Raw genomic sequence first — 72,089 nt, 5'->3', positions numbered from 1 at the left:
AACGTGACTGCGTTGCGAGGTGACAGCGTTTCCTTGGAGACGGTGAATCCATACAGCCCCAGCCAGGATCCTGGCGGGTTACCTCTCCTCAGAGGATGTTGAACTACCTCTCTATGCAGGGGCAAAGATGGGAAGATAAGCTTTGACTGTAGACAAATAACCTTATGCAAGATGTGAGGATTTTATGCAACAGCAAGACATGTCCGAAAGGTAGGAGGGTGAAAGAAGAGACGTAACTGTAGTCATTGCACAGCTGGCTTGACATGCTTTGACAACAAAGATAGTGTTACAGGATTAAGTATCTTTTTAAAATGTACCAACCTGTATTGCTGATGGAGATTGTTGTGCGGTAAAAACAGGACGAAAAATGTTTGTTTTTTTTTTTTCTTGCTGTCATTGGCTGATTACTGAAAGACAAAAGGTGTCTCAACAAAAAAATGTATAATTTCTTGTAAGAATGTGTGAAAGGTACATTGATTAAGATGTGGAATTCGTATCGTTGCAAGTTAGATCCATGAAGAGCTTCATGGAATGTTAGTTGATATACAAGGAATGTATAGTTATGATGATAAGACCTAATTATGTTAATTATGTCTTTTGGGGAGCAATTTTATGATGCATAAAGCAAGATAATTGATGATACAGCTCACAGCGAGGATGCATTGTAGCTATAACTTACAGGTGTGTTTGTCACTAAATTATGCTCAAAAGAACTGCTTCGAAATGTTGCATAATGTCTCATAAAACTTGTATAAAAATAATTGAAAGGTAATAGAGCATGGAAACACTATGTCCAAGTCCTCTTCTATTCTAAATTCAGAGAGTTTTCATAATAAATGGCTGCATACAGAGCTACATACAGAGCTACAACAACTGCTACAGAGCAGTAAATTGTGTGCATTTTGAACAAAGCACGATTTTGCTGTCTTTTAAATACCTGTACAAATTGCATTTGTAAGTTAACCCTGCAGTTCGTTTCTGTTGATCGGCTTTGGCATGTGCAATTGGCTGAGACAACATAAATAACTGGGTGTTTGTATCATATAAGCAAACAGCTGTTTGTGCAAGTGGTCTGGACAGATCCATAACCGGTTCTTTTGGAGCCTATGCAGAATCAGCAGCTCTGACCTAGGTATAAGAACTCTTCACTTTGGGAGCGGTTATGGCCCTTTATTTAGTTTATTTGGACTTTTTTTCCTTTTGCTTTTTCTTAAAGATGAGCTTAAAATACACTAGATTTGGTTCCTTTAGAATGGTCTGTGTTTTTCACTTCCGTAGAAGCAGGTCTGGAAGAGCTTGGAACACTTTGCTGTTAAATAGCAAAGTGACTGGACTTCCACTGAGGTCGAGCAAATGGGAGCACGGGCCCTTCCATCACATATGTTCCGTGATTTGCTGGGATGTGAAGCTGGGATTGGAATTCTGACTCTGAATATGTGAAGTAGTAGTATAAATAGCCCTACTACTTCTTCCAAAATCTTTTATCGAGGGCATTGATCTATGGGGAAAGCAGCCATGGTTCAGTGAAAGCTCAGCCTGCTCAAGGCTGCTGATTCATGGAAAGTAGCTGGGGATAAGGCTACTGGAAGGTAGACCAGACCCAAAAACTGCTCAAAACGCTGGGAAAAAAAACTTTCAAATCCCAATTGCAAGAGTTTCCTTATTTATTCCATCTTTATCTTTACTCCTCTTCCACTGAGTTTTCCACTTTCCATGAGGCAAAGCTGAACCTGTGCTGTAGAGTCTAAAATGTTTGTTTATTGAGGCTGCTGGTTATACCAGGAGAAAGGAGTGTTTTGACTGACAGTCTTTTCTTAACAGCCAAATACCTAAAATAATACACGGGAGGAATATTCTTCACTCAGAATATCTTTCACGAATGCTGTTTCAGAAGTAGCTCAGCTATAGCTCTTCAAAGTATTTCACAGGCTTTTAATATATTGCACCCTTAAAGTCAGCTGGACTCAAATGTACTTGCACTGCAGTTGGAAAATTTGCAGCATTTTGTTGCCTATGAAAACGTTGCCAAGATGTCAGTGGGAGGAGAAGCAGACTCGTTTCATGGACACGACTGACACTGACATCCTGATAACGTGTGACTTTTAACAGTGAACTCCACAGGAGTGCATGATTTTCCAAGATATGGCCTGATATCTCATAAATCATGTTTCAAAAAATGCAGTAGCTGTTCTGTTCTCATTCTTTCCGGTTTACAAAATATTTCAGCCACTTAATTCCCCACTGGGACTTCCACTGAGGAAAAAGCATAAAATATATTGGGTTAGTCATGGGTACTTCCACTTATCCCCACAGTTCGTCATACCTCTATTCAGCTCATATGCAAAACTCTAGAGATTTCAAGGTGCTAGCAAAGAATTGCTTTGTACAAATTTTTTTTTTTGTTTAATTATTTAGATGAAAGGGCTATTTTATATGTTTCAATGATGCTACATGGAAGGGAATGATTCCCTGAGTTTTTTTGAAGTGATCACAAGTCCTCCTATTTCAAAGAACCCTTTAGGCACTTAAGGTGGGATCCTCCTCATCAAACTTCAGATGCCTGGAAGTCGGGTCCACTCTCAGGAAAGCCTGTGAGCTCCTCATGGAGACGGTGTGTGGGCTGTGGTTCACTCCAGCTCAAATTAACAGGCATCAAGGATGGGCTGAGGGAGTGGGTTTCTGGACGTACCCAGTTGTCTCCAGTGACTGTAGAGGGAGCCAAGAACATTTTCTAAGCCTGGCTTTGCAGGCTGGCAACTGCAGCTAAGTGGGAGAAATCGTACTTTAACCAGACAGAGGGTTTAGATGTTGAATATTGACTTGAATATTTTGGATTTGATATTGGTGGCAAAGCTATGAACAACTAGACTGAGCACCAGCCTCAGAAATTAGAATTTGGTCACAAGATCTTCCACCCTTACAATTTTAAATTTCGCTTCTAATCTCATTTATAGGATTCTTAAAATACGATCAACGATCTCTGCTTAAAAGACATCATAGATACCCGCCCTGCACTCTCCCTTCCCCAAGAAGAGAGAGAGTGGAGAAATGCTATTGCCACAGAGGGTTTCCATTAGTGAAATTAATTCCTTTCTCATAAGAATTTAGGTCTATGATTTATGATAAGCACCAATTTCTCACTGCAGGCAAAGTGAAAGGAAATGACTCAGCCTGGACAGACATCATGAATCTAATTTTTTTCTCCCTAATGCTTGACATAATCTAGTGTGTGGCTCCCAGAGGTGTCATTGGAGATTCATATCCAGCCGAAGGGCCTCACAATCAAGGCAGAAAATTTTATTACTTTCATGTATTGTGTGATCTGTAATTGTTTGGAATTGCATCCTGCCTCATTCATTGCCATTTCTTTTGCATCAATTTTGCAGCAAAATAGTAAGGAAAACAAAGCAAGGGAGAGAAAAGCATTGTTGCACTTGCTCCTTCAGAAAAATCTTCTGTGACATAATGTTAGGGTCCAGCTGGTGCTTATTAAACTCAGGCAGTTTTGAGATGAAAAATGCTTCCTTCTGTCGCTCTTTCCAATAGAAATCTCACTACCCACCTGATTGGAGAAGTCTTATTTATCCCATATTGATGCTGGAAGTTTATGTTTTACTTTCTATCACTGATATACAATTTTGTGAGTGGGCTTTTGCCAAAAGATAAGAAGATATCATGTTAAATGGGTCAGCTGAAATGTTTTATCCCACATTTCAAGGGACTAGGAGTGTATATTCATGTCTCCACAGAGGAGGCAGTATCTAGCTGAGAGGAAGGTAGGTTTTCAAATGTGTTGCGCTCATTTGAATACATCCTAACAAATTGCTTCCAAAACTGAGAAGAATAATAGATCTTTTTCTTTAGTATAAAATACTTTCTATTTCGTTCTCTGTTACGACCTCATTTAACATACAAGAAAGCAGAATTAAACAGATGCCAAGACAGGGCTAAGCAAGAGTTTCCAGGACCTTTTTTTTTTCTTCTATATTTTTTTTTTTATATTGACCAAATGTAAGTTCTCTTTTCACAAGGTTGCCGTGTGTGTGTATGCCTGCTGGTCTGTAGCAGCACACACACATGAAAATAGTGGATGACATCTAAAAATGCCTAAGTAAATAGCTGTTACTTTCAGAAATGCTGAGCTTGCTCAGCTTCCTTTAAGTCACTTATGGTTTCTTGTGACTGGTTTGATCCCGATAAAAGAAAAGCATAAAGCATGAAGGGAGGAGTAATTCTGTATGTCAGTACCTTTCTGTGCAGTTTTCATGCAATAGCCAGGAAAGATGTAACGCTGGGTTTTGATGATTTTTAAAAACATCAAAACAATCCTAGTAAGGTCAACAGAATACGTCTCTTCATGATTATTTGCCAATAATCTGTAATCATAAGTTTTAACTGATGTTCTATTTAGCTTGTCTGTTGCACTCAATGTGAAACTTTCATTACTATCCTCAATAGACCATTTCTAAGCTGCATTTTTATTCTCCATTTCTGCTCCTGACTATAATTGTTTTAATGATGCTTGCTGACATCTGATACTTTCTGGCAAGCTCTCACCAAGCTTGTACAGTAAAAGTCAAATTATAGTGCTGTATGCACACACTTACTAAGTTAAAATTATGTTTTTGAAGTATTCCATGGTAAATTTCTAAATTGCAGCTGCTAGTCTGCAAATTATTCAATCTCTCTGAAGCACAATTGGAGAAATTGCACCATTTGGGGTATATAAAATGCACTTCTGAATGCGTTCTTAGGCAGTGAACTACAAAGCACAGAAGCACATGACTTCAAGACTTTATAGAACAAAAGTTCAACTCTTCTTTGGAGCCTCGATATTCTACAAAAAGATATTCAAGGGATTTGAATTATTTGAACTATGCAGTTGAGGTATCTTTTCATACAATGTTGATCCATAAGCAGGGCTTTACAGGATAGGGACTCTTTATGAGGGAGTGTAGCGATAGGATGAGGGGGAACGGTTTTAAACTGAAAGAGGGGAGATTTAGATTAGATATTAGGAAGAAATTCTTTCCTGTGAGGGTGGTGAGACACTGGAACAGGTTGCCCAGAGAAGTTGTGGCTGCCCCATCCCTGGAGGTGTTCAAGGCCAGGCTGGATGGGGCTTTGAGCAACCTGCTCTGGTGGGAGGTGTCCCAGCCCATGGCAGGGGGTTGGAACTGGATGATCTTTAAGGTCCCTTCCAACTCGAACCATTCCATGATTCTATGATAGAAGGGGACGTATCATGCTATTGAAAAACTTCTGGTCTTCATTTTCTTCAAGACTGAGTTTTTCTGACCAACTGCCCATAAGTTCCTCTTTCTAATGTTTGGACATATCTGTGAAGGCCTCGTACATCTAAGTAAATGGTACTTAGGTGAGAGGTTCCATTAAGGGACTGGAGGGGCTTGCCCTACCTATGGCTTGACCATGGGATCATGTGGCTATTGTCTGGCAGTAAGTCCTGCCCCTTGCTACTCCCTATTTTCTGCCTTATATAATAGTTTGCATTTCTCTGAACAGAACTGATTACTTGTTTAACATCTCCTCTCTAGTTCCTCAGGTCTGACTACAAGCAATCAAAAGTTCCGTAAAACCTATTCATCCTGCTGCTCCATCATAAGTGACACACACACTATTCCACCGGTTTTATTACAAACCAGAGGATTCATCAGGCAGAACTGTGATTTTGGGCTACTTTCTCCTGTAAGTATTTGGCTTGCCAGTCTGATTACAAGTTTATAGAAGAGAGACTTTGACAAAGAATAACTAAGGCTGCAATCTCTTCCCCAGCTTTGAAGCTGATTTTGTTTTGCCTCCTTTTATCTTCCAAAGCGAGATCAGATTATAAATAAGATTATATGATATGGTGTCAGCAGCAGCAAGGGCTTTGACTCAGTGGCCCAGGAAGCCTTTGAGCACTACGCAGAGAACTGGATGCAATGGGCAAGTGTCTAATAAATCATGAAGAGGTTGTGTACATTTGCGATAAAATGTCATAAGCAGGAATGCTATGGAAGGTAACGATACAGATATTCAGTGAGAATATCTCTCTTCAATATTTGAGCCAATTCATAGGAGTAAACCAGAAGGGGCTGTGGTAAAGTACACCTAAACGGTGAATTCCCACAGATTTGCCAGCTTCTGGATGTGTGTACAGCTCAGCTCTGACTGGAGGAGAAGGGTCAGAGGTGCGTGCCCATCTCTCCTCCCCCCTCAACTCCGTCATCATGGTTTCCACTGAAAGAAACGCTGCAAGTTTGAGCAAATGCCAAGCTGCACCAAGAGGTTCCCCCACTGCAGGCAATCGTGGTGCAGTGTCTGTTGGGCATGACACAAATCGCACCTACTCCATATGCTACAGGCTCCCTCCTGGGAGACTGATGCCCTGGAAATTCTAGAAATTGTTTTAGTGGAAAAGCAAAATGGGCAGAAACCTCATAATCTGGACTGCAGTGGCGGGTTTTCTGTACCCGGATTTAGTTGCATTCAGGATATGTTGTACGTAAGCTTGTCCAGAAATGTCTTTACATGCACGCACATTCACAAATGCAGACCATTGTATCCTCACTTCCATACATCATTTTGCTATTCACCAGATGGTATTAAGGCAGAAGACATTGTAAACATGGATTAATATTATTTCTACTGTAATCAGGCCAGAAATATGAGAAAATACACTGCCAGAAACTGAAAAACCTTAACTGATTCTTTTATATCTTTATTTTGCTTTTTCTAAGCTTCCTTCTGATTCCTTCAAGTATCTCGGCTGGCGGGACATAGAAGAACATGACGTTCGAGGGAATCAGCTTCATTGTCCCCGAGTGAGAGATGGTAAAGATCCAAAAGGCATATTCACATTTAAGCCTTAACTCCATTTACTCAAAGCGTATGTCCTTAAATATTATGAGCTTAAATCATGGACTATGCCATTGTTTTGAAAAGGGACAGGATTTCATCCCATATTTTACATGTTTCCTTTTTTTTAATAACTGGGGAAATACCTTTCATAATTTTGAAAATGGGAAACAAAAGCCAGAACAGTAATTTGAAAAATTTTAGTATTAATGCGGTGTTGGTTACTTCTTTCAAAAGTTCATTAACATTTGAATATTGTTCAGAATGCAATAGCCATACGCCAAAAAAGAAGACAAGAGTGAAATCCATTTCTGCAAATGGTGTATTTTATTTTAAGACTGCATTGGCCTAATTACAATCTATAGACACACTCAAGAATAGACAATGAAAGGTGGATTTTGATATCCAGTGTTTGCATGTTTGGATCTAAACAGTGAAAAAATTCCACACTATCCTTGCTTTAGGTAGGAATTTGAAGATGTCCATAGCTCTAAGCGTTTTGGTAGACCTTAATACGAATGAGATTTTGAGTATGGCTATTTATCCCAGTTGCAGCTGTTGTCAATGGACTGGAAGTTACAAACATATCCTTTTCTCAGGATAATTAAAGAATAAATACATAACCATTATATAAACTCCTAGCATATGAAAAACTACGTAGAAACAGTGTTTTAGAACTCAGATGCTTATGCTCAAGCATTTAGAAAAACCTTTTATTCTTAGCTTAGAAGAAATGTCACTTGGTAACCAGGTACCAAATCATCACGGCCTTAGATTGCTTGCTGAATTATGGACCCAGAAATGGTAGAAAAATCTTCACATTAATTTACTTCTTCAAAGCCTGGAAACCTACGCACCTATAATATTATATATATTTCTTCATTTCAGGTATCTTCCCAGCCCTATATATAATCTTTCAGCAAGTAACTAAGTGCCAGTTCCATATCACATCCACTATTGTAAATCTTTTTTTTTCTGAGCAGGGCCTTCAGAAGAAGAGCTATTTTTCAGAGGAGAAGAACATTCTTTGAAAAAAAGAAAACAAGTAACTGACACAGAGAAGTGGCAAAAGAAACTGCAAGAGAACTGGGAAAACTGTGCTGTAAAACTTTCTCATTAACTCTTCATACTGTAGTAGAAAATAAGACAAATAATAATGTGCCAGCTGCTCCTTGCAGTTAGCGGTTTTAAAGCTCAGGTTGCCACCATGACACTGGAAACCAGAAGGTTTTTACAAGCTGGCAGAATCACTGGAATATGTTGTAATTTGGGTTCTGACCCTGTGCAAAGAGTAAACTCCTGTGTTGTGATGGGGCTTCATTTGTGCTTGGGCATGTAAGAACTAGTGATGTTCCTTACCTGCTTAGTGCCTAATGGTAAATGAATGGTTAGAGAATGGAGTAGATTAATTTCAGCTCTCAAATTCACCTTTTAACCAGTTCTGACATTGAAAGATTTAATGATACATTTAATAGAAAGCAAGGGGAAAAAAAAAAAGTGATATATATTTTTTTTTTTTCCTTCCCAGGAGTTGAACCTTTCATTTCAGGACCTGGGTGATCTTTACCAGGTGGAAAACTTCAAAAGGATTCTCCGAAGATTAATTCGGGTGGAAAAACTTTGGTTGGTGGACAATTCTTTGACAGACCTAAGTGCCATAAGGTTGCCAAGGTAGACAAAATGTCCTGTTTCTATTTTGATGCAATACCACTGAAATCAAAACTTTTATTTACTTCAGTAAATAGCTGGATAATAGCTGGATACTTCAGTAAATAGCTGGAGCGGACTCTTGAGAACTGCCAAAATATGATATTTTGGGGGGTATTATATTGAGAATCCATCAGTATATTGCTATTCTGAGTTCATGTCATTCCCAAGTTGAAAATGCTTGGTTAGGAGGTCAGGTGATGTCTCCTTTATTCCTGGTGGATAATTCATGAGTCTCATCAAGTTCAGTGATATTTTTGCTAAAAGGGAAAGTTGTTGAAGACTGAAGGAATGTATATGAAGAGATGGTGAACACAAGCAGAGAGGCCTGATGTGACCATGACAACTATTTTTTTACAATCCGTCTATTGCTACTATGCTGTCATATATCTAGGTATATGGGAAGTTGTAATATTGAGAACAACAATAATGAAGTATTTGTATTCAATATAAAGAAAGCTGAGAGTGTAAAGTGCAGGGATCTGATCTTGCAGTCCGTGGGTATGCAAAAATAACAGAAATGTAAAAGTAGTGTGAAAGCAGGTCTTGAGGAATCAAATTCTTGTATCTCTCATTGAAATCTCTTAAGTTGTCATGACTTCAACTGCGTGAAGAGCCATCCCTGTGTTGGCTTACAGGTATATAATACTACGGATGTGATCAGTGATGTCATGTGCTTTATACTTTACAGATGCAGAGAACTAAATGTCAATAAAAACCACTTTACATCCTTCAAACAGCTGCCAAAGATGCCTCAGATTCAGCACTTATCACTCGCTGAAAATAACATTATGACACTAAGTGGAATATCAGACTTCAGACAGACTCCACTTGAATCCCTTATACTCAAGAGGAATCCCTGTGAATTTCAAGAAAGATACAGACAACTGTAAGTCTTGCTCTTCAATAGCCAATGAAAGCTCAACAATACAAAGAAATGATTGTGAGAGAGTTCAAAAGGAATAGGATCTCAAATACAACAAGCTCCCCCGAGCAATCTTTTTATTTTCCCCTAGTCTCAACTATCATAAATGCTCCAGGAACATGGGCTGGTGAGCCAGTATCTAATAATAGCCACAAAATATTCAGAAACTTCCTAGGAGACTTTCTAATCACATGACTGGCAGTTCTTGAGCTGAACTAAGTCCGTGGATCAAGTTCAGAGGCAGTGAGTAGGACAGATAAATTAGATTCCCTTTTATTAATAGAAACTACCTATTACTCAAACTCCCTTCAGTCTCATTGCATCCCTTGTGTATTCTCGAAGGAGTCTAAATTGCATTACATCTCAGAGATGGAATCAGAGGGATGTGTTGAAAGATGGGAGCTAACACAAGAGAAAACTAAGTTACCATCATTTGATTTTTTTGGATTCTTTCCTCTCTGGCAGCATTGTGGGAGCTGCCCTGCCTCGAACATCCCTCTCAGTGGAGGTATGTGTTGCGGGCAGTGCATTAGACAACAGGTTTGGTTCTACTCTATTAAAAATGCAGATACTTGCAGTGCTTTACCGAGTCTGGGGATATAAAAACTGTGCAACAAAGTGAAACCTGAACATTTTTAATTAGCTCTTTATCAGCTAAATCCTGCAACAAATGACAAATCAAGATTTCCAACAACACAAATGTATTTTTGATATGTTTGAATCCACTGTTTGTTTTTTATCAGTGTCTATTTTGTTCTCAACATTTCCCAAGATTATTTCTCTCATTTTCTATTTTTCTTTTGTCTCCCTTTAAGTGTATTCTCCAGTTTGCCAAATCTGAAAATGCTGGATGGTATCCCAAAACTGCCAGAGGACTGTTCACCCCCCGATATCAGGTTTTTTTACAAAATGTGTACTATACTCTAGCACTGTATTTTTGTAGGATCACAGCTATGCTAGAATCACTTCACTTAAAAGATATAATAAATCCTATATATGGAAGTTACTATTTTTTTCTGATCAAAGAGATATTGAAGCAGAAATATAATTTTTTTGAACACATTTGTGGTACTACAGACTTCAAGTGAGTATGGATAAATTACATGTAAATAAGACAAAATGTGTATACTGAGTGTCATGAGTTTGGTGCATTAAAAATATTGGGTGACTGTCTTGTCTAGGAACTCTGTGTAGACAACTTGCAATTATTGACTCCCACTGCATTTACTTAAAATATGCCCAAGTTTTGACCACGTGTCCATTGTGGGAAATAGCACAGGGATTAACTTCCAGGCTGCGAAGAAAAGGAAAAATAAAAATAAACCCAAACAAAAAAACCTGAATAAAAGAACAGGCTATGCAGTTTCCTTCTTTATGTCCCACCAATGTCCTAGAGCTCTTTAATGCACTTTGTAGATGGGAAAGGCAGAGCCACTCCAATCATTTTGACCCTTAGAAATAAAAAAAAAAAAATGAAAAACCTCTTTGCTTGGGAGTTTGGTATGGCTAGAGAGCACTGGGGAGGTAAATTATGGAAAAGGAAAGAAGTCTTTTGACTCATTGCTGGCATTGTTTAGGAATGGCTTGTTGCTTAATAGAGGTTCCTCAAACCAAAGCCACGATGAGGGAAAAGAGCTGTGGAAGCCGAAAAGGGATTTGTAAGGGCTCCCCAGGATATCTGAATGCAATTATCTTTGAGAGGTATCTGTCCTTGTCTTTGATTCATTTGCTGTTCATTTTTAGGTGGTTTTTTTTTTTTTCCAGGCAGCTCATGCTGGCACACAAATAGCTGTGCCACTAATGGTTCAGGAAAAGAATGGCAGAGCACTGGAAAATGAAGACAATTAACAGAATTGCCTAATTCCAGAGACAGTCAATAAATTCTCTGCTGTGCATTGGCTGCAGGCTGGGTATGGTTCAGTTACACAGGCAGGGGTAATGACTTCTCAGCCCTGTAGAGCTCCTCAGTGCGATGAGTTGTCTGCAGAAAGGTCGCAGAAGCTCCCTACAATGTCTGTATTGTACCAGGGCAAGAGAAATAACCAGCTTGAAAAGTTTCCAGGCTCTCCTTTAGGACTGTCCTTACCTCTCCCGCAGCCCAGCAGTCAAAACACTCGATGGAAATACTGCAAGAACTAGATCACAAGATTTGGAATGTATAACAGTATCGAGCTCAAAGTGTTTTCTACGTCTGTGAAAGGAAAAAGACAACGGACCACTGCAAAGAGGTGTCAGGTTGAGGGCTCACACTCGGAAAATATTTTTGCAATTCATAGAAGTAGCTCAGGTTCTTCCCAGCATTTACACGCTTACAGGGTTTGATAACTAGATCCAGCCAGTGTAGTCCACCCCAGCAATGGGAACAGACCCCGCTAGGACAAATCCCTCCATGCTGCAAAATCAAGATGGTACAGTTCAACAATACATGGCAACAAGCTTTTACAGGGAGACGTGATGTGGTTTACACAGAAACAAGGCAACCAGAGCTTTGAAACATAAAATCAACATAAAAAAAAATCCACTGTTGTGTTTGGGAATGGAAAGGGTTAAAAAAAAAGGGTGAAATGTATTCTTTTGATTGAGGATGTATGTGATAAAACACCATCTCCGCAGAAGCGAGGCAGGGAGCAGAAGCAGAAAGGAACCAGAGCCTGGAGGACCACCCTTAGTGACCCAGCCAGAGACAGCCAGACAGCAGCGAGCAGCTGAACGCTGTGAGGCTGCGTGTCTGGAGACGGGGAAGGGAAGCAGCCTTTTCCCAAGGTAACAGACACTGGGGAGCATTGAAATCAGCGCTCTTCAAGTCACAATGAAAAGCACTTGAGGACTAGGCTCTCTTCCCAGAATTCGGCATTAGCAAGTGAGACTGAGCTGGGAAATTGCCCCAGTCCCATGGGGAGACATTTCAGATACAAGCTCATAGTGAAACTACCACCCACTTCTCGCACATGTAATTAGGAGCTGGTCGAGTCTCTCCTGGGAACACGCTCAGAGGCTTTGCTCTTTAGACCTGAGTCCTGGGTCAGTCACAAGAAAGAGGCACAGACAGTGATTTATTCTTTCCGGACAGGAGGTTGGTTCTACTCTCATAATTTTTCCTTTCACTATTTTAATGGTCTGGCTTTGGAGTCCCAGAGAAATACGAGGTAATATCTGGGGAGCCTTGCTGATTTTATTTAAAGTGCATCCAGGAACAAGAATGTACTGGTAATGTTTGAGTCACTTTGCTTCAACGAGCTTTAAATGAGATGTTCGCTATCAGCAATGTCACATGGGAAACTGGGGGGAAAAAAGAGCAATTAGGTTCCAGCTGCTTGACTGGACAACAGCCATAAGACCGAGGAAGCACACTGGATACGTTTCAACATTACCGGTCAACTAGAAACCCCAGCAGCAGGAACCTTTTGAAACTGGCCCCAAGTTCATGCCAAGCCAGGGATAAATTAATGTACATTTGGGGTTCTAAATGAGATTATTACTATCTAACTTTCTTTTCCTGCCAGGCTTATGCTCAGCTTCCCTCAAGAAAAAAATTGGGCCTGCAGCAAATTACTCTTGACGTTTACTCCGTTGCTTTTCCACAGTTGTGTTATGGAATGGCCTGATCTAAACCTAATCTATGACTTCAAGAAAATCTGGAAGGAATGGAACAAAAGTAGAGCCTTTATTTTGCTAGAGCTTTGGAGATTTCATCTGTTGTGATGCACAATCTGAAATCTAAAATAATAGCTACCGCCTGTGAGCTCAGTAGCAAAGTATCATGAAATCAATTTCCAATTACTCACAAAGATTCTTTCAAATTTGTCATTTCATGAAAATTTAGCAAAGTGTTCCCAAAGTCTTGCCTAACATCACGGGATGGGTCCAGAACTGACAGAGCTCAGCACTGAGTTCCCAGGTCTCATTTTAACTTTCTTTTTGGTTTTATGTCTATATCTCTCAATACAAAAGAAAAAGTGAGGAATATCAAATCGAAAGATAGACTCCTTAAATGAACAGAGAGAAAACAAGATTTTTCATCTAATCCATTTATTATGATCCCAGGAATTCCAGAGCAGTGTTTAAAAAACCTGTAAGTACATGGCCATGGAAGCAACCAAAGTTGGAACAGAAAAGAAATCATCAACTACTGATGGGCATTTCAAAGAAGACTGTTTGCTCATAAACACTTAGCACAAGCACCCTATGTTCATACTGGTCCAAATTATTTAAATCACTCAGGAAATAAAGACTTTGAGCCAATATCCTTCTCTAGGACTGTGCATTGCAGCAGCAGTAGTAGGTGTGAATACAGTGAAGAGGAAAGCGGTGGCTTTCTTTGCAAAAGGAGACCTTGCAAAAATGTCTCCTTTTAGTTCCTTCCACTGGGCTTCAGAGGCTGAGAGTGCATCAGAGGCAAATCAGAGCTGATCAGTTAAGCCTGTAATTCGTCATCACAAATGTTAATGCAAACAGCTGAAGGCCAAATTTATACATCTATAGAGAGTAAATAACTTGTCAGTGATTCCCTGGAGTTTAGCCTGCCTGTGCTGCAGCACAGAACGGTTGTGAGGACTTCACAAGTGACTTCCTGAAGTCCTTGTCAACTCTCAGGTCACAGTATCTGTAAGAAATTTGCCCGACACGCACTTTGAAATATGCTGTGGTCAAGGATCTGGGTGAGGTGGTAGGTCATGGTCCTGGCTGCACCATCACAGCCCCTGAAACAGCCGGTGCAGAGGGCTCTGCTCTCACAGTCTGCTGGTGTCTTGCTGCACGGCAGGCTCTTCTGTGGCTCTCACTCTCCTTCCATGGACCAAGTTGCACGTTCCTGTGGCCAGGAGGGGGATTAGGTGTCTTTTGTCTGCCCTGGCTTCATGGTATTTGTGTATTAGTGAAGCCAGGACAGCGGTACTTTCAGTGCTTGCTTATTCCCTCACCGAACACAAGTGACTACCAAAGTCCTTCCCGCATTTAATTCAACAAATACTCCCAGTGTTTCATTCAACGAAACTCCCAGCGACTTCAGAGCTGCAGAAGCACATCTTTCTTCTTCAGTGTGAAAGGAAGGGAAAAAAACTACTCACAAATCAGGGATCAGATAACCAAAAAGGATGCTATGAGGCTTTTAACCTTTGAGAAGCGGAACACTCTCCCCTTTCCCTGGATCTTTCTGAAGATCTGAGTATATTCATTTGTTTTACCGTTTCCTTCCTGACTGATTAAAATCAAATACCTTCTGGCCTATGTAAGGCAACTTTCGATCCCTGCCACTGAAGTTATGCTGTTCAGTAAAGAACCTTCAGCATTTTTGATGATTTCCTTGCTATCAGCACTAAAAGAAAAAAAATGAATTTAGTGAATATACTGACTGATGTTTTGGTCTATTTGGATACATGTATGAGACATGCAGAGGCACGTTGGCAGGAAGCATGGGGGGAAATAAGCTATTAAGATGTCCCAGAGCATTCATTTTTCATTTGTAATCTATCATCCAAGATAACATTTGCTTTGGAATTGCCAGGTACCACGCTACATTATGTAATTGAAAGCATTGAAGATAAGGAAGGAAGGCCATTGACAACATATGCTTCGGATAAAAACAGCCATAAAAATAAATGTAATGACCGTAACAGGGACAAGACAAGCATGGACAGTAACAAATTGGGAATGACCAGAAAGTTCATGAATAGTCAAGCTACAGGAAACAGTGCAGTCAGCCTTGGGGAGTGAAATCCAGGCCAATTTTTTTGTGGTTGTTTTTCATACTGATAATTTTATTTTTACTATGTGTTAACATACTATATTTCCCATTCCTACTCTACATACAGTCTATTTTCTTTCTAATAGATTGCTATAATTACTGTTTACGACCTGAGCACCGAGCCAGTTTAAGGATGCTCCTATAAAGAGGCATGAATGATGAAGTCAGATGTTTCTTTGGTGCAATTTTAATCTTCTGTGTAAAAGGTACAAAGTTCCATTTTTCTGAACTCAAGGAAAATCAAACAGGAGACTGCATCTGTGCTCAGGGCTCCAAGCCCTCTTTCAGGCAGTCACCTTGGCTCTCACCTTTTCTTTGAGCTTTACTGTCCTGGTTTTTATCTTGCTTCTTTTTCTGTGTTAGCTCAGTCACGTTCTTGGGGCCACAAAGACCTTCACCATGTTGGGCTTATGGTTGCCATGAGCCTGAAACTCTAGCCAGGGTGTCTCTAGTCGCTCAGGCTGCTCTAAGCCTTTTGTTGCCTCACAGACCTGGCTGTTCTCTCCTTGCCTGTTGATCCTGCCCTGCAGTTCCCTCCAGTTCCACCTCCAGGCCCACCACCGCATTTGGTATCTTTGGTACTATGTAGGCAAAACGGAATTGTTGGTGGGGCAAGAAGTTCTGGGGGCTTAAATAAATCAGTCAAACGATGGCCATTCTCTATGAGCTATCCCTATTTATCTTTAAAAGGCAGAATTCTTTGTGAGGACAGGTGTCTACATCAGAGTACATTACAGAGAAATGTGTTCAGCTTGGAGGACGTTTTAAATCAGCGGTGTCTAAAATACAAAGAATTAAAAGCTTAGACCTGCTGCATTCCTTCACTCAGCTTAATGTTTTACCACCGGTTCTACATACTACTTGAAGTATTGGCAGTCTGTTTTCCTCTCCTGTGTTATTTCTCTGTCGATGTATGCCTGTAGAGAAAATGTCATATAATGTTAATTCTAATTACAGAGGGAAGTGCTCAAAGTGCTTATCATGTCCCATGACACAAAGTTTATATAGAAATGTCCTAAGTTTTCTACTGTACAGTATCACACTCAAGCACTCTGAACTGAAAAGCCTCACAGTGCTAGCAGAGTGCCTAATTATTCTATTTGGTGCCTAATATTTGTCAGCTTGAAGGTGCTGGAATAATTCCAGGACAGATTTCTCTGCAGATATAATCCCATTTGTTCTTGCCGGGTTTCTTTACAACACAGACGTCTGTCAATTATTGAAAAGGCCGTAATTAAGTCTGCCCTAAATCTGCCTTTGAATTCTGGATCTTCACATGGTGATTCAGTGCGACGCCTGGATGCCTGCAGTAATTTGGGTGCTGGATGCAGGGTGACATTAGCACAGCACACGGGAGCCGGTCAGGGCCACACGGCGGCAGTAGATATGATGAAAGGTGTCCGAATTTGAGCATAATCGTGTGGCACTGCAAAGTCCTGCTCTGTCTAGGGGATGTAACAGCATGTACGGGTCTCTATATCCTTGCCATAACGAGTAATTCAAGAGATGAAAAAGATACTCCTTTTTTAACCAACCCTGCTGGAAACTCGGTATAAATTATTACAGGTCCGAGCCCACGCTCCTGTGAAGTAGCGCTGCTTCTCCAAGACCAGGCATTTGGGAACCGCAGTCCCACGGATGGAGAAGAGCCAGCTCAGAGAGGGTTTTTCTGCCTGAGCATCCTCACCAGGAAAGGGCTGGTGAGAGGGTTTGTGCTGGAGAGAAACCAGCTGGGCTGTGGGGATACACTGGCTGGCAGGTGGCCGAGGACTGAGTAGAGCTGGAGGAGAGGACCAAGCCTGGGCAAGGGCTGGAAATGCAGTGTTGTAGCAGATTAAAAAAACCATTTCAGCAGGAGCTTTACAAAGTGATGCCTCGGTGGTCTAGAAGATGTATTGCGGTGCCTTCGTTGTGACGGATGCAGTGCGTAGTGCAGAGTTATCTACAAGTTTAGAACTATAAACATGGCTGGAAAGCTAATGTCTTCTGTTGTACTTACCTGAGGAAAAAGTCCAGGTGAGTAATAAAAGCCCCAGATATCCCAAACATCTACATTCACAGCAAAATATAATATGACATAATATATACGTGTGTGTGCGTATTTAATGCCAAGCAGCTTCAAAGTATGTGCAGGATAGACAGGGTTTGTTTGCGGTGCAAGAGAAGGACCAGGGGCTGGGGGTGGTGGGGTTCTTTGCTTCGGAAATGTATGTGGATAGTCAGCTCTGAAAGGAAGTAGGTATTTTTAAAAATAACTACAGTGAAAGGCATTACATGAAAATATCAGGAGAAAACAAAAATCTCGGTTTCTGTTTCTAATTACAAACATCTGTGTATAAATGAAAGCCATTTCTCCCTCTATAAGCATATCTCCTCCATGTGCCTGATTCCTCTGAAGGGCAGGAATCCAGTATGGATGCTGTAAGGCATTAGGTGAGCTGGACTCCTGACGTGCTCATATTCCAGTTGCTACTGGTCTTCCTGTTACCCCTTCTCCTCCTTCCCCTGCCTGTAAATGAAAAATATGCTGCCCTCCAGGCCTGGGGCCCATGGAGCCTTCTCCAGATATAAGGCAGCCCCCCTGAGGTGGGGAGGGTTTCTGTTGGGCTCTCTGGGAAGCTGAGCATGGAGGTCAACAGTCTCCTGCAAAGCAGAAATGGTTGACGAGTGTATAAATAAAGCCCCGATAAGAAGCACAGCTGGTTACAGCCAGTGGACCAAGACATCTGTGGGCTCTGCCTAACAAGGTAAAACTTGGTAAACTGAACTTTGGAGCTTCCGAAGAAGGCGTAGATGAAAGGCTAGGGTGGGCATGGAGCGGCCAGGAGGGGGGGATTGCTGAGGTTGAATTTATTTTGTGTAAGTGCTTGTTGTGATTTGCTCCTCCAGCCTCGGCAGATTTGCCAAAGCCTCAGTTCTTCCTATTAGTCTGAGGACAACTAGCAACCTACGAGTGGAAACAACGGAGGAGATAACGTGATGCTAAACGAGGTAAGCTAATTATTACACATCTTTTCATAGAGTGTAAATTTGGGTTATTTATTACTGAATGTGACTTTGCTGGAAAAAAGCAGCGGTTAAACGTGTTTCTCGAGAGACTACATATTGCTGGGGGTTAACACTCTCCCTGCATGTATCTGCTTTCCAAGAGTAGTGTCTGCTTTCCACCATGGGACAGCTGCTGAGACACCCTCTCCGGGTACCACGCTGTAAGTTCTGGGTGCGCTCACGCTGTGCGAGAGGCACGTCTTTTGTTCATCTGCCGCGACTTTAAATCTTCCAGAAGCAGACCGCTGCCCTCTTCCCATTCCATCTCTGTTCCTTTTTGTTTCCAAACACAAACTGACTTTGGAGTGAGGGATTTCTGTGCTCGGGAAGTACGCTGTGGTAAGGAGGTATATTTGTGAAGCCGTCTACCTGAGGAGAGTCCTGCCTCCTGGGAATAACTAACAGAAATTCTGTGCTGATGATGGATGGCACCCAAATGTCTTCTTTCAAAGTGCTGTGAGGACTGGAGTTCCCTTAGGACTGGTCTGAATTCATCTTTCCTTCTCCAGCCTCCCTGTGTAGTTTTAATTAGGCTGTAATTCATCTCTTTCTTTAAAACAAATTGTTTTTCTAATTTACTTGGAGACGCATCCTTTAATTTGACGTCGGGCTATACGGACGGGGTGCTGTTTGCAGCAGAGCCAAGGTGCAATCTTTCAAAGAAAATGAATAGGGTTTCTCAGATATGTTTAGCTCTTGTCCTTTCCTAGAGAAAGGTGAAGGGCAAACCTGCCTGTCACCAGCAGGTACATGGTTTAGTCCTGAAGCACGGGGCTTTGTAACTCCCTCAGAGTTAATTTTAGTTACTATAGAATCTCCTTTTATTCACTTCACTGAATAATCCCGTTTTAACGAAGCCCATTGATTGGAAGAGAAGATATTCACAGAATTAGTGGCTTATCCATTACAGAATCGCAGAATGATAGAATCAGATAGAAGTCTATGAGCACTGAGAACTGTCGCAGCAATTAATATTGTCTTGGGCAAAATAATATGACCTGAACTATCCAACAAAAAGAACTGTACAGAGCAGAGCAGCCGCCAGATCCTGGCCAATAAACTGCAATGCAACTGCCAAAAGTTAAAATTAATTAGAAAAATAAAAAGATGGGGGGGGTGTGGGGTTTGTCAGTGGAATGAACTACAACCAAAAGCAACACGGATTTCACAGAGAAACACTGAACTTTTTGACAGTAATAATCAGGTGCAATTTACTGCTCTTCCTCTCATCCATAAGCCCTTCTGGCTCTCCCGGTTGGTGACTTTTTGCTCTAAGTGTGCTCTGTTGTGGCCAGCCTGAGAGAGCTCACCTGAGGCACCTCTTGATTTAGGCCTTGGGCTTAAAGTGCTTTTTTCCCACTCTGTGCTAATTTTGGGGGTTGTGGAAATTATTCTTCCAGGCTTCCTGCAGTCCTCAAAGAATTCTGTTTCATAGGATGCCCAAAGGAAAAAAAATCTCTTTATTATGGTGCTTCTTAAAATTAACTAGATGTTCATTTTAAAGGTCTCTCTTTAGACTCGCAAGGTGCAGAGATTTCTGCGCAGAGGTACTGAGCTGCCCACAAATACCACAGAGCTGAGCACGTTCAGCTCCTCAAAGCACCTCCTGTCTATCACAAACTCTTCCTGTTGCACTTTGTATAGCCCTTTCTTCCTACAAAATGACGAAATTTAAGTTTCCCCCCACTGATTTCCCACTTCAAATAAAGTCACCTCCACATTTCCATTCCTCAGTCCGGGGGTGTGTTGGTGAACAGCCCCAGCTGCTGCAGATTTGCACTCATCCTGCAATCAAGCATCTTTTTTTTTTTTTTTCCTGCCAAAGGCGGCTGGGTTTGATTGCCTGCCTCACAGGTGTATCTTGTTGCTGGAATAGACTGTAGTGGTCAGAGCAAGGCAACTAAGAAAGGACGTGATGAACATCACATCGTAGGACAGTCAGGGTTGGAAAGGTCCCCTCTGGAGATCATCTGGTCCTGCCTCACCCAGGTAAGGGGAGATCCTGTACCCAAAAGGGTTCTTTGCCCAGGTTGGTAGCACAAACTGATGGGTCTTACTAGTGTTTGAGATCCGGTACCAGTTTTCTCTGTTTTCATATAATCTCTGTAATAACAAGTGCACTAAACTGTGCTTTGAGAGCAGTATTTAAGCGGTAAAGTTAAAGAAATGACATACTCTATTTTGCTCAGGTATCAGTTGACAAGCTGAAAGGGACTTTAGACAATAGGTATTTACCCAGCTTTTTTCCTAGATGTAATAATGTCCATTATAGCTTTTTCATCCACTTGGCTGCCAGTGGGGATCAGGATGTTATATCCAGGGAAAAATAGTTCTTATAATCTGTTTTTGAGGGCTTTTTTTGTTAAGTTTTTATTGTATAATGGAGAGTCCAGGCTGCTTTAATATTATACAATGTCTTAGCTAATTCAGCCGTCCATATTCCCTAATCCTTTCACAATGAAGCAAATATTTTTTTTTTCCTTTCTTGAGGGATACCAGAAATCCCACTTAGAACACAAAGCAAAGTTAAACCAAAAAGAAAAAAAAAAATATTCTTGTAAAATTAAATGGAATGCCGTAATACTGAGAAGGCATTTCAAAGAGAGGGAAGCCTATACAGAAAGGGAACTCCAGCCAGCAACTGCTGCCTGCGAAGAACAGTTTTAAAGTGTTTCCAAGTTTTCCCTGCTCCGTTCTTTGACCTTTAGTTCAAGGCCATCTGTGCCGAGCAGCTGACTTCTCTTGGTCCCTTGAGTGGCTGCTGAAGATAGGCTTCAGTATACGTAATGAGGAACAAAACCTGTTGGAAGAGTACATTTTTTTAAACCTTCCCCCTTCCAGATAAAGTACGATAAAACTAATGTAGCCCTCGAAGGAACAAGTTTATTAGCCCTTTGATAGCTAATGTAATTTCTGATAATGTATTGTGCTGTATGAGTTGGGAAAACAGATTCAAATGCTTTTCGGAGGGTAATAAGAAATCATTATGGGGGGAAAAAAAAAAATGGGAAAGGGAAATAGTTGAAAGATGAGGCAGAAAGAGATGGAAGTGCCTGCCTGCTGTGGGTTGCGTAAGGAGGTTGGCAGCTTGAAGAGGGGAGCTAAAGGCAAGTACAGTATCTGGGGAGAGGATAAGGTGGAGAAATTGGGTTGAGGGGAAAATACATTCTGGTTTTTGGCTGGCTTGTCATCTCAAGGTTTCAGGAGTTCACGCTTTTCACTGTCAGATAAAAAGACTTATTTTAATTTCCTTCTGTGAAGAAGTAGGTGACAATGGTTAAATGTGAGTCTGTTGTTTCTGGAACCTCGGGGATTTATGTAATTTATTTGATTTTATCTATTGTTCCCGTGGACGTTTTAGATAAGGCCACAAAGTGCTCGTTTGTGTAGATCCCCTGTTGGCTTCTATTGTTGAATCTGGAGGATGGCACTATGCTCCCTAAGTGAACAGCCAGCATCAAAACAAGTTATTTGTATGGTAATCCAAAAAGAGAGAACTTATTGGCACGTGCTAAGTTTCTGGCATACAAGGCTAGGTAAGTGTTCTGCCAGCAAGCTAAGGAAGCAGCAAAGCTACTTATGTTTGCAGGACACCTTGCATATTAATATGCATTTTTCCCTCAAATTCAGCCGTCCTACCGGTTCAGCGAGCACAGCGCAGGCACCAAAGTCTATGTCTCTGAAATATGCATCTTTCCCTCTTGTAATGTATTTTGTAGCACCACAGTTGCTGCCAATCTTCTTTGATGACTGCCATGTGTTAACAATTTTCCTAACATAAAACCAGCCAGCTAACTCCGCGTCTTTCCGCTTTCGTTAGGCTCTGGACTGGGACACAAACTTCAAGGCATGTGGGAGCCCTGCTCCCGTTTCAATTTGTAGCCTTCTCATAGATTTTTCCTCTTTGTTTTCGGGCAGGCTGCTGTCTCCCTCTATGCCTCCTTCTTTAAAGTGGAGCGAGCGGTAACATTATTAGTGAACAACTTGTTTGTTTAAAGTATAAGGTCGTTTGGCAGAGAGCAGAAGGCACAGAAATAAACCCCACGGTTTAGAGAGGTGTTTGCACAGCTCGTCTGACGGATGCTACGTTCACGCCAGCATCCTCTTCACTGCAGCTTTCGGTGGGGTCAGCCCTGGGAGGCTGGAGAGGCTTTTTGCCATTTCCCAGTGTTTTGCGGAGCAGATATCCTATGGGCATATCCTTGCCCGTGGCTAACGCTCCAGCCTGTGGTTCCCTGTAGAAGGATGGGGCTGCTTGTGCCTGGGGGCAGCTGTTTTGTGAGAGGAGCTCCCCCCCTGAAGGAGCTGGTCCAAGGGATGGAGGCTGCGGCAGCAGCAGCATCCGAGAAGCTGGTTCTTTCCAGAGGCAAAGCTGTCAGGACTGACAGGTTGTTAGAGATTCATTTTCACTTATGAGCCATGAAATAAAGCTCATCTCCCCGGCAATTTACTACTATACAGTCCCATTGATTTTTATAGGAGTTGCCCAGTGTTTCATAGCAGAATGTAATTCTGGGGTTTTTTTCTCGGACACTTCTGATTTGCCTATCATTCACTTAATGGTTCAGTCAAGAGCCCACTGAGCTTTTTATAGTATTTAAATAGGAGACATTAGCATGGCATGGATGCTTTAATGCACTTACATATGAATCTTTAATATATTCTTATTGATCAAGTCCTTGTATGATAACAGTGCTGTCCTCCCCATTTACGCAGACAGAGAACTGAAACATGGAAGGGAAACTAATTTCAAACGGCATATGCAGGATTTAGCAACAAAGACTCAAACCCACTTATTCCAAATCTAGTGTCTTAATTCTGGGATCATCCTTTTTCCTTTGAGAAAGCTTTCTTGCTACCATTTGTAGCTGTCAGAGGTTTTGTTGTACACGTGAAGGAGTCTTGTTGTCTCTGTATCTCTGGGTTATTTGTTACGTGCTGCTGTGTTTGGTTTGGGGAGGCTTAATCCTGCTCGGGGCTGAGTCTTGATTTGCAATTAAAAGTGAATCGTTGCAAAGGAGCTAAATCAGGCCCTAGGGTTTAAAAAGCCCTAAAGGCAATTATTAATTTATGAGGCTAAATTGTTGGTAAGATTATGTGAGCCGGTGGAAACAACTCTTGAGGTCATTAAAAAACAAGAACAGATTTATTGACCGATCAGATGTCAATAAGCTTCCCTTACAAGCGTGGACATTGTATCCTGTGAAGGAGTTAGGACGGGCAGGGAAGGTATCTGCTATTGCTAATACAATATTAAATAGAAATCCTCTCTACTTAATCCTCTTATTAGGTATTGTATGACTTTGGCTGTTGGCATGTTCGCTACCTGTTGGTGAGAGCAAGTAATGAAGTGATCGGTCACTTTATGAGAACATTGTGAATGATTTGTATAAAAAGGGCTTGATATATCAATCCATTTGCATCGATACTGCACAAGGGATACCTGTATGGACCCAAATCTTGTGAGGGATGGGGAAAATTTACTACAAGTTTACCATTTTCTGTCTCTGGCAGTTAGATGTATGTCCCGTCTCGCGGAGGATGAATGCAGTTTGTTGGCTGGCGGCTGAATTATTGAATATGGGCTCGGTAATAGAAAATGCGGAAGGCCTTTATCTCCCTGGGAAATCGGAAGGAACTGGACAAACCAAGCCCCTCCTGGGAGGGCTGAAGCCTGGGTTCTTTGTGGTTTCCTTGTATGTGCTCACTGAGATGAGACAGAGCTCAATTCCGTGGCGTTACAAATCCAGCCGCTGATGCCAGGCTTGCCATGGTGAGGCAGGATGGAGTTGGATGGTTGTGCAGACCGGGTGTTAATTGGTGGCTGGGTGATTAGTAAACAGACAGGCAGGGCTTTGCAGGGTCCCCTGCAATTCTAACCTGGCAGCTGCTTTGCCTTCTGGGCACAACTGTCCCAAGAAAACAGCATCAGAAGGAAAAATACCATTTCATGAAGGCAAGGAAACAAAAACTGTTGAAAACTGGAACTTGACTGAAGGTGAATACTGCTTTCTGCAAGAGAAGTAGTAGCTGCCTGTGACCAGAGTCAGAGACTATGCAGTAGGAGCAAGTCGTGCAGACCAGCTTCTACGGAAATGTATTTGGCTATAGAGAATGTTAATCACCAAAAAAGAATATTAGCAATTTGTGGACTTGCAGTTGTTCTGTGTTCACATGAACCGACTGAGCAAAGCACGGGATTGCCATATACAAAGAACAATGTTGATTTTTTTTATTTTTTTTTTCCCTGATGCTTAAAAAACAGTCAGCCCACGCTACGTTTTAATCCATAAATCTGTGATGCTGTATCTGGTATGAAAAAAATCCATATCCGTAGAACGCCAAAGAGAACTAAGGAACTTTTCTAGAAAAGCCAGGGGCTCTTTGAAATATTTGTGAATCTTCAACAATTTTCTATGATACAGAGGAATTTCAAACAATCTCCTCTTCTTTTTTTCCATATTATAACATTGAATAGTTTATGAAATGTCAAACCTTTGCTATCCAGCAAGATGAAAGCGCCCCCTTCTTTTCTTCTCTCCTTATGACACTGGTTCTAATTCCTGTAATGCAGATGGTCCGCTAACAACGGGGATTAGGTTTTGAGCTTAGGTTAAATTAATTAGGTTAAAATTAATGGTAACGTTATCTGCAAAGGGCTTAAATCCGTGAGGCTCAACAGAGCAGTTCAGAGTGCAAGGGAAAGACCTGAGGTAGCAGTGCCATTTGCGTGGAGTTACATGAAGAAGCGAAAACCCAGTCCTCCCAAGAACAACTGTTAAAGGCAGGAAACCTAAATAGTATAAGTAAAACCAGGGTGAGAAAGGACAGGAAAACAGTGCTCTGTGTCACATCTAAGTAGTGTTAGACCAATAGTTCTTCCTGTTAACTGAAGCAATATGGCATGAAGGCTTGTCTGGATGGGGAAGGTAGCGGGCACTAAGGTAAATTGAGAATTTAATGACGTTTGATGTGAGGACAAGCCCTAAGGGGAATGTCTGACAGTGTGGATCCACCATGCAGAATAACCTGGTGAACTGCTAATTAAATTACAGTTAAAATCAATATGGAAAATCGAAGCAAGGCTAGAATCTGTGACATATTCTTTCCTCAGACTTGTACTGAGTCACCTTGTTTTGTATCAGAACCACCAAGCAACCAGCATGATTCCTTAGTTTTTTTTGTTTTCAGGCTATCGGAGCTGAATATGTCTCCTGATAGAGTTTATGAAGCTCTATACAAAAACACTAATGTGAAATTTATTTTTAAATAACTCTTCTATTACTTTTTAAGCTGCAGAAGGGTATCAGGCTGTCCAATATTCTAATTTTAAAGAAACTTTCTCCAGAACAAAACTCAATGTCTTTTCAGGAATGACATGGTTTGTGGCTTTGCATGTTTTTCACTGTGAATTATAACACTTCTACAAAGACTTACTTCAATTACAGCATTATTTTCAACAAATTTATTTTAAAACCCATCAAAATATCGATCTCGAGACTGCAAACATCTCAACATTTTTTGTTATTGCACCACATCCCCTAATCTTACAAACAAATTGATCTGATAACGTGGCCATCTGACATATCAGTAAAACAAGAAGTGGAACCATTTCCGTGTCTTCTAGAGCATCTGGAAGACCATGGAGTGTAAAGGAGTGCAGTTGTCTCTTCTTTGCCTCATGATGTTACTGCTCTTCAGTGACAGAGGCCAGTAGGATGTAGATATTCATAGAATCATAGAGTTGTCTAGGTTGGAAGGGACCTTTAGATCATCGAGTCCAAACATTAACCTAACACTGACAATCCACTACTAAACCAAGTCCCTCAGCACCACGTCTACCCGTCCTTTAAATACCTCCAGGGATGGTGCCTCAACCGCTTCCCTGGGCAGAATGTTCCAATGTTTGATAACCATTTTGGTGAAGAAATTTTTCCTAATATCCATCCTAAACTTCCCCTGGTGTAACTTGAGGCCGTTTCCTCTTGTCCTATTGCTTGTTACTTGGGAGAAGAGACCGACCCACACCTCTCTACACCCTCCTTTCAGGTAGCTGTAGAGAGCAATAAGGTCCCCCCTCAGCCTCCTTTTCTCCAGGCTGAACAACCCCAGCTCCCTCAGCTGCTCCTCACAAGACTTGTTTTCCAGACCCCTCACCAGCTCCATTACCCTTCTCTGGACACGCTCCAGCACCTCAATGTCTGTCTTGTTGTGATGGGCCCAAAAAGGTGTAACTCAGATTGCGGGAGAAAGTTCTGAGCTTCCAGCTACTGCCTAAGCTCGCCTACAAGACCCTTTTGCCCAAGGTTCAGGTAGATACAATTCGGCACAAACTATTTCGTAGTGTCATATCTATTTCTGCATACCTATATATTCTTTGTACCTACCTGTGTAATTTTAAGGTAACACAAATTGTTCCATGGACACTAAAGCCAATGAAATCTGGTGTCATGTGGGTTTATGTCATAGAATCATAGAATGGTTGGAAGGGACCTTAAAGATCATCGAGTTCCAACCCCCCTGCCATGGGCAGGGACACCTCCCACTAGACCACGTTGCTCAAAGCCCCATCCAGCCTGGCCTTGAACACTTCCATGGATGGGGCATCCACAGCTTCTCTGGGCAACCTGTTCCAGTGTCTCACCACCCTCACAGTGAAGAATTTCTTCCTGAGATCTAATCTAAATCTCCCCTCTTTCAGTTTAAAACTGTTCCCCCTTGTCCTATCGCTCCCCTCCCTGATAAAGAGTCCGTCCCCATCTCCCTTGTAGGCCCCCTCCAGGTACTGGAAGGGGCCATTATAAGGTCTCCCTGGAGCCTTCTCTTCTCCAGGCTGAACAACCTGAATGAACTCTCTCAGCCTGTTTTCATAGGAGAGGTGCTCCAGCCCTCTGATCATTTTTGTGGCCCTCCGCTGGACTTGTTCCAATGTCCCTCATCCCTACACCTTTTTTGGCACAGTAACCCTGGCTATGTTTCCAGTTCTTCTGCTTCTGCCAACCTTCTCCCATCCCTTCCGTGTCCCCTGGTTCCCAGTGGCACTCCAGCACAATGGCTGCTGCTGAATTAAGCTTGTCCTTCATGGCTGATAAAGCAACTGTGATGCTCAGTACTTGCCAGGAGGTCACTCTCAAGCTTTCAAAGGCGTAGCTGCTGCAATAGGCGTTTGCGTGGGTTCATTTCCAATACCTGTTGGTTATTCCTGTGGTGAAAGGAGAGGAAACTCCTTTAATCTTTCTTAAATATCTATTTCCTGGCACAGGCCCTGGTTAGCTGTGACTTAAATACAGCAGTTTTCATTGGCACCACTATTGCTCTTTAGTAGAGGATGCTGGAGGGGTGCCGAGGTGTCTGGCAATGGTCCACCTCCCGTTTGTGCTCTGCTCCAACGTTTAAATGGATACTCTCATCCCCTCTGTCTTCCCAGATACTGATTTTATTCTGCGGCATTACAGTACGGAACTACTAGTAAAGCTACACCCAGGTAGGATTTGTCTGGGTGTGAGGACACTGCTATTATAAACCATCTCGGCTTAATGTATCGGAGCCGTCGCCTTTCTCACCTGTCACAATAAATGACCGGAAAATTGGCTCCCGGTAACGTCGGGAGGGCTGTTCACGTCCAACCTGCAATATCTGCTGCACACAAACAGCTCAGGGCCTCCGCAATCGGGAGCGTCTCGCACGGGGCTGACCTGGGTTATTCACCACAATTACTATTTCAAGAAAGGTACTTTGCGGCTCCTGCCAGGAAAGATCGAGCTTGTCTTTTCTACAGGTCAGGGAGAAACTGCAGGTCTTGCCATTCTCTTTGACACCAGTGGGATAACGAATCCCAAATAGCCTGTGAATTAATCGTGTAATCTCATTTTTACACAACTTCGGCTATTTTGTTCCGATGAACAGCTAACAATACCTTTTGTTCATTAATTAAGGATGCTGCCTTTTCCAAAAATGCCATCTAGGACTTTTTTTATTCCCTTGGCAGAAGGCAGCGTATAAAATTCCCTGTGAAGTTTAACCTTCCATTAAAACTCACCCTTTTTTTATCTACTTCAATTCAGAGTTAAGGTCTTAATTGCACCTCACGGACAAATGCAAAACAGTCAGCTTTGACGTGAATATGAGCTTTCAGGAGAGTAACTGATGTAAACCAAAATCCTTGATTTTTGACATTTCCCTTGGGCATTATGCAAATTCATGGTAAAACCCAGCAGCCTTTAGAGGGATTCTAATGTAAACACAGACCCTCCCATCTCCTTGACCTCTGATGGGTGAGATCCCCTAATCCTGCCTCTGTGGCAGCGGGCTACGTGGTAGATATTTTTGTTCATTTGGGAAAAGAGAGGTTGTGGAGCCCCATCTCTCCCCATCACTGCCCAAGAAGGAGGTCCGGCTGGGCCAGCCCTGGCCATCATCTTCCAGTCACGACCCCATCCTCTGCGTGAGGAAGGCGCGATGAATTGCATGAGCCTCCTGTGTAACGCCGAAGACTTGAGGATTCCCTACAAACGTTTAGGAAACGGTGACTAATTTGTCACAATGCTTGCGGGTGGCGGGACAGGTAGGCTCCGAGCTGTGGCACACCAAGAGCTCAGCCCTGAAACTTTTCTATACGCACAAGTTTCTTTCAGCAAGCACATCCTCACAGTTGCCTTCTCCCTCTTGGAAAAGGAGAAAGAAACATCAAGAAATCACAGAACGTCTTGTGGTGTACCTCTGATCCGGAGAGTCAACCCTTTGGTTTTTCCTCTGGTATCGGATGCCGGGAGAGGTTCGTTTCTTGCTGCAGCCTGGAGCAGAAGAGCGCCGTTCCTGAAAAAGCACCATTAGAGCAGGTTGTTATAAAAATGTGACCGGGGAACCACAGAGGCTGGGTGACCAAAGAAGGACACAGAACTGCCCGCTCTTGGCACAGCAGGCGATGAGCAAGTGCGTTGCCCACAGAACTGCAGAACGAGCGTGGTCGTTGCTTGGGGTGACCGACGGCCGTTCTGGGAAGCCTGTTTTCAAACAGAGAAACAAATGAACCAAGAGTTTAGGTGGTGGGAGAGAAATCTCACGTAGGCGCTAAGGGCTAAGCCGTTCTCTGCTGTGGTCAATCCGAGCCTTTTCTCTTGACCTCAACAGCTTTTTCCAGTGCCTGTGACTCCCGTGTTTTTAGAAATCAAAGTTGCTTCAGTGCAGTCAAGCACCCACCGCGGTTGGGTGGTGGGCAAGAGGAATGGGGCTGGATGAATTATTCTGCGGGCAGCAATGTTTCATTTTAGGAAATAAAAAGAAGTGCTGGGGAGAAGTTTCCCAGCCGTTGTACATCTGTAAGTGGCACCTAGAGATGGATGAGATCACGTAGATAGACAAGCGAGGGAGCGTTCACGTTGGCCTGGTTGGTTGGGAAGGGGGTTCCTACCCAACTTGAAGCGGCAGAGCTCTTTGTGGGCATCCTGTGAAAATCTGTAGGGCTATGAAAATGCTGGGGATCGTGTCAGTTAATCACTAAAGGCAACTCTATGAAAATGACAGCTGTTCCAGCCAGTTAGCTCTGTGGTGGACATTCACTGGAGGATCTGCTCCTGTGGCTTCTAGGTCGCTACAAGAGTTTTCAAGGCATTTTGTGGTGCTGTGGTCACATACGTGGCTGACATACGTAGCATTTATAATGAAAAAATGTCCTGACAGTTTTGCCGCCTCTGAAATTTTGATGGAGCATTAATATGTGCAGTTGAAATGGAGATATGGACCTCAGAGATGATGCAAAGGAAGGGCAGGAACTCCCACGAGCCAGGGCTATGAGAATGAAATAGCGAGGGATCAGCCCCAGGTCGAAAGTCTGTTGCAGAATATTTTTTGAACCGATATAACCATTTTGCTGTGTGGTTGAAAACATGCAGAAGATACAGATTAATATCGCTGATCGCGATCAGAAGGTGCAGGAGGACTCTGGGGCTAAACCCGGGCCCGATCTGGTCTCTGTTCTCAGGTTTCCTCTTGAAAACCCTTTCCAAATCCCTCGCGCTGCCTTCTCTCCGGGACCCTCTCGAAGGTTGGGTTTAACACTCTTTAAAGAAAATGGTTTGAGATCTGCAGACGGAAGAAGCTTTGCGAACAAAATATTTATTACAGCGCGGTGACTGTGTTTCAGGGAATTGATATCAAGGTGCCTGTGAACTTTCTATCGCGCATTCCAGCGGGTAGGAACAACCAGAGGCATCGCTAACCTTGTCAGCTGAAGCCCTGACTGTAACGGAGCTGATAATTCCCTTCAATGTGCTGAACTTCTCCTAAAACTTTAAAAATACTTTCTTAGTAGATAGGGCCAAGTTATTTGGGTTTTTCTTCCCTTTAGAAGTGATGACGAGGAGGAGGAAAAAATGAATAATTTTGCGTTTGAACCAGCAAGAACCGTTAAAGCAAGAACCGCGGAAGGGAAGCGTGTCTGAAGGCTGATGATGTGTCAGGTGCATCGAAGGCAACTTTGTCTCTCGCTCTGGATGTGCGGCTCCGGGTTTCTCATCCTCTTCACCCTGCAAATATTTTTGGCTGTAGCAATACAAATTTATCTCCTGCATGTAGCAGAGTAAGGAGTTCTGTGCGCGCAGTAAACACCTTTTACGTGCTCAGACTTCAAAAAGCCGAGTGAAGGTCGTTTTTAGCCATGATCGCTCCGCGGCTCCTTTGTCAGGAAAACCTGCGGCAAAAGGGGATAAAACTTGTCAGAAACGAGTTTGCGCTTCAATGACAAGCGTATCTCTGTGCTTCGTCCCTAATCGCAGCGATTTTTCCAATGTTTGCTTGGAAGTAGAGCTACATAACGCGCTTTCCAGCTGGGGTTAGATCAAGCCTCAGGTTGGCACGCTGGCATTGAACGGATTTGGACAAAACCCAGATCCAAGGTGTTTTTTTTTTTTCTTGCCTGCCGGGGCTGGGATGCTCCCTGATGGCCCCTGGTGGCTTTCAGCCTGCAGGAGGTTTCAAACTCGATGTTCAAGGACACGGGGTGAGGAGCAGTTGTTTTAGTGAGGTGAGGTGAGCTGTGGAGCCGTAAACGTTGTATCTGATCCACTGGAGGATTTCCCGACCTACAGAATGAACTCCGCTGGATTTTCTCTTGCGCCGAGTGGTATTGTTTCATGTATTTTATGGCCAGAGCATGATACCATGATCCTCTTACCTGACCTTTCAATTTATCGTAGGGAGTAGGACTTCTCTCATGATGCCCAAGCTGGGGCTGAACTAGAAAGACTTTTAAAAAAGATGTCTAGTGGTCAAAAATTCATCACAGCCTTTAAAATAACCGCTGCAACGACTAACTCCGTTACTAAATATTTACACTGTATTTCTGGCCTGAATTTTGTTGGGGGGGTTTTTGTTTTTCACTGGGGGGCTTAGGACTCCTGTCTCACCAGTTGGCTGCCCCTGTGGGTTCTTCACCCCAGCATTGCTTTCCTGAGCTGACTGTAGCATGAACTAACTTTCTATAAGCTGAGTTTTCCCATCACTCTCGCCCTGATCCCTGAACGGTCTCCAGGATTCCGATGGGTGGATGCTGGCCCTGGTCACAGCAGGCCAATAGCTGTCTTGGTGCTGCCAAAGGCAGAAGTGATGTAGCTTTTCTCTTTGAGTTCGTGCTTTCACTCTGTTGGTGTGGGACTCTCATTAGTCCTCTTTGCCCCAGCGTCGTGCTGGGAGTCGCCTTCTGGGAGCAGCGAAAGGGAGCGTTTCCCTCTGCCGTTCATCCTATGCGCCCACGGGGCTGGAGCTGTGGGTCATCTCCAGTTTATTTTCAGGTCACACAAATACATTAATTTAGAATCATAGAATTGTTTGAGTCGGAAGGGATCTTAAAGATCATGGAGTTCCAACCCCCCTGCCGTGGGCAGGGACACCTCCCACCAGACCAGGTTGCTCAAAGCCCCATCCAGCCTGGCCTTGAACCCCTCCAGGGATGGGGCATCCACAGCTTCTCTGGGCAACCTGTTCCATTGTCTCACCACCCTCACAGTCAAGAATTTCTTCCAGAGATCTAATCTAAATCTTCCCTCTTTCAGTTTGAAACCGTTCCCCCTTGTCCTGTCACTACACACCCTGGTAAAAAGTCCCTCCCAGCTTTCTTGTAGGCCCCCTTCAGATACTCGAAGGGGCTCTAAGGTCTCCCCGGAGTCTTTTCTTCTCCAGGCTGTACAACCCCAACTCTCTCAGCCTGTCCTCATAGCGCAGGTGCTCCAGCCTCTAATGGTCTTTGTGGCCTCCTCTGGACTGGCTCCAACAGGTCCACGTCCTTCTTATGTTGGGGGCCCCAGAGCTGGATGCAGCACTGCAGGGGGGTCTCACCAGAGCAGAGTAGAGAAATCTGCTGATTTCTTGATTTAGCAAAGAATTCAGCATTCCCTGTGTCCCAGAAGTAATCCTACGGCAATGAGGACCTGCCACGTGGGTCCCCCTTCCCACCACCAGCTCACCTACCAAACGGGACCAGAGAGTCTGGCACGAAGCGATGCGTGTCGGGCAAAGATATCAGAAACGTTTTGGGGTGAGCAGCCACCGAGCAGGCAGTTACGCAAGGTCTCGCCTGGTTTGCCCGTATCCATTGGGAAAAAAAAAAAAAAAAAAAAAAAATGTTGGAAGAATCGAGGAATGGTGTTTCGAGTCGTGCCAACCCCAGCTCCCAGAAGCTGGCAGGGGAGCAGCGTTGGCCAGGGAGTCGTGGGAAAGCCCCACCAGTGGTTGCTGGGAGCGGTGGCTGGGACGCGTAGGGGAGATCACACGCCGCTGTTGTCAGCCAGGCCCGGAGTCTCGCTCACAAAGTTGATCTTCAGTCAAGTAACTCTTGTCTGAAGTGAACAGGCCCTCGATTAAGGACAGAACGGGCTTTCAGTGAGAGTTTCTTGGCCTGTCCCTGTCAGCTGTGAACTTGTTTTGCTTGCTGAAGTAAATATTGTATCCACTGTGAATACTGGCTCCTGCAGCGCACAAAAGGAGCCCTTATTCTGCAGCTTCTCCTGCTGGGCAGGGTTTTCGTGTCTCTCCGGGCTCTTGCTGGAGCCACAAGTCACCCAAGCGAAGGGTAAACCAAAGGATATGGTCAGAGGTGGTTAATAAACGCGCTCTGCGCCCATGGGCGGTGGGAAGAGCAGGGCCCACGGGGCAGCAGAAGACACGAGGACCTGTTTCATTTCAGCTGCGGCCAGGAGATCGCTGAAGCGAGTGGGGAGAAGTAAGAAGCAGGTTATTTTGATGTGAAGATGCCGCGGCTGGGAGGTAGTTTGTACCTGCAGGTGACTTTGGAAGTGGCTTTTTCTGCGCTGTAGGGGTGGCAGCAGGCAGTCCCTGTTCTCCGCGGGCAACGCTGTACCCATTAACACAAATGCTTGAAGTGTGTAGCTCGTTATAAGCGTGAGAGATAATGTGAAAAGACAGAGTTGCTTGTATTCCTCTACGTACCTTCAGAGTTATCTTCTCCCTCCACCAGGGAGAGGAGAGGAGTTACCTTCTCCCTCTGCTCTCCTTCTTGCTTGAGTGGGCACAATATGGACATCGTGGCTGGCTTCCCGCACCATGGGGTGGGCAGGAGAGAGGACAATCGGTCCCGTTTGTGGGAGAACCTCGTGAAGAAAAGGGCTTCTTGAGCCCCTTTCCCTCCTCCTCTTTCTCAGACCTATGTTTGATACAGAAGGTTTAAGAAGCCCTCAAACCAGGACAAGGCTTTATCCCTCCAGCTGGAGAAGGACCTCGGTGGCAACGATGACTTAAGGAGCACATCTACAGAACACCAAAATTACCGATATTGCAAACATTGGCCCCAACCCTGCTCCCCTTCAATGAAAGTGGCTCCAGGTTCCCTGTCCTTCTCGGCCACCCTCTGCCCCACTCTATTCAAGCAGAGCCCGAGCCCACCGTCAGGAGAACCGCAACAAACCACCACGCTCCTGAAAGATCAGGAACTATATTTTAGTTTATTGACTGCAGTCAAGTTTTATTATGCCTCAAATAATTAAATACTGCAACCTTAAAAATACAGGCCAATTTACCAAAATAATTGTATTCTGAAGATTATGTACATATCATACATTTTACAGTATCATGTAAACTTTTTTTTATACATAAGATAAATCTGATTTATGGTAACTAGAAAACCCAAAAATACTCGCTGACAAAAATATTCCTATGAAACATAAGCACTGTGTCTGGGACGTTCAGGAAAATTGCAAAGAATGGAAACCAACCATAAAACATGATATAATTGAGTTAGTAGAAAAATGAATTAAATTACATTCATATAAAAAGTTAAACTAAAAACGTTGCTATGTGTCATTATTTAAAAAAAAAAAAAAAAGGGGAAAAAATCCCAAACCCTCTCCTTTTATATATTAACACACACTTTGACGGGGAGCTGCCCTGCGCCTCATTTCCAGCAATGGGGCGTAGCCTCGGAAATCCAGATTCCCATTCTCCTTTTAACATATATTAAATAACTAGGGTCTGTACCAATACAAATATTGTATATATTCATGCACTGGGATTACGTTGATAGTAGCCGACCAAGGCACAAGGTTTGTGTCGTTTCCCCTCCCTCCCCCCCCCCCCTTTAGATTTCGGCATGCGGGGCTAGAGATGGTTGCTGTTTAAGAAAGAACTTCTGTGGGATTTGTTTATAGTTCGATTTTCACACCAAGGACACAGAAACCCTTCCGGCATAGACTTAAAAATAAATAAGTAAAAGAAGGTAAAGACCTTACTTCAACGTCTTGCACCGATCGCGTCAACTCGGTTAAGATGCTTCAACCCTCTCTGCAGAAAGCACGTCACTGAGGCCACGTAGTTTGATTTCTCCGGTCAAATATCTTATATATTAACCTAGGACGACCAAATTGTTCCTTCTGGAAACGTTCGGTGGTGTGACAGCCGTAGTGTTTTGATTTGGCGTAATGGATCGTCAAGTTTAAATCATTTTCCAGCTCGCATCTCCTCTCCGCACGCCACCCCCGGCGTTATCTGCTGTGTAGTGCATGTAATTGAAGTACCTAGGTATGCTCGTTAAAATAAATGCATAATTTAACTGTATATAAACAGTTGCCAAAATTAACAGCTGTTAACCCGGCTGCGTTTGGAAGGCTTGTAAGACTTGCATATTTTATAACTGTTCTGCACCTATAAAAGGCCTGGTCCTGCAAACAGCAAGGCGTGTGCTTATCTTCAAGGATTTGAAGAACCTCATGAGATAATAAGGAATGAAGCTGCCCCTGGGGCTTCTGTGAGCGCTGGGGTGAGCCCGTGGTCACACACGTTGTCTCAAGGAAGACAGTGAGAGTTGGACTAACGGCAACTGGGTTTAGGCACTAGATATCTTCTCTCAGATGCTGAACGTATCTGAAATTAGACCAGAAACGTCTCTGTCAGGCTTGAACAAGGCGAAAGTGTGTTTCCAAAATGGCCTTTGTAAAACGTGCACCGAATTACAAAAAATTAATCCTGTGTGATGTCTGTTTATGTACAGCTTTAATAGAAAAGAAATCCTAATCTAGAGTATCAAAATACCGTATCCATATAAACATATGAGAGCATCTAATAGAAAAGTAAAAAGTGTAAAACAAAATATTTTTGGAAATTAAATATCCTGTAAGAGTTGTTGGGTTTATTGTGGGGTTTTTTTTTTGGAAAAAAAAAAAAACCAACAGGAATTTGTGTGCTGCAAAAAAAAAAAAATGAGGAGAACTACATCTCCCCTCGTCTACGAGTTTTTGCTGCAACAGCTCTGCCTTCCTCCTCCTCCTCTTCCTCCTCGTAATTCTCTTCGTGACCTTCTTTCTGGTTGTTCTCTTCTTGCATTTCCTGCTCTTGATCTGCCCCACCGTTATTCTTGTCGTCTGCCTGATTGGGGAGGAAAAAAGAAAGAATTGTAAAAAAAAAAAAATCAGATTCAGTGCAACTGCCGGTTTCCTATAGTTTATTCTGGGGCACCGAGACGGAGTTAAGGAACAGGAAGAGGGAATTGCTGGAGCTGACGGACAGAAACAGGAAAAGATTTCCAAAAGCCTCCAGGCAGCAGGCATGGATGTGAGGGTGGAAGGATGAGTTGGGACGTGAAATTTTAAGGCCTATGATCTAAAGCAAGTACAAGAGTTAGGTCAGGTCAGCGTGACGGGGTCACAGCTGTGGTGTCTCCTCGTGTCACCGCAACTGTGGGTTTCCACAATACTTACGTTTTCGTCATTTTCCCCATATGGCTCCTCAGCGTTGCGTTCCAGTTCCCGTTTCTTCTCTTCAGTCAAATCTTCCTGGATCTACAAAGCACAGAGATGTTCTGGATGTTTTAATTTCCTTTAAAAAAGTAGCCTGTGGCATAAATGTACACACTTTCACAGCTACACTTTTACAGAATGAAGATTCAAAAGAAAGGGAGGAGAGAGCACGGAGAGGTTAAAGGAGGGGAAAAAAAAACAACCAGTGAATAATCGGGAAACTCGTTGCTTCTGAGACCATATTTAACTTTTAACTACAATTTTCACAGACCCTCTCATCGTCAGCTAACGCAATCAGATTCCCATTCCATGTTTTAACTTTACACATATAGTATTTTCTCCTTGTCCTTCATGGCGAGAGTGTCACAACACAGCAAAGAGTCATGACCGACACTTCCACCCCGCTGTGGACTCCTACAACTATTTCACTTCCGATATGCCATGAAGGTATTGTATGTCTGTGTTTTCCCAGCAGCTGAGCGATCCTTCTGCCAACCGCTCCTGGAAAACCACAAAAGAGCAAGGGCGGATTGGGAGCAAAGAATAATCTCTTCCAACTCTGTCCTTGAAGGGAGAACAGAACACACTGAGTCTTTTCCAGATGTTCAGATCTTGATCTACCACTTCTGTCTTTTGTGGCAGCACTTTCCCTCATTTCCACGTCCCTTTCCGGTTAGATGCAAATTTGAAAGAGGCAAGATTTTTTAACTTGATTTTCTTTTGGAGAATGCTATTATGTACGTGGTGTCCTGCAAGACGGGTAAGATGCTTCCAGGAGGCCGTACAGCTCCCCCCATGGAAAAAAACCAGCTGTTTCAGCCATCTGGGAAGCGTTGGCCACTCAGTGCTGCCACCTACCCCTGCCACAAAGAGCGAGGACGAGACGCTGCTTTCTACAGGGCTCCTGTGGAAAATCAGCAGCAGGAGAGAATATTTAGCAGCTGCTTCCATCGGGAGGCAAAGCTGCTTGTGAACAAGTTGTGTGGGGTTCGGTGTCGCCGCCAGCGGAAGGGCAGCCATCAAACCTGGATCACTTTCAGGGATAGATGGGAAAGGTCTGAACAACAGCAATGAATAATTGAGTCAACCTACTAAAGAAACTGTTCCCGACTACAGCATCTTAACTCTTTCTTGATGGCTCATTCAATCACTGCTCACTCTTTAATACTTCCAGTAAGCACTGGTCATAGGCCTTTATGACACATGTATTAAATTACTTCTCGTAAGCCGAAAAGTAATTGCCAAAGGCCAACTATTCCCAGTTCCCGATGACCTGGTTTGATTTAAGTAACCGCATTTTGGACCGGTGAATTCTAAGTGCGTACCAGCTAATCTAGACAAAGTGGTCCCCACGAGGGACTAATGAGTAGCTGTTTCTATTGCTTTTTGTAAATCATTATGTATGAAGTACAAAATAGCGATTGATTAGGTACGCACTGAACAACTGCAGGGCAGCTTATGCGAGCACATGCATAATGAGCGTGGCATTCAGCATCCCAAGGAAAACGTCCCTTCCCTCCTTTTCTCCTCCAGTTCAAAGCAGAGTGCTAACAGCTTCCTGCCTGTTTGGCTCCACGAATAGCAGGGCTTTACAGAACTTGGATTGATTAGGAGGAGCACAGATAAATCAAAGTCAGAGCTAAGGAGTAAGTAAGTGCCCGAGAAAGCAGTTTGCCCAGAACAGCAGTGTGTGATCAGAGATGCAAAGTTAATGAGGTTTTCCGTGACCTTCAGAGGGTTTGAGGTTTTCTGGAATTTTTCCTTCTGTTGTGAATGGCTTAATCTTTTCAATTATTGCACAATTAATACCATGTTGCAGCGAAGACTAATGGATTGCAGCACGTAAGCTTGAGTAACACTAGATGAGTCCAGAAGTGGGCAACAGAGTAATGGCAAAGACTTTCTCGTTTCATAAAGTCAAAGTGATTTGCGTTCATTTTGCAGTTATAAAAGACACCACCGTTGAACGTTAATGGATATATATTATGCTGCCTGACTCCATATACGCCTTATGTCTGTTTTCTTACCTCCTCTTCTCCCTCTTCCTGGTATTGCTCATCCACATTATCTTCCTGCTGGTCCGGATTTCCTGCCATCTGCAGAAAGATCATATCAAAATTCAGTTCTACGTGCGTGCTTATTAACTTCGAGACTGAAGGTTAAAGCTTCTTGTTCTGGAACTAAAACTTTCTGTAAAGCTAAAGTAACAATAATAGCATAAGAAGTTACCGTGCGTTCATTAGCATTAATGATAGCCTGGCTACATGATTTAAAACTGCCCTAAATTAAAAAATAGACAGCAGATTATAATAAAAATCACAGAATAAAGCAAGATTTTTCCATACTAAGCGGGAAGACAATGAAATATCCCCACCGTTAAAGACCAATGCCATAAAAATACAGATCATCTCTGCCCAGAGGAGTTTCCAGGTTAAAGACGGTTGAAATGCACAGCGTTCAGTGGAATGGCCACAGAAGGAAAGTGACACCACCGCTTACAGCTGATCGAGTGTTGATGGCACCAAAGTGGCCCAGAAGGGACTTGTGCAAAGGCGTGAGGATTGTATGAACGGGTGTTCTTGCAGGTGCTTGTGGGAAGGTAAATACAGGGGCCCTGAGACTACAGAACCTCGCTGAGCAGAGCCAGTGATGAAAAAACAGTGTATCACCAGGAGTAATTCCACACGTGTCAAATATGGCTTAAGAGAGATCTTTACAAATCCAAGTTCAGTGGTCTCTGGCCAAGCTGCGCTACAGTGTCCTGAAAGAAGCCCCCCAGACCTTTACTGACCACTTTCCCTTTCCCTTTACTGACCACTAGGTGCTCTCCCACTCCCGGACGTCCTTGTTTGGGACTGGTTTGCTTGTGCTTTTCATTTTCATCTGGTAGATTTTCTTCTCTCTCTTGCTCGGCTTCCTCAAACTCATCTTCTCCCTGGTTGTTGGGGTCATCGGCAGGATTCACATCTTCCATGGCTGCTTTCTGTAATTTTCAGAAGCCAATGTTGAATACGTATTTTTATCTCATGGTCACATTCCATTCCACTTGAAAGCTACCCCAGCGTGAGCTACGTTAGAGCCAACTCCGTTCCCACTGAAACCAGCTGGAATCTCTCTACAGGCATCGGGGGCACTGGATCCAACCCCAACCAGTAGAGAAGCGTCAGCTCCTGAAAGAAAAAGTCCTTCAGCACCGAACGCAGACAGAACTGCAGTGCTGGCATCTGTCTGCTAAAAACCAGCCTGAAGCTGATGACTTACTTCACACAGGCTGTTGAATTCCTTTTGTTTACTGACTCTTTGATGACTGACATTGCCTGATAACGCCAGGTGAAAAAAGATAAGAGTTTCAACGCTCATGGCTCAAAAGAGCTGGTGTGATCTTGCAGTGCTGCTCTGTCCTGCAATATTGACCGTGTCTACATTTCTAATAAAACAACCCCCGCTTTTCATAATCCTTTGCCATTCGAAACCCGAGCACCTTCTTTCTGGTTATCACTCAGTAAAAGTGAGTAAAATTTCTGATATCTCTATAGCTGACAAGTTAAAGATCCTTTAGAAATACTTACTACCCAACTTAATTTGCTGAGGGAGAGGGGAGTAAAGGTGATACACTTGATGTCCCACACCACCCAGTAAGGTGGAACTTGGGGGGAGGCACAGGACTGAATGTCCTGCATCCAGATCTCTGTGCAGTCGGTACCGTGTTCAGCGCTGAACTACCTTCTCTTTCAGGATCTCACACTTCCTCTGGACTGACTCCAGCTGGTTTCAGTGGCTACCGAGTTGGCTCTTACCCTCTAAACTAACGACAGTATGAGAAACACCATCACCACTCTTTTTGACTGACCACCATTGAGTTACTCCCGTTATTTTTTTGAATCCAAGTTTACCTATTCAAGTCCCAGCTGAGTCCAAATCCTTTATTCCACCCAAAACACAGATCAAAGGAATGCAGAAAAGCAACTTGCTACCAACAAGGGACCTTTTATTCTTTATTTCTTCCCCCATCAGTAAGGACAACTTTAAATAGATCTTAGATGCAGTTTTAAACTGTCAAACCTGTCTTCTTAGCAGACCTCTGGTTCATCTTATTTCTGCAATGATGAGACTTGTGGGTTTTCACTTCAGCAGCGATCGCAATCCATAGCATCTTAATTCATACTCACTGAGTCACCAGCATGCTGATTTTCTACTTTGTGTTCTGGTTCTTGCTGTTCATTTGCATTATTTTGATCATCATCTTCACCTTCATCCTGGTGCTGGTTGTCCCGTTCATAAGCTGACAAATTTGTGATATTATTATTGTATTACAGCAGTTTCCAGTTAAAGAGTCTCCTATATACTAGCTCCCATATGTGCTTTCAGCAGTAGGCAGCCTTTACCTGATGATACAATCCTAACAGAATTGTTTTACTGGTAGTAGGAAACCGACAATGAAAGATTATACAATTTGAAGGGATCAAACGAAATCATAGGCAGAGCCAGGAATGTAACCAAGATCCACAAAGCCCTATACGAGTAGCTCAATCCTTTGAGGAATGTGGATATGATCTTTAGTAATCCCTGTATTTCACCCAGTCAGTTCAGCCAGTGTTATTTGAGCTTCTGGTTTTAAATTGCAAGTTTATATTTCACTTGAGTCCAAACTGGATATGAACTGAACATTAAAATCTTGCATGAAAGGCAGTGCACAGGGAACCCGAGAACACGGTAGGGACAGAAATTGTACCTTACCTCCTTCCTCTTCCTGAACGCCTTGCTCTTCTTCCCCTTGTACAATATCGTGGTCCATGTTATCATAATGAGCCTGTTGGCTGAGAAAATTAAATGCAAATACATCATTTCAGTTTCAAAAAAGTGTGGGTTTGCTTTAATAAACAAATCAACCTACTGCATCTCTGCCTCTCCCAGTTCCTCCCAGAATGGGTTCCAGTTTAGCCTTCCATTACCTAGTATTTTCTCACATCATCTTTCCTGAAAGACTTTCCTTAAGACTTTCTTGTCCTACTCTACCTAAACTTCCGTGCTTTCATTTCTCCATATCTCAATGGGATCTACCTTGTATTTTCAAAACTCCTAAGCTAGGACGTTCCATAATCAAAGCACAAATACTATGAACTGGAGGCAGAAAACCTCTCAGATAAACGGCCTTAAAGCCAGGCTACACGGAGCAGTTATTTTCTTGACTGAGCAGTTTTAGCTTTCATCTTGAAAGGGGTCTACTTGTGTGTTGGTCTTGCTGGAGTGAATATTTTAACTATCGATTTCTGAAAGGCTTTCTCATACCAAAATACTGTTAGAACGTGCATCGAGTTCATAATTAATATTTCAATGTTGCGGGAAAGAAAATTCAATGGGCTTAAGATTCCAAAAGACAAAAAATTGTCACTAACAATTTTAAACTAAGCAGAAGTATAAGGAAATACGATAGGGAGGGTGAAAGGCACGTAGAAGCTACAATGTCATGAATATAACTGCATTCACAATAACTTTATGACACTAACAGGGTTTGTGGGTTTCTCCTGAAATCCTGCTTTTGTCTCTACGACGCAAATAATACTACAGTCACCCTCGTCCAGAAAAGTCCTCAGGGATTTACTTGAAAACAGCATCTCACATTTAAGAGAAACTTTAGTTTAGGTACCTTAAAGCGTATCTGATACTGGGACTCCTCAGTACTACAAGATAATAGCTGCTTAGCGGAAAATAATTACTAATGTAAAGCAAGCTGTAAGACAAGGGGCGCTGTACACCAGAAGCCCCTAATCTCCCCCAAGCATGTGCATGGCAATGCGTGGCACTCATTACTCCAGACTTGAGAGGCTTCCACAGTAAAAGAAAAATAAAAGAAGGAAAAAACCCCTTAAAATAGCAAGATTTATCCTTGGAAAGGAGGAGATGAGGGTCAATGAATTCAGTTTCTGGGCAGTCTTGGTTTAAGGCACTCGACCAGCCTCTTTTCCAAGGTGGTACGGTGGAAGCCATAAAAGCCACACACAGACCATGACAAACTCATGTAAAAGAATTTAACCTTAGCCTGTTTTTGTAGAGTTTTTCTCCTTGTTCTGCCTGTTTCTGCAGCTGAAGCTCTTTTTCTTCAAGCTGTTGTTGCCGTAATAGCTGTCCCCGCAGCCTTTGCTGGTGTAGGGATTCCTGATGCTCTCGGAGCCGATTGGCTTCCTCTGCTCTTTGGGCTGCAAGATGCTGCTGCTCTAGTTGTTGTTCATAAGCTGCTTTATGTCTTTTTATTACAGCTTTTGTTGACGTTAGCTATCAAAGAAAGGTGTTAATCACAGATCAATCATAATTCCAAAGATCAGAAACAAGCAGGCACAAACACGTCACAAGAGGGAAAGATATTCAGGTACTACATGCAACAGGAAAAATTACAGCAAAGTTATGTTAAGTTTTCTTGTCTCTGCTTAAAGTTTAATTACTTTTTTTTGAACACAGACTGGAAGCCTCGGGGTGTTTGTGGAGGGCATGGGGAAGGAAGAAGAGATAATAGGCTGGGGACACCACGCTTTTCTTACACATCAATAATAATACCCCCCCCCCCCAACATATTACCAGTAAAAGGAAGTTTTGACCACTGACAATTAAGACAGCAAATATGTGTCCATTGATTTAACTGGTAATTTCAGTAGGGCTGCTTTAAGCCTTAATGGAGACACTGCACGTTTTTTAAAGCCAGTGACTCCAGTTTCCCAGCTTAACCTACTGCTGCTGTTCTAATCCGCTGCACTCTTCAACCACGGCTTCTCATCGCACTGGAGTTATCGAATTAATCTGCTGGGAAAGTAAGTGTTTACAAAGCCTAAGGTGAGATCAGTAAAATATATTTTCCACTGGAGATCCGAACGAGAATGTGAATCCAGGATTTGCTGGTTTTATTTAGAGTTGCACAGAGCAAGAATTGCCATTGCTGCGCACTGATTTCCCCTGGCTATTTTAGGCACGTTCATCCTGCAGTTAAAATTTCCTGTCAAGTGACAGCGAACATTTAGATGGAAATGTGTTTACAGAAGGTAGGTGTTTCTGACAAGGAAACACACTGCAGTTTGCTGAGATGCATCAAATTAGCGACGCAGCATCAAAGTGCTGAAGACAACTCTCTCCTACCTTCTTCCCATCAGCTACCACAGGCCTCAAATTTAAAGCAGGCGATGGGATTCATCCCGACTGCTCTTTTTTTTCCCATCTGTTGCTTTTTATCAGCAGAATTAATGCTCATTAAGGTGCATTTGGCAAGCACTTCAGTACGTGTGTGCTAAAGTTGAGCCTGACTCCTATGCATCCAAGTGCTCTGAATCCCAAACTTTCTATAAATATGACACTGATATTACCTAGAAATAGGCGAGTGCAGTACAGGGCCAGCAATGATAAGAGATACCTCCATTTAAACAGCAAACCTAATCAATTAGTAGAAAACAAAAAGAGCTCCGTACCTCTGGATGAAGATGATCGCCCAACATGTTGGTTTCTTCTTCCTTCTGTTCCTGGTTTTTCCACTCATGCTCTTCTGGTACTTGATCCTGTTCCTCCTCTAAGCGCTCAGGCTGACCTGCCTGCTCCATTTCTTCCTCTTCAAGCTCTTTTTTGCGTTCCTCTTCAACCTGATTAACACGTTGCTCGTCATCCTCTCCAGCTTCTTGTCGCTCCTGAATATTGAGTTCTTTGGTGTGCTGGCCCTCACTAGTCCTTCTCTGCGGATGAAAAGGCTCAGCTCTATCTTCTTTTTCCTGGGTATTTATTTCTTCTCTCTCTTTTGGCTTCTCATCCTGAAAAACACACACAAGATTGTGCGTGCACAAGATATTACGCATTTCATATTTTCAAGAGAGCCAAGGAGCAGATATGGATGCTTTTATTCCATAAAGGAGTGAAGCTGTAGTCAGGGGAGCCAAATTCCTGCTTTGGAACAAGCTGCCCCTCCTGCCAGATGGTGCCACCACCCGACCCTTGGCTCTGCAGAGCCACACAAGGTGTTGTGCGACTGCATCATGGAGTAGGTTAAGCCTTGGTTTATCTCAAGCGCAACAAAGCTATTGCAATTCTGTATCTACAAAGGAAGCTTGGCATTTGTATTTCCTCTGGGTTCTGCAGGCCAAGAACTCTTGTAAAACAAAACTACAACTGATATCGTCACTTCTAGACTTTACCCACAGCTTCGCTTTTGTTTCTTTCTGAACATCGGATAGCGTGCCCATTTCAAATATACTGGCTTAAGTATGTCACTGGTAACTTATAAAGACAATTTCTTCAGAACTTATTAAAGCTTTTCTGTAACACGAGATACCTAAAATTTTAAAGACCGCTTATTATTCAAAAAATTAAGATTTTTAGCAGCTTCTTAAAAGGGCTTACATAAACCAGTTGTAAGTGCATTTACAGTCATGTGAGAAAAGGTCATGACTATATTTTTCTCCTACTCCATAAGATTAAACTGTTCCTCACCACTTTACTCAAGAACTGACAGACATGGACAATTACACATAAGCTTCTACTGGAAGTTAAGCCCACAGCTAGGATTTTGCTGGGTAAGAACCACTTCCGATAGCGTCCGTAGCCAGTCAGTGCTTTATACCTCCTTATGCTCTTCAGCTTCATTGCGTGTCGGGAGGTCGCTGCGGGGAGACAGCGTTCGCACCTCCGGTTGCTCCTTTGGGTCTTCCGACTTCTCAGCCTGTCGGAAACTTGGCATTTTGTTGAGTGTGTCCTTCAACTGCTTGTATTCCTCCACCTGGGACTAAAGGCAACACATTAATTATAGTGCGTCCAAATCAATTTCTTAATAAAACGTAGTCACCTCAGAGTGAACTTGCTGGCAAGACACATGGTAGAAAGACTCGATATTCACATCAGAACAAATACCAGGGAAGAGAAAGGACGGGAAGTTTTAAAATCGGTTGTTTCCACGCACTAGATAGCATTCATTCATCACAATCTTTTCAGCCACGGTGCACATGCATACAAAAGATATCATAAAAGTCTCTGTGGGACAAAGACAAAGATTTGATTTACTCATGCCAAGCAGGAGAATTGTCAAAAGGGGATGATGCCGTTTTCTTGGCAGACTAAAGCGAGGGAAATCAGGAGCACCACAGCTTCTCCTTTACTGGTAGAAAGAAGTGCAGTTCTTCCAGAAACAGTAGCTTGAAAGTATTTACATGTCATGAAACTGCCAAATTCTCAACATTCAGACAGGTGTTACACAAGACAACAGCCAACACAGAGAACTGAGGCAAAGAAAGTCATAGAACACCTCTGGTGAAGAGCAAGGAAAAAAAAGAAAGAACAAAGAAAAAAAAAAAAAGAAGAAGAGAGAAAAATGTAAATTTCTAAAGTGTTCCTGAAATGCAACAGTAAAGTGTTGTAATTTGATTTGCTGTTTAACTTTGTACAAAATAGGATACTTTTGAAAAGCTTTTAAGTCCAGTATGAGACTCCAGACTGGCTGGTACCCCAGCCCCTGCCGATACAGCAGACGTACAAGAAAGATTATCTCAGAAAGTAACATTTTTGAGATGGACAGGGTTTATAAAAGCTGACCAGCTGCGTGTACAAAAGGTGGTGCCCCCCTGAGAGGGTTTCTCTGCTGCTCAGAGGAGGTGGTGGGTGTGTTTACTGCCCATTCTGAAGTCAGAGGCGCGTTTCACAATCTGTTTCAAAATTCAGGTTAAAAAACTGGCTACAGTTTACACTGGGTGACCGTGTGTGTCATTTTTTGCGTTATGTGGTATCATAGCAATCAATAGTACAGCAGACAGGCACGATGCATCGATGTACAATGCATAATACTCAAACAAAACAGCATCCACAGTGCTACGGATTGACATGATGCAACGCATAACAGCTCCGAAGCCAGACGCACCTCGAAGCATCTTCAAAAGACTAGGGCATCCGTTAAAACACACGGGCCTAAAAGCAAAGCAGAATGCACAGTAATTACTTTTGTCATTCCAGAGGGATAATTCTGTTTTTCCTGATTAACCTTTGGGGAGTCCAATATGAAATTTTAGAGGAAAAAACCAGTATTTACTTAGCAGGTGCCTGATTATTTTTTTCCCCCACTCACGGACCATGCAGGGATTAATATACTGAGATATTTAAACAGTGCACGTCCGGATCAGAATTCAACCACTCTGTTCCACTGCGCGAGTCGTTCTAAGCTGAACATTGTGATTCAAGGCCATAGCCCGAGAGGTATTAATACTGGCAGAAAGACAGGGTTTATAAAAATATATAATGAATCTGTCTGGCTGTTTGAGCTATGGAAAAGTACAAAGATTACAGTGCCTTAAAGATTCAGGTCACAAATTCATTAGCGCAGTATTGACTACTGATATTTAATGTCTAGAATACACTTAGAAATGGAAGGGTCACTTATCAAGCCGTGTTTCTAAGCAATAATCCCTTGTGAACTTGCTGCAGCTGGTTTGCAGGAGAAACTATGGAACTGTGCTAAATATCTTCTGTTCTGAAAGAACGTGCAGGAGCTTTTTCTTGAAGGAAAGGTTCTCCCTATGATAAATGCCACGTTCTGATTGCAGATAGAAAGGCTTTGTGCGACACAGGTTTTCGAGTTAAAGAACTGAATCAAAGCCAGGTGAAATACACGGAGCTTCTTCCCTTTAGATTTGGTGAACTTTAAATCAGATCCTGGATTTGCCTTTGTGGAATTTCGGATGGTCACAAATACATACCAAGTAGCTAATGTGGCTGGTGGGAGAAGAGCTTAAAATTAGCTGCCAGGATATTTTAGTACTGGAAATTATGATTCTTCATATATTTAGTCTACGAGGGACTTTCCTCCTCTTTCCCTAGTGTTTGAATATCTAAACATATTGACATGCCCAACAAACAGAACTGGGGGAAAAAAAAATCCAATGCTTTTAGTGTTGCTAATGATTTTGTGGACTGTGAAAATACTTAAATGAAGAAAATTAGTCAGGAATAAAAATAACTTCCCACTGCCTCATTGCCTTTCCCTCTGATCTTTCACCAATAGTCTTCCTCTGCTCCAACATTACTCCTACTCTCGGATTCCCTGTGGCCTCCACAGCTTGTACTGGCACAGCTGACTGAATCTGCAATAGCCTAGCAAAGGTTGCGCTTCATGGATAATTTACCTGAAAAATTACTTTTAAGAAAGAAAGGCGATGCTGCTGCTTCTTTTTAAGTAATTTGAGTTCCACCTGGAGTTTACATTCCTGTGTATATACTCTCCCTCTGTTGCACTGATGTATATCACCTTGTAAACCTTCCGGCCATACGCAAATAGAGGCTTTACAGTATACAAGCGTCCAGGTCTTTATAATGATACACGTGTGTCAGGGGGGATGTTAAACTAATAGAAGTTCTTATCAGAGAAGACAGAGAAAGAAAGGTATTCGACAGCTCTCATGGAAGCAGAGATACTCTTCTTATCAGTAATACATGCACTCCTGGGCCTAAAATACAGCTTTTTATTTTTCGACAGCCCTAGAATTCGTTGCAGCTTCTTCTTAAGAGCAACCCTTTAACTCATGCACTCCCCTGCAGCGTGAGCACGGCCCTAACTGCGGATTCCCCAAGCGAGAGGCCACATGCAGAACGTTACAGTCAGCTGAACCAGGAGAAACACGTTTTAGGAAGGTTAGAGCTAAGTAGAAGCTGCTTTCCTTTCTGACCTGTGCAGCAGCTAGTGCACTCTTGTGGTCTTCCAGTGTCACCACAAGCTGGTTGTGTTGGGAGAGTAAGTTCTTATGCTGTTGCTACACAAAAAGAAGAACATTACACATTTCACATAAAGTTCATTCTAAAGGTAAATTAGGTAGCCTGGGGGGGATTTTGAAGTAGGAAGATAATTCAATTTATTTCGAAAAGAAAATCCTGAGTTGGAATGACAGCATTTATTTATTTAACATGGAATGCATATTAAACAAGCAGAAAAAGAGAGCATGCCAGGAAAGAAACTTTTGGAGGCCAGAATTTGTGTAACTAAAGTAAAGTTAAAAGTTGGAGTAGATGTTGATGAACGTAAAAAAAAAAAAAATAGAGCCAGAAAATATTCATTTCAGCAAACATAGTTTGCCAAAATACAACTCCTAACTTGCAAAGTCAAATTTCCAATTCCAATTTTGATACTAAATACTTCTCTTCCAATTCTTCTGTTGTTTTGGGTTTTTTTTTTTGTTTGTTTGTTTTTCAAATGAGCATGTACCTAAACTGCAGGTGGCAAAAGACAAGAAATCCAGTTCAGCCATATTCCTCTCCTTTTTGCCACATAACAGAAAGCACAGGTCTTCAGCACAGCCCAGTTCTGGCTTGTTAAAACTGGGGAGAATTTTTCTTTTTCCTAATGGTCTTGAAAGTTCTCCTCTAAGCAAAGCCTACCTTGACATCTTGTAGCTGGGTGTGAATGTCTTGGTGAGCTTTTCTCAACTGCCTGTTCTCCTCCCGTAAGTTATACAGGGATTCTGTTTAAAAAAAAATGACATACAGAATTTAAACCCAGTCGGATTTATAATACTTGATTAAGCACCGAAATTAAGACTATAACAACAAACTAATAAAATCCTACACAACAGTAATAGTAAATAGTATAGTAAACGTGGATTACAGTAGCTGTATGGCTTCTTTACGTTACATCTCTCCCCAGCCCTATAAAAAGCTTTACATTTTCAAGCAGAAAAAGGTAAAATTTCACTAAATTTTATATTAGCGCACCCAGTCTGCAACTGGAATTATGCATCGCTGTTCCTGGTGGGGACTGCAGACAGCAAAAATCATTATGATAATTTGAATCTTTAAAACACAGAGAGAAAGGCACCCTCTTCTCTTCCTCCACGTTGCATCTGGTGAGTGAGAATTTTATGTCGTAGGACTAAGCCGTTCTTTGGGAAGAGATGCCCAGATGGCCAGCATACTTAAAAAGCTTTACATTCTGGGACCAGGGAGAGGGGCTTCTTTTCCCTACTCCTTACATTATGTTGATGTGGAATATTGCAAGCAGACACCGACAAGCTCTCCCCACACTCCAGACTGCAATCTAGCCCCGTCCAAGAGCTAAGCTGTGTGACTCCACTGGTGCGGTGCCAAGGCAGAGCTCATCAACACAGCCTCTGCCTGCAAAGTACTCCGCAGACAAAACTGCAGACAGCTCCAAAACCAACTCATGTGTTCGGGACACATGGCAGAAAGCGGCTGAAGGCTCTTGGCAGGGAGGGCCCTGTCCTTTTGTTCTATGCAATTGTGTAATTAGGATTGACGAGGTCTGCAAACTGCAAAGAATCTCTTTAATAGGGAATTGGATGCTGAGTGAAAAACGGATGCTTCATCATCCAAGTATACACGTGCAACAACGGCTCGGAGAAGCCGGGAGATATGAGAAAACTAGGTCTAAAATGTACGTAAAGTCACTTCATAGAGACACAATTACAGGTTTGACAGATGTGGCAAACATTCTTAGATTACCCTTTTTTGTAAATGAAAGGCAAAGTGGCAAATCTATTTTTCCAGGTTTATAAAAGTCTTAGAACTAAAAATGAAACATTGGATAAACCATCCTCTGACACTTGATGGGCTTTTAAGTGCTGTGTTTCTTGCTCTTTCTCTAATCTAGATAGAACAGGAAGCACACACAGGAATTCAGAAAGAGGCCAGAGAAAAATCAAGAAAATGTAACTTATCAGGAGGGATAAGATGTATAAATGATGCGTTAGTGAGAACAGATAGGATGCCTTTCTGTCCCGCATCACTCAAAACACAACGACAAATACACACTTTAATGCGGGCAGGCAGACACAGCTTGCATATACCCTTCAGCTTAGAGATCTCCTGCTCTTTTTCCTGCTGCAGTTGTAAGTATCGCTCCTTGTGATCGCTGAATGTCCTGCTAAACTCTTCTCCTTGTTTTCGGTGATCTTCCTCGAGCTCAGCATGCTGTTTCTTCAGTTCTTCGTGTTGACTCTGCAAATACCAAGTTGGACACTGGAACGGTTCTGTATCTGCATATCTGGCTAATATTGTCTTTGGCAATTTGTTAAATGACTCTAGATGAATAGGAAGCATTCAGAACAAGAAGTTTATTATTCAAAGCATGCATATTGCAGCTCCTCTCCAACACAAAATGATCTCTGTGATTAGTCTCCTGTTCTAGGGCGACATCACCTCACTCTCCAGTTGTACTGTCCCACTGGGAGCTGCTGAATGTGTTTAAGAAATTCCTTACATGCCAAACTATGTAAAGTCTGATAAAGTCAGCGTTCCACACAAGTAATTGCATTTGATAAGATTGAATTACCCACTGGAAAGCCTGACTAGGAAAAACTGCACTAAATCATCTTTTAATGGTACTGTTGTAAGAGGAAGGCACCCTCCATGAACTGACATTCTGGGGCTGTATCTCCCTGACACAGCAGAATACCAGTGTCCTGTGAAACTGGGTATCCCAGTTACCCACCTTCAACATCTGGTGTTGCACGCTCAGTGCACTGTATCGGCTATTTGAGTCTTGCTGTAAAAAAACCGAAAACACTGGTGTTAAATGGAGCAACAGTGTCATTCCTCTAACCTCTGTACATGCAGTTATTTAGGAGTCACAAGCCAAGGGACCTAACTCCCCAGGAAACAATTAATCTCTCCACTGGCTTTGAACCACAGCAAGCACATACACTGTACACTTACTGCAGCAACAATGTATTTTAACTCAGCTCCCAAACTGCTCCCCAGTTTCAACATGAAGTAGCCATAAAATCCTAATTTACTCGCTTTATAACGAGTTCTCTACAGGTCTCTGGGTCCTCTGCCAAACACAGCTTTCCTTCTGGCACTTGGTATATAAAACAAAGTTTCTTGATGTTTTTATACTTTCCAGTTCAAAGACCGTGTGTTAGAAAGTTGTCACTGTCCTTCCCCGCCGTGGACTAAGCTACAAAAAGATTTCTAATGCCTTCTCATTCTCCCTTCCCCTTAAAAATAGTAACATTATGTTTGAACTACCATAATATAAACAGGAGGATATTTTCTAAATTAATTTTCTGGAAAGATATTAGTATCTCCTATTATAGCTCAAATAATTAGGAGTTGCAGAGCACTTAGGCATGCAGAGTAGAAATGTGCTAAGTGAGAGCTCTTTCAATTAGTATTTTGTAAGACCTCTTCCTTTGAACAGCTATAATTGCAAAGCATTTCCTTCTTCTTGTACCTCAAATAGCATCACATATTAAAATCCTGTACCAGGAACGATGACTTACCCTTCCTTTATTTAGTGTTTCCTGTGCTTCTAGTTTATAAACAAGAAAATCTAAAACATAAAAAGGAAAATACTGGTGAAAAAACCCGGAAGATTAGAATCTGTACTTAAATAACATAACTGTTGCTTATATAAATTCTCTTAAGAGCTGAATGCTTATGCAGTTACGATTTTTTTTGGAAAGAGACATTTATAAATCATGTTTTCTTGTATTTGGATAAAAAATATGTACTTTAAGCAGTGTGAAGTCTAGGCTAAATTTAATAAAACAAAAATTTCTCCTTTTGTTCCCTGATCCTCTTTTCAGGATTTGAAAACGCCGACTCACCTTTGCCAGAGCAATGGGACAGCTCTACACTAGATGGCACCAGAAAGCTACCCAGAATTGCACGGTAAGAATACCTTCTTACACATTCTTAAGCTTTGCTGAAGAAGTTATTTTAATTCAGCGGCTGAGTCCCCAGTTTTAGGAAGAAAACAGGCTTTACTCTGAAATTTGTAGTGAATTTAGAACAAAAGACTCATAGAAAACTCAGAGGACTGCATTCTGCTGAAGGTTCGTTGAGGGCAGCTGCATAAGAAATACGTGTGCCAACATTTCCCCCTCACACACACAGAGAACTTAAGTTTTAATCAGAAAAAGGTATGTAAGTATGTGTTTACCCTTAAGCATATGCAAAAACACTGATTCAGAGTCTAATTTCACATTGAAGGAATGCAGGAAAAGATCTCATGGTTTTGGCAGAAGTTTTAAATTTTCAGAATGCTGGAATAGGATTTACACATGCCCATATTCCACATATGTGTTTGGTTTATGTACATGGATATACATGTATTATCTGTGTGTACTATGCCATGTTGCAGTCATCTGTAAATAGTACTAAAAGGATGATTACTTTTTAAAAAGATTACATAAATAAATAAGATATACTAAAAAGACAACCACAGGTCTGCCAAAGTGGTCCTGCTAATGCATTACACATTTTTTAACTCATTTAAAATTGAACAAAATACATCTGAAATTACTTTCTAAAACAATCAAGTTATATCAAATGTCAAAATGAAAAGCACGGTTTTACCTTCTTTCGCTTTCTTATGTTCAAGCCTTTCCTTTTGTAATGACTTTTCTAATCTTGACCTGTGCTCATACACAACTGAAAAGAGAAATTTTGTACACAATTAATTTAGAAAGTAATACATACAAAAGCCACCACCCACTCTCAGCACACTCAGAGAGCACTGGCACAGAATGTATCAGGAAAATACAAGTGGAATGAGGTCAAAGGACTGTTTGTATCATTTGGACAATAACTTTTTTTTTTTTCTTTTTTGCATGTTTTATTGATCCTGAATTCTGGGTTATTTCCCTAGCACAGACACAGAATGGGACAACCGTTTGAGTGATTTGTTTATGGAGACAGCCACGGCGGAGCTCCATGAAAGCTACTAAATCCTCTTTCCTTCTTAGGTGTGCAGGTGCGCATTTTTCCCTGCTTTTGTTCTCTCCTACCTTGTTTGTAAAGAGACAAGGAAATAAGAGAGGACAACCTCACTGCCAGAGTAAACCCTTGCAGGAAACAAATTATCACAAGGAGGGAAGAGAGACGCACAGGAGCAGGAGGGCTTAGAAAGGTGCGGCAGTACAATAGACAGGCTGCTTAAACTAAGACATGGAGAACCTGAGATCCAGCCCTAAATTCTTCCAAAAACTTGGGCAACTCGGTTTTCTGCGACCTTCTTTTGGTAAAGTCTGGATAACAGTATCCTTTTACACCCCGGCGCTGTTGAAGATCCACAGACTGCACAATGAAACGCTTAGATATAACATCCTGCATTTCTTAGTCAGCATGTGCTGACAGCAAGTATACGTGTGCTAAAGCACCCTGTACTTGCAATATCCATATAATCTGAGGAGGATTTAGGGGGTTTTGAGGGGTGTTTTTTCACCCCCCAGTTAAGGAGATAAGGCAGGAAGAACAACAGAAATCATCTGAAGGTCTAGGATGGCTGAAGTATGAAGCTGAACCGGACACTTCTCTGCGAGGCTGAGGTATCAGAGCCTGCTCATCAGGAAATCATTTCAGTTTGACTAAAATTTAATCTTCACTGATTTTTTTAAATCCATTTATGCATTTTATTTAATTGAGTGGAAATACCCACACGGTAGCCTAGAGATGAATGAAGAAGTGGTCTGCGTAGGGCGCATCAGCCAAAACCCGACAAGCTGAGGTTTCAGGGGCACCACTCATAGTACAAGGCGCAGCATCCCCAGCGGAGCAGGTAACTGTGCCCGTGCAGCGTCTCACGCTGTGTCTCACTGTCTCCTCCAGCGCAGTCACTGACCACAAAAAAATGTAGGTTTTTTGGAAAGGCGGCTGTGACATCTTTGCCAAACTCTACAAGCCCGTTGAGCTGACACTGCTACCAGAGAGGTGGCTCTGCTGCTTGTTCTCATACTGTCCTTCCTTTCGCTCTCACTGCTACGGGTGATGGGACACTAGGACCTCGCAGCTGGGGACAGGGTGAGTAGCAACTTCTGGTGACAGTGCTGGCTTACATTGTTTTTAAGAGAAGAGTAGCGATGACTGGCAGTGACCTGGAACACTGGGTGGTGCAGCAGGAGACAGGCTGCTCCAGGTTTAATCACAGAAAGCAGACACAACCTTATTTCTGTATTTTTTACGGTATGACAACCACTCTTGGTCATGTCAATGGTCCAACAGACCAACCACGCCATCTCTCAAGACCCGACGAGAGCAGATGCCTAATACGGAACACACACAAGGAGTTTACGGTATTTCCTTGGCACTGTCTCCCAGCCATTTATGGCTCCCCAAGACCATCCGAGGAGAACACAGGTCCTTTGCGTACACCATTCCAAAATGGATTTTACTTTTATGAATTTGTGTAATCGTTTGTTGTATCCACATGTTATTTCGGACATCCAATATCCTCTGGCAGAGAGTCCCACCACTCAGCTGCCAGCAAAGCAGCATTTCATTCAGCTTGTGTTTTGAACATCTAGTTTCAGATGGCTCTGTCAAGCGATGGGGCACATCAGTCCCCATTTACCCTTTCCTCACCACTCACAGACCGACGGCTCATTATCTGAAGTTTGCAGCAAAGAAAAGATTATTAAATTAAAACTCTTGCAACTATACAATTATATTTGCTCAAGCTCAGTTTAACACAAGTACCTTTAACTGTCCAAATTATAATTTGTACTCTTTTAAAGATTATTGATTTGTATGAATAGAATGTGTGAATTTTCCTTCAAAAGTAGGAAACTCATTTTCTGGGAAGCAAACCACTAGTGAACACAAACCTTCAAGAGGAAGCATCAAATAAAGAACTGTAGCTTGGCAGCCACAGAAAACTCATCCTGCACCTTAGAACACGTTCTTAATTCCACCAAGGTGCATCCTGCAGGCTCTGCAGCCACCGCCTTATCGACGAGTGTTTACATTTTGGCTTAGAAGCTGGATTGTTAATCAATCCTTGTCATCTCTCTCTACTTCGCTATTTATCTTCTAAAGTCAAGGGCATCAGTCAAGATGAACTAATGTATCAACATCCTCTGCAACGAAACGAGCATGTAATGAATATTCACAAAGTCACCAGCAAGTAAGCTAGAAAAAAGGGGAAAAAAAATGGCAGCCCCACAGTAATGGTTTTATCTCGGCACGGAAGATCGTGATGCCAAATTACATTGCAAAAGGATCAAACTGAAAATCCATCATGGGCTTCCCCTCCCGCGCAATTAGGGGTGGAAATAGGCTTTTTGGCAAACAGACTAAACCACAAACGGATTCAGAGGTAACATGTTCCATTTCACTTCTTTACAAGCCAGCACACCTTCCTCAGCTCCTCCCAGTGTTTTAACAAGCACATGGCGGGGGGGAACCCTGCAAAACAAACCCATAACAAGGACAGGAAGAAAGCAGAAAGAGAAGACAATAGTTTGGGGTTAAGGGACCGCCATGCTCTACACCTTCCACACCTCATTGCATCTCTGCTGGGCTTTGGCTTTCCTGAGTCACCATGAACTTCCAAGCAATGTCCCTACACCCCTCCCGGATAGTGCATCCTCGCTGCTACCTTCTGTGTGCCGACCTTTGAAATACGGGAACAAAGCTGGGAGTGTCCTAAAATAGCCCTTAGGATGGCCAAAAAGGGCTAAGAACACCCACCCCCCCTTTTCTAGTTCATTTACTGGTTGGTTCAGCGATGTTTTTCTGTGATAAAAGTGCATAACATGCAACGTAATGAAGCTTTTGATTAAGAATAATTATTAAGAAAGCATATTTTCCATGTTTTCTCACTTGCTCTTTTGGGGACTAGGCTGCAGGTCAGATTTTTTGAGTACATACAGGAGTTTATCTTCCATAAATGTAAATTATTCCCCCCAGTCAGCAACCTCCTAGGCAAGAAGAGTCCAAACGACAAGACTCTTGTTAATACAGCAGGAGATTTCTCCTTCTTCACTACCAGCCTGGATATAAGACACCTGAGCAAGATTCTCAAAGAAATACATACATTGAAAAACATGTTTTTCATTATAGGTTTCCCAGCTGGGGAGCGGAACCTATATAAGGAATCTGACAAATTCCTACTGGCGTGATGCACCAACAAAGCACTTCACAAATAATTTTTTCCGAGGGTAAGTTCTTAATTTTGTACTAATCTTTTCACAAATAATTGAACTTTGTTTCTATGTTATATTTAATAGAATGGTACAAAAAGAGAAAAAAAACATTGTCACCTAATGGTTAATAAGCACTATTGCAAAGCTGGAATAACTGCAGGTATCAGTTTAATTCTTCAAGTTCCCTATATAATGTAACCTACATGAACCAACAAGAACAACAAACTCAGAGAGGTGACCCAGCCCAGAAACAGAACCAATGACATCCCAGCTTGTTAGAACACCTTTCCCCTTCAACAGGGAAATATTTAACAGTTCTTGAATTGATCCCAATTAAATCAAGTCCTTAATTTAAGGTTTTTCTCATACAGAATAGAAAGTGGAAGAGGAGGGGGGAGGGCTGTGGTGCTCTGTAGGATCTCAGGAGATTACACCACTTTGACCATCGCTGAACGTTAATTGCAACACAGGAGTCAGGCGATGTGATGAAAGCAAGCTTGTTTAACAGTCATGCCTATTTCTCTTATCTTTGCTTTGCACCTCTAAGCAATAAAACTATTATTAAGCAAAATAAGCCATTACTGTATATTTAAAAGAAAGTCTTTCCTATTTTACATTATCAGCAATTTTGCAACTGTGTTACTTTGGTATTTCAATCCGTGAGAAGCATGATTCCAGAGTCTGAAATACCCCAGCTCCCACTGTCTTACATACTGGAAAATTAAGATTACACTGGGGTTTAAATATACATGATACAAGAAATTTTATTAATTTCAATGTTATTGTTTCTTATGCAATTGTGCAATCTTTCTCTGAGCTTAGAGTAATACCTTTCGTTTAAAACCAGCAGATTTCAGTAGTCTTGGCAACATTCAATGTTATTTTCTCTCAGACTGTGGCAGAGTTGAACTGAAACAGCAGCGTGTGGTAAGCCACACTGGCACTTTGCTGGTGGCACTATGAAGGTCTGTAGAACATAGACTAGTTATAAAAATACAGTTAATTTCTAATTCTTGTCACTGCAAATAGAACCATTTAAAATGTGAACCCATGCAAATCGCTTTTCTGCTGAGAGTATGGCATTTCCATGAGCCAAGGAAGAATCCCTTCAATATGTGATGTAGGATAGATTCTCTAGTCCAATGACAATAATTAAAATGTTGATCTCGGAAAGTATTTCTTGACTCATCCGACGCTAACATTTTATACTGGGAGAACACGTTATTAATATAGCATAACCTGCTCCCCAAGCTTCCAGCTCTGTATTTGATTAAGTTAGTGAATCTGGCTTCAAACAAGGAGATCCACTATTTCACTACTGATAAGATTATCAGAAACAGATTATCAACCTGCGGGTAGCTCCCGAACAAGTATCAGGATTCCCCACCACAGTACAACCCATAATGGTCACAGGGTACACTCCATTTATTCCAGAGACTTTCAATCGAAAGTTTAGCTGTAAACAGATACTCCAGTGAGACTGAAAACATCTAAGAAACAATGGAAGTATTCCCACAATAAAGTCTAGGAAAACTGTTTTACATATAGTGCAAGAAAACAACACGACAGAAACCATATATTTGCAATACATTGAAAAAAATATTGAAGCTATTTTGTATTCTATGCCCTTGCGGTTTTCTGGTTTTAATTTATACAAAAAAGACAGAAATAGAAGCCAAGATAATGTGAAACCGATTGTGCGTGAAAAACAAGCATTTTTCTGGCTTAATTATAGAACAATTTTGCATACAGGCAGGGATGGACGGCTCTCATTTTGCTCGCTGAAAACCACAACCAGCATTGCGTGCAGTATGACAATTACATTTGCTTTAAAACAAGCTCCTACACTTTTCAATTTACTCACGTGAAGAGCAATAAAGTAATGGCTTTGTCAAATTACAGCCAGTCGCTGCAAAAGAGAATTCCTCCTAGCAAACTAAACCACGCATCGGCAGCTGTGCTTAAAAATAAACACTGCTTTGACTTAAATGACAAAAAGAGAACTACATTGCTCGGCGTATTAATAATTTTAAGAGAGAAGTTTGTATTTAATATCTGGATCTTCATATTCAGGAGTTTTGTAGCGTCTGTCATAGACCTACCACTGATTTCAATTGCATGAGGAAAAAGCGTAACATCTACTGCTTTCAAAGCTCCTGCACCAAAAATAACCTATCAATTAAAATAAACCTGTTCCTCTGACTTAGTACTTGATTAAGAAACTAGAACTAGAGTACGGAACTTGACCAGGTGATGGAGACTTGGGTCTGACTAGCTTGCATGCAGGCATCTGGCTGTACCCCGGAAGGACATCCCACCGCACAGTGGTTCTACACGAACGAGATGTATGACTGCGACTACAACAGCTCCACACAGAGCTTGGGGTGGAGACTGATGGAGTGCCTGCCTGATGGAGGCCAAAGTTTAGCCATAAACCAAGTCAGATTTACCCAAAGATAGCAAAGAACTGGCTATCTGCATTTTTATGTAGCATTTTCAATCTTGGAATGCTGGAATTTTTTCTGGGAAGTTAGAATATATCTAGAAACCCAAAGAACAGCTGGGGAATTGCCTGTATCCTGCTAGTTGACATGACACCGAGTGTTGGGAATCCACTAAAGCTCACAGCTGGCTCCTTAACTAAAGCTGGGAGACTCCTGCTTTTGGCTTTACGAACTCCAGCTCAGTCCCTGGTGTCTTGCCCAGGAGAAGAATTATCACAGACGTTCTCTATGAAACTTGCCTTCTCTCAAGGGTTTTTTCCCAAGCTAACGTTGCAGAGCTCAGACAAGGTATCACAACTAATCATGAGAGAACTTCCAAAAGCTCTGGAACGCATGGAGAGTTCCAATAAGCATATAAGAAAATTCACACGCTTACCAAACCTTCAGCTTTGCATCCTCAAAAAGAAAAGAGGAAATCTGAAGCCCAACATGGAGAAGTGTTGCAGACCTTACACAGTTCTGCTTCGACTGCAGTTCTGGAAATGTGGGAATGCTGGGCAATCTGGCACACTAATGCAGTTCATCCCAGAAACACATGCTTATGTTTCTAGGAAATAATTATGGCCTCTATTCAGTCATAAGGATGACATGAAAATTAATTTCTAAACTGGAGTAAACATCTACATTTAATAGAATCCTTTTACTCCACCCTGCTTCATGTACTCCCTTTCTTAGAAGTCAATAACACCTCTAGGAAACAACAGACTTAAAAACAAATTGCAAGATACGTTGGGATATAGGTAGTTATTTATCATGTTGAAGCAGTAAACTTTAATAGCTGCAGCTGAAACTAAAATTTTGCGAAGGGGTATTAAATGCAATTAAATATTTAATCCCTAACAGTTAGGCTTCAGACATGACTTTTATTAGGAAAGAAATCACATTTTCCATCCCAGGAAAGATCTCCTGTGCGCTCCACAAAAGACTTCTTCCAACCTTTGGTGCCACCCACAGTTATGCCGTGCTGGGCCAGATTAACATCTCCCCTTGCATAAGCTGCTTTCTATACACCTATCTATGCTAAAGATTATCTTTTTTAAGTGATGATAAACGTAAATACTTCAAACAAAACCTGTGTAGTGATTTTAGACTTAAAATTCTTAAGATTAGCAGATTTATTTCTAAAAAAAATTCCATTCCCTTTTCTTTTTATGATTTTCTTCTCTCCATTTTCTGTCATTTTTGTCATGACACACCAGATCATTTTGAAGAACACACACAAACATTCTGAAGAGCTGCAGAGACAACAGTTTCCTTCTCATGTCATCTCTGAAAGTCTGGGTCTGCTCAGCTCTCAGCTCCAGGAAACAAGGGCCTGGTCTTTCTCTCAAAAATTGTCTTAAGACTTTTTTTTTTCAATTTTATGCAGAAGTCTAGTGATTCTGTCTAATTGATGTTAGGTTATATATATCTAGTTACATAGTCAGAAACTAGTGCAAAATCAACACTGAAGAAAAACAAGATAATCTGTATAAACACACATGTTGTTTTAACAGTCTCTCCTAACTGAAACATACATTTGCATTTTTATCATAATGGAATATCGTAGAATCATAGAATGATTTGGGTTGGAAAGGACCTTAAAGATCATCCAGTTCCAACCCCCTGCCACGGGCAGGGACACCTCCCACTAGACCAGGTTGCTCAAAGCCCCATCCAGCCTGGTCTTGAACACCTCCAGGGACGGGGCAGCCACAGCTTCTCTGGGCAACCTGGGCCAGTGTCTCACCACCCTCACAGTAAAGAATTTCTTCCTAATACCTCACCCAAATCTCCCCTCTTTCAGTTTAAAACAGTTACCCTTTGTCTTATTGCTACACTCCCTGATCAAGAGCCCCTGCACACCTTTCTTGTAGGCCCCCTTTAGGTACTGGAAGGGGCTGTAAGGTATGGCAAAACCTGATGTAATAGCTACAGTTATCACCTTACAAAACTCCTAAACAGCTTCCTTAAATTAGTTCTCGAGAGCTCTTACACAGGGGACTTGGAGGCAGCTCCAGTTGTACATTCTGAAAAACAGCATACAGAAATCAATATTTTGAGTTAGTGGTTCATTTATTATTTTTTATTTTGGTAACAGAAGATCACTGTCAAACCTCGAAATACACATTCGAGTATGATGGATTAACTGAAACACAGAAAATGGCATAGTTCAGCGTGGTGCAATGGATAGGAATAGACTGCTTACTGTGCCCTCCAGGAGCACGAGCAGGCCATGCTTCTCTCAACATCTCTGTAATTAAGCCCTGGAAATGACTGCCAAACTCGGGGATGTGAGTCACCTCAGGAAAATAAGATACTAGGCTAATTTCAGATACCTTACGGGGGAAAGGGAGGGAGAGAATGTAGAGGAAGAGGTGGAGTAATTGCAGTTTCTTTTATTTCTTAATTAACGATGCATGGTAGAAAATTTCAGGAAGTTTGGTTTATGCTACATCACCAGAAAAAGACCAGAATTGCATCCAGCTCAGAAAAACCCTTCTTTAAGCAAAGAACAGGATCCAAACAGGCTGAATTCCTGAAGTGCTTACCTCAGGCTCCAACATGACTAGAAATTTATGCCCCTGAATCCTAGAAATTCCAAGAAACATCACCCAGCAAAAGATTCTGCCATAATTAGTTGTTCTGTATAGTTCATTTTTTTCAGTAATCTGCGTTATTTAGCTTTCATTACCATTAAACCTCAAAACAGCACCTGACTTTCAGCAGGACAGATTTAATAACTTTTCCTATGCAAGGATCCTATTCCAAACCGAGGGAGGTGAACTACAGCAGCCACAAATCGCTGGCAACATCCTCAGCACTGTATAAGAGATGCTATAACGCGTACTCAAATCTCAGAGCGGGTGGAAACCTTACTCATGAGGTTGCCCCACCCAGACACAGGGGCTGAGAAGCCTGTATTTTGCCCAGCAAAACAACCGGCCCAATGAGACAATGCGTTTGAAACATCATATTTAAGACTTAAGAATTCAATCAGCTTGGCTCGTTCAGGAAGTAATTCCACTCCCTTGTTTAGGCTTTGGTTTTAATAGTAAAGCAACAATCTTAACTGAACCATTCCAGGAGTGCCTACTACTCACATATCACAAGTTTTGTCAGTACAATTGCAAAGTCACAGCCGCCCTAGAGACTCTTCCCACGTCGTGTGCTCAGCCCAGCCAGGTACCGCTTAAACCGTGCTGCTGACCACAGGATTTCTGGCTCAGTTTGTGGCTGTAATTGTCAGATCACTACCACGGCTATTTTATCCTCTGCTTCTCTACTGGTCTCCCTCCAACAAGGCTAATGATGTTTTAGGTGATGCAGAAGCTTCTGTCAAAAGCTTTGCCTGCTAGGAATACGTGACAGAAGATGACTGTCGAAGAAGCCAGAATGCAAACTCACCAAAGCCTCCACCCATCTCGCCTCCCTCCTCCTCTCTCAGCTCTGAAGCGTTCACAAACCCAGACAGATCAATCACTCACAAGCTTTAAAAGGCTTAAATCACCATCAGTAACAAATAGTTTCAGGATATTGGCTCCATCTTGCATCGGTCTGTTACCTCCCAGGCCCAATATTAAACCAGGGAGGGGGGAACAACAAAGCCCAGGGAATGAAACCATCCTATTACCTCATGCTGCTTAATATTCCTTCAGGCTACACGCTCTGTGATCTCCAGCCCAGATTCCAACTTGGGTGCGGATGTAACATTGCAGCGCTGGTAGAAATTTATCCTGGAAGTATTATGTCTACATGGAAAGTGACTTAGGCCATTCGGGCATGGGTTACAGAAATGAAGAAACAATATAATTACGGGCATTTATGCTCAATTTCTCTTTCCAGTCATCGAATTCAGATGTTGGGACTCTTACTCACTATGGACCTAGAAGCAACAAACCAGCTCCCTGAGTTAACTGAACCGAACAAAGCTCTAGTGCCTTTTCTGTACTCAGATTACGAAGAGATCTTGATAATTCCGGATAACCTGAAATCTTCAGGTTGAGCTGCAAAACAGATGTGTATCTATCTAAATATGCATTTTACACATACATGTATGTACATACAAATGCATATATGAATACAAATTTACAGCATATATATCTTCCATACTAAAATTTTGCACAAATGATTTCAAACATTTAATGTGTTTTGAGTATTTAGAACATTAAATACCCAGTGGAAAACGTGAATGGAAGGACAAAAGAGATTCTTAGATGAAGTTACGAACCAAAGCACACTATTTCAGGAAGCCGGGCAGCAGAATTAGGAATGCTGTATGTGCCATTTTACATGCAGAACTGTTCTGGGTGTAGAAGTAAACCCATGTGCCAAGAGGGCACAGAGAACTAACCTCCACTGCTACGGTGCTATCACAGATCTTTCAGATCTCAGATAGCAACAAAACACAATCAAAATAAGCACTGTGGTGTTACATGCAGTTAACAGGAACGATTCAGGCTGCTGTTATTACGGAGAACAGCCAAACCATATAGGAGCCGTGTAGATGTAGCTCTAGTTGTATGATGCACGTGAAAAATAAGGCACCAGAAATACTGTTAGTTCTTCCTATCTCTGCCAGGTACAAGTTCAAATAGAGTACTCGAAAAGAGGGGTGAGAAGGTAAAGTACATCCACACCTGTATGTACTTCACTAAGGACAGCTTTGGCATCTAAGTAGTTAGCATGCAGGCAGACATAATAAATACTAACCACCAAAGTTACACGAAACTACGATCTAGTGTTGTGATGCGTTATGCAAGCCTCTATACATAGAGCTGCTAAAGATCTGATCAACTTCTAGCAGGTCACCTCCAAGGAGGGACCTTGGTTTAAGACAAAGGGCACAACAGGCACAGAAGAATTCTACCTTTGCTTTTCAGCTGGTGCTTTCTAGCGTTGGATCAGGCAGCTCTGAGGAAATCCACACCCTGGCTACAGTAGGGCACACTCTGAATTTGGGAGTTCAGAGTCCCTGCTGGGTTGGCTCCCAAGATTACAGTATGGTCTCAGACTGCACAGAGATCACCTGAAGCCATCAGATAGATACGCTAAGACTCTAAGAGAAAGAGCAGGAAAATTAAGGTAGTAAAAGGCACAAAATGTAGGCTGTTATGAGGATTAGGGATTAAAACAGATTAAAGAGATTAAAATAGTACACAAGGGGTTACTTAATACCCAGAGGATGAGAAGACAGAAGCTGTGAGGGCTAAAAAGACATTTGTAGATACATTCAATCTTGAAGCAGTCAAAGATATGATCAGGTTCTTCTACAGCTGTCATTGCATTTCTGTTCTAGCAACTGAAGCCTGTTCCTATGTGGCCAATAGTTTGGCACATCTTTGTAGGAGGCAAAGAGTGTCAAGTTTGGTTTTTATCATTTTAAGAAATAGTAAATAAGATTATCTTCATGTTTTGAACATATAATGCTCAGAGAATGAGATTTAAAAATAATCAGCTTACTGGAAGATCAGCTTCTCTGTGAAAAACCTTATAGATAACAATGACTTTAGGTTTTCTTAGCAGCCAAGAAATTTTGTGTCATTTCTAAACTTTGCCTCTGGTATTTCCTTTGTGGGTTACAAAAGCAGCCCTACTTTCTCCATCGCCCATCAGAGCTTTGTCAAAGAGATAAAAATGCCAAAGTTTGACATTCTTCTTTTGTAAGAAGTTTAGCTTTCAAATACAAAAATCTTCTAAAGGTGGTGAGCTTAAGATCCCAGCCTCTCAAAACCAGTTATTCATACCGTGTTCCCCAAGTCTGCCATCCTTCCAATCGCATCCTGGTCTTATTTCAAGGCACAAATACTTTTCAGCTGAGTACCTGAAGCTGTGAACACCAGAAAAAGCAGAACTCCCTACAATAAGAGTCATGTGCAGCCCTCTTCAGCTCAGGTGCATGGGTTAAATGATTTTAAGACCTCTTCCCGCACCATTATTCAGTGATCTGTGCCTTCTGCCTTGGTAGATGAAAGTGCTATTTTCCCACATGTAAAGAAGATTTAGCCTGCTTCACATACTGCATTTCAGCAAAACAAGGCAATGAAAAAGATAAAAAGACCTCTGTTTTTTCAAACAAAACCAGAAAGCACTGCTCATTCAGGCATGAAGAACTGGCAAGTACCAAAAAGAAGGTTCCTATTACCTACATAGATGAAAAAGCTAAAAAAACTGCAGAGATAGAAAAATAGTCAAGGGGATGGTAGGAAGTGAAGGGAGGCTGCATTTTGAGCTGCATCAGAGGGTACTTCCTAAGATTTTCGGCAGACCAAAATCATTCCGGTTCAAAACTGTGACCTTATACATAAACTTAGGAGCTGCCTATGATCCTTAAGCATTTAAAACTGACTCAAGTTTCATCCAGAAGCCCTAACAGTGCTCCTCCGTGTACAATCGGGAAAGCAACTGTCTTCATAGGCCCCAGCAGTCACTGCAAAACCCAACCAAAATTCAGAAAACAGGCAAAATTTCACTGTCATCCAAGTGTTGCAATCCGGTCGGCCTTCCAGGAGCATGGCCAGCCCAGCACAATACAGCCTCAGGATCCTCAAAAGGATAACTTTAAGAAGTTGCCTTTTTTTTTTTTTTAAATTTAAAACTGTGAAATGGTTTTTCAGGAAGTAGAAGTCCAAGGTTCAATCCTCAGTTCAGTCCTCTCCTCAGCTTGTAATGAGCTTTAAAGTCTTATTTAATTGCCCAGGAGAGCTATAAAGACTAAGAAATCAAGCACTGGTGATACAACACCCTCTTTTCCTCCTGGCAGTGCTGCGTCAGTGACCTTGTCCTTTAACTGGTTCCTGTTTAAAAGGTTTCTAGAGTTCTCCCATCAAACTTCACACCACAAAGTTATCTCTAGACCAGTATCTCTAGAGAAACTAGACAAAGTTGCACTGCTTTAGTAGCCATACATTTTGTTATTCCCATGAAAGAATAAACTCAAAGAATAATATCTCATGCTGTTAAGCATGGCAAAGAGATGTAGCCTAGATATTCTTAGAGATTTTTTTTTTGTTTGGCAACAGAAACAGTGTTGATTTAAAATCCAGTCCATTTAAAAGTTCAAAGTGCAGTCAGACACTGCACCTGCAAACACAGGATTTTCTGTCAGCATTTTATGTCGTTTCAAAGTCTCCATTTAAAGAAAATTCCTTCCTGTTGTATCGTATCAAAGAGTTAAATAGCAAAGGTTCAGAAATGGTTTTGGTGGTGTACGTTGTCAGTTACAGCACAGTACTTGTGTATCTCTGGGCGAATCGGGCATAGGCACAGGTTTTGAATTCTCAATGTTCTCCTCATTAATAAACTGCTACTGCAAAAATCCAAGGGATTATACAGGGCAGAAAAGAGCCATTAAACGTACACGGAAAGACAGGGAAGAAAAGTTTATTGCTAGCTCACTACGCCAAATCCTCCAAAGTCCTTTAGGCACACAGCTTCCATTTATTTCAGTGGAAGATGAGGCATCTAATGCTTCCTGCTGTGTTTAGTACATCTCTGGGCTCTCAGCCTCACCCTCTTTTAGGTATATTAGCTATTGCCACAATACAGGAACATTTTAAAGAACCAATTTTGTTACACTATATCTTTCCTTATATTCTGTGACTTAATTGCTAATAACTTTTTTTTTAAACAAGGTTTACTGCTACCATACAAGGCATAGATAAGATTTCCTGCTTAATAGGCTTGATACATTGCCATGGGTCCCAGAATCATGTGAATTTGTTGCACTGATGATCAATTATACTACTGTTTTCAGATTCCGGTCCATATCTTGCATTTCTCATTGATACACTGAGACAAATAAGGAAATACTTCTATAAAATGCAGCATTGTCACTGCATTTATCAACTACTAGTTGCCTTCTGCTTCAAAAAACTTGCTTGGACACATGATGGCAACTGACTGAAAATAACGTTTCAGAAGTGGAAAGCTTAAACTCACGGTCCAGACCCAATATACCTGATCAAGAGAATCTCTCCTCTGTGTTAGAATAAAGTTTGTTGCATGCTCCTCTGGTATAGCCAAAGCAACAGAAAAAGCTAACTTGTTGAATTTTAGCTTGAGAACAAGATGTCCCTCTGTCCTCTTCAAATACTGTTGGCAAATATACAGACTAGAAAAAGTAGCCCTTTAGCCATCCACCACATACCCATCTCCCAGCCAAACATTTACACCTTTTTCATGACTAAAATGAAGGTTTCTGTCAAATTTTTCCATGGCATTACCTGGAAACAGCCTGAAATTGAAATACCAAGTAATGATGGTCTCAGATCAGAGTTTAATATATTCAAGAAACAGATCACTATAAGAATTTAACAGCATAAGCCCAATTCTGCGCTCACTGCATAAAAATTGTATGCTTCCAGGCACGCTTTTATGCATGCGTCCACAGTGAAGATCACCCCTGAGGTTAAGTATGACTACAGCTGCTAGAGCAGACCACTCTTAGTCTTGTTTTATACAGTTTTGAGAAATAAAACTCTAAAGAGTTTTGAAAGTTGGCTCTGGACTTTGTATATGCCAACCTGATAAGCTTGTACTTGACAACTGGAGAGGCACTAAGGTCTTGCACTTCCTTGAGCACTGACGCTTCATGTATATATCTGCTGCTTTGCATCTGATTCCTGGACATGCACATGTCAGACATTGGCATCTTTCCATCTTCAACTATGGGATGCCCACATTTGGTGCATCCTTAAACCAAAATACGCAAGGTTCTGTATTTAGGTGGCAGCTTTAAGCCAAGAAATTCAAAGTAATTCAAAAATTAATAGAATAACCTTACCCAAATAACTTATTTGAACTTTACTTTTAAATTACCCTTCAAAAAAATGCTTTATTAGAATACTCCTCTCCTCCCTCCTGGAGCTATTTAAGGCTTACACTGCTCAGGAACAGCAGCCTTGCATTTTTGGAGATTAACGTTCTCTCAGCAGCATAAGATTTCATACTGCTAAGACAACACAAAAGCATGTAGAAGTCCCAGAACTGGACGTGGTCTGTAGTGTTAGATGAGTGGCAGGCAGCATGCCCACCTTTCCCATTTACACCAGGATTTGCGAAGTGACGTGCAGTCCTTTGGGTATAAGAGTCACTCTATGAAACGTGTGGGAGTGAGGGGGAATGAGAACTTTCTGGGAGTTCATGATAAAAACTCACACCGACTTTAGCAGAGACAGCATCCAGACAGTTAGATACCAAAACCCCACAGGCTGGAGGGAGAGAAGGGGAAGAAGCGTATAAGGAGTGAAACTTTGTGAGAGGTTGGACAGCTGGAGCCCAGACTTCCCCAGAGGAGGAGGAGGAGGGTATTTCTGTATTAGGAAAGGGCAACAGAGTCTCCTGCCGAGGTAAGTACCTTGTAACTGAGCGGAGAGGGACTCTTGATGCTGCTGGTACTTGAGCGCCGTGGCCTCAGCCTTCCTCAGCTGGCCCTGCAGCTCGTAGTAGAGCATCGCACCGTAGAGGAAGCCGAACACCACGGTCAGGAGCAGGAGGGTCTGGAAAATCCGCTTCTGCTTTCGGGAGCACATCCCGTTGCCCATGTCCCCGGCGGGGTCCCGAGGGCCCCCCGCCCCTCACGGCTTAGCGGCGGGCAGCTGGAGGCGGCGGGCGACGAGGCGGCGACATCGGAGGCCCCGGGCCCGCGCCGGGAGGAGGAGGAAGGAGGGAGGGACTGAGGGAGGGACGGAGGGGCCGGCCGAGCGCCTCAGCCCCTGGGCACCGCCGCGACGCCCCGGGCGGCTTCTCCCTCGGTGCGGGCCCTGCGCGCCGGAGCGGGGCCGGCGGGACTCTGGGCGGCGCGGGGCGGGCGCCCCAACCTCATGCTGCGGCCGCGGGGCTGCCCGGTGCTGCCCGGCCCCCTCCGGGGGCGGCCCCGGGCTGACGGTCCCGGTCCCCGCGGCAGGGGCGGGCAGCGGCGCTGGCGAGAGCGGCCTGCGGGGCGGGGGCGGTCCCTGCTCTCCTCAGGCGGCGCCTTCGGCCCGGCCCCGCCGCGGGGACCCGCCCGGGCGGTGGCTCAGCCGCCGCCAACCTGAGAGGAACAAAGGCAACTTCCCCAGCCTCGCACTTACGTGTCAGCTCCGCTCCGCCACGGCTCCCCGCCGCGGGATCCCCGAAGGAAGTCCCGCTCCGGGCGCGGCCTCATTGGGCCCAACCGCGGGTCTCTCCCCTCCCTTCGGGGCGGCGGCGCCTGAGCGCATTGGGTGCCCGCCGCGTCCGTCCGGCCCGCCGGGCGCTCCCGCTTCCCGCCCCCCGCCCCTCTCCTCACCCCCGGTGCGGGGGGCTCCTCGGAGACGGGGCGGCGGGGCGGCATCCCGAGGGGGCCTGTGTGCCTGCCCGGTCCCCGTGTGAGGGGGCCGAGGGAGGGCTGAGTGTGTGACACCGTGTGGGAGAAGGCGCCTGGCGGGTGTGGCACCGTGTGGGACAGGCGCTGGGGCGGGGGGTGACAGCGGTTGGAGGGTACCCGACCCCCGCAGCCGCCTCAGGGCCCACAGGGGCCTGCGGGATGCCCGGCTCAGAGCCTGGTTTTATAACCCGATGCCTCAATTATTTACAGTCTTCATCAGATTAATCTATCTTTTCCATAGGTCGCTGGCTGTACTGTGGTCAGGGGTGCCCGAAGCCCTGTGCCTCAAGGCCTCCATTGCTCTTTACCTTTGCCCTCTCCAAAGGCTGGGCTCAGGCCTCTGGTGAATCTTAATTCAGGCAGAGAGTTACGTGTCTGCTAACACGGTGCTCCCAAACGCCACTGTCGCGGGCAAAGAGGTGAGACAGGTCTTAACGGCATTTATACTTAACCAGCATGATTTCAGAATTAGCGGAGTTCTCTCTAGTGTATTTTATTGCAGGAAAACAAACAAACAAACAAACAACCCAAGAACAACCAGCTCAAGCTAAACCAGAAGTAATAATAAGCAAAAAAAATCAAAGACAAACTCCAAAGTTACTTTTTCTAAATGGATCTAACTCATTGATCTGTGTTTTTCACAGGCATTATTCTGGCCTTAAAAGAAAAACTACATCAAAGAGGCTTAAAAATTTGTTATTCAAATATTCTACATATACCAGTAATTAATAGCAGTCAGAACTGCAAGCTGGTATCACTTCTATCTAGATGTATTTCAAATTTATATTTCTTGTCTTTTTATCTAACAGAATGCTTTGCTCCCTGTTTGAGGACCGAAGTGTTCTGGGTTAGATACCCAGGAAGAAATTGTAATTGTTTTGAAAAAATACTTTAAAAAAACAATCGTATTCTCTTCCCTTGCCTTTAAGAAGCTTCCTGAAGTTCTTGATGTTACATTTAAAAACTTCTGTTCAAAACCGTAATGTTTGAAACTGACTTATCTTCGTGCCGGTTTACAGCATCCATTTCCTTCACAAAGTAGTGCCAGTGGCTTTCTTAGTATTTCCCAAACTCTAGTTTCCCTTCCTCTCCCAGACTCCTTCAGGAATGTCCTCTGCGTTCTTGCATTCCCAGGCTCCTCAGGAGACAATTCTTTATTTCTAGACCGAGACTTTGAAATTACTGAAGATGATTTATGCTTTGGTATTGCAGCTATTCAAATTATTTATTTTCTTGGGTTTCCACTTGCTGCTTACGTTACCTTCCATAAAACCAGTCTGCGCCTTTAGTTTTGATAACTTTGCACTGGAGAACAATTGGGTAACCAGCAACTTCATCTGAATATGGTAGTCACTTTGGGTTATTATTGTAATGAATAGATATCATAAATTTAAGAGGACACTGAATTGATGTCATTATTTAATACCTATTTAATGCATTGAATTGAATATGTTGTAAATATACTTGATCGGCTTGTAGAAATTGGCGATATCATTAACAAATGCTGAGAAAAAAGCAAATGAGTGTCTCCTTTTGCTTAATCAAATATTACTTATATTCAGTAATAGCTAGTGATACATCTCCTCTTCAGCTCATGTAAATTGTGATTCTTCCAATTAGAGTTAAAATGAGGAATTTATTGGGAGCAAGAGACCATTATGTGAAGCTATTAGGCAAATTTGAATTGGAAGCCCCAAAATGGAAAGGTTTGGACCTAAAAGAGACTGTAATATATTAAAAAGCATTAAATTAGTTGCTAGGAGAGGAATGTTACTTTGACTAATCACTGAATAAGTTACTGATATAATCAGGCAAGATGGGGGATAAGTGCTTTCTGGGCCACATTGTGCCATGGGAAGCGTGCTCGGAGGCTGCAACAGGGAAATCATGGGCAGGCATTTATATACACCTACTTATCATCTTTAGCTTAATTTCCTAAGCAAATGAGGCTTGTGCAATAAAACTAACTGTCAGTTTGTGCCTCGTAAGGACAAGCAGTTAGCCAACTCATTGGCCAGTTCCAGACAAATTTAATGGGGCTGTAGAAATCTTGAGCAAAATGAAGTTCCTATAAGTTTTGAGAAATTAGAGGTGCAGTATATAAAGTACAACCCTGTAAGTTCCCTAACAGAAGGAGAGACTACACATGCTCAGCCTCAATGAGAGATGTTAGAAATATCCCACTTCTTTGGGACGGGGGTTCTCACCATCAACCACAAGTTGTGGGAAGCCAGGCCTCAGCAAGTTTGCACATCACAGAACTGCATGGGTTTTTTTGTTTCTTTTGTTTGTTTTCCTCCTCTTAATTTAATTCTCTTGTATTTTCTTTCACTTTTTCACTGTCAGTTTTACTAAGCTTGATTCCATGACCATTTTGTAGCTAGGGATACCAGTTTCTAATAAAAATGATTATTGAACAGCTCTGAGTTTTTCCAGAATGATCCAATGAGCACAGCAGTTAAATAGATCAGGCAGCAGGTCTTTTATTTATTTATTTTTTTTTAAATCCTACCAATCAATGGAAGGGGGATCCAAAGTGATGGAAATGCACAGTGAAGGTTGTCCCATACAAGTCACAGCCCATTCATTTTGTTGCCAGAAGTTAAGGAATGTCCTGGCAAGGCGTATGTTATTACCTCTCCAGCTACAAAGTACATTCCAGCTGCAGATGTTTAGGCAAGAATGACCTTTTTGTCCAGTGACTGAAGCTTACTAATGCGTACAAAGATTGTTTTAACACTTGCTGTCATTTATCAGTGGTCAGGAACCAGAGGAATAAAAAGGTTGGACTTGAAGAGGTGAATGCTCCTGGGAAAATTGAATTTATCCTTGCCTGAGGTCACAGTTTGTGA

The 72,089-nt window shown here is 42.5% G+C and overlaps 1 protein-coding gene across 2 annotated transcripts; it reads right to left on the bottom strand.

Annotated features, from left to right (window-relative positions):
- Positions 1–35,756: 35,756 nt before the first annotated feature.
- On the bottom strand, positions 35,757–68,626 carry GOLIM4 (golgi integral membrane protein 4). Of its 2 annotated transcripts, XM_074153529.1 has the most exons (16): positions 68,248–68,540; positions 52,841–52,915; positions 51,763–51,812; positions 50,970–51,023; positions 50,326–50,476; positions 48,902–48,984; positions 48,196–48,279; positions 45,111–45,272; positions 43,972–44,304; positions 42,555–42,793; positions 41,258–41,337; positions 40,690–40,802; positions 39,336–39,503; positions 38,548–38,616; positions 36,482–36,562; positions 35,757–36,149 (listed from the first exon to the last, which is right to left on the bottom strand). In XM_074153529.1, exons 1-16 carry the CDS (start codon positions 68,432–68,434, stop codon positions 35,994–35,996), a joined length of 2,085 nt encoding a protein of 694 aa, XP_074009630.1. In that variant the 5' UTR covers positions 68,435–68,540; the 3' UTR covers positions 35,757–35,993. The 2 variants fall into 2 exon arrangements, with proteins under 2 accessions (XP_074009630.1, XP_074009632.1); XM_074153531.1 differs by lacking the exon at positions 48,196–48,279 and having other exon boundaries at positions 68,248–68,626.
- Positions 68,627–72,089: the final 3,463 nt, after the last annotated feature.

The sequence above is a fragment of the Numenius arquata genome, chromosome 9 (assembly GCF_964106895.1).
Source record: "Numenius arquata chromosome 9, bNumArq3.hap1.1, whole genome shotgun sequence".
Lineage (NCBI taxonomy): Eukaryota > Metazoa > Chordata > Aves > Charadriiformes > Scolopacidae > Numenius > Numenius arquata.
Note: the sequence above shows the minus strand (reverse complement) of the source record. Positions and strands in the feature narration are given on the sequence as shown.

What these genes read in the sequence shown, in the direction of transcription:
- GOLIM4 (XM_074153529.1), bottom strand. Translation starts at nt 68,434, where the DNA reads ATGGGCAACGGGATGTGCTCCCGAAAGCAGAAGCGGATTTTCCAGACC. An exon ending in AAGCTGAAGAGCATAAGGAG is followed by an intron (nt 44,305 to 45,110) that starts GTATAAAGCACT and finishes TGTGTTTTTCAG; the next exon opens with GATGAGAAGCCAAAAGAGAG. An exon ending in ATGGGGAAAATGACGAAAAC is followed by an intron (nt 36,150 to 36,481) that starts GTAAGTATTGTG and finishes CTCCCCAATCAG; the next exon opens with GCAGACGACAAGAATAACGG.